We start from the raw sequence: 72,089 nt of genomic DNA, 5'->3' as shown, positions 1-72,089 counted from the left end.
ACAAAAAAGCAAAAAGCACTTAGCTATACAGAGCAGCAGGTCACAGGAACAATCAGGAGAAGCTCAGATCCAACACTGAAACATTGACAAGGAGCAAGGAAAGCAGCATCAGGCGGAGTTAAGTAATGAAGCAGTTAACGAGCTCACCAGAACACCTGAGGGAGGAAGCTCAGAAGCTGCAGTACCACTTGTGACCACAGGAGTGAATTCAGCCACAGAATTCACAACAGTCCACCACCTGGTTCCAGCACCGTCAGCTGGTTCCGGGCCGAGCCTTTGGCTTAGGTGCCTCCTCCTGGGTATCCGAGTTCCGCCAACGTCAGGCGGTCCTTGGTAGTGCTTTTAAGTGCGGGCACCTACAGCTTAGTAACCGGGTTCCAGCACCGCCAGCTGGTCCTCGGTCGTGCCATTGGCTCTTGCACACTGGGGCAACGCATCTGGGTTCCAGCACCGCCAGCTGGTTCTCGGCAGTGTTCTTGTCACAGGTACTCCCTCGTGCCAAGCCTGGTTTCAGCACCGTCAGCTGTTTCCGGGTTGTGTCAAGCTCACTGAGACGCCTATGCTTGCCCCGTCGTGGTGCGGTCGGGTTAGCCAACTCCAGGGTGCCTCCAGTTTAGGAGCTTCCTATGTGGGCTGCGTGAACTGGTAGTCAAGGCTGGTTCTGTAGTGCCAGTAGGCCCAGCTCCCCCTGTAGGACTGTTGGGGTTCGGTAACTGCGGCTGCCTCGCGGCCTAGCTGTTCTCTCCTCTCCTGTGGGCCTTGGGGTCCACCACCTGGTGCCAGCACCATCAGCTGGTTCCGGGCCGAGCCTTTGGCTTAGGTGCCTCCTCCTGGGTATCCGAGTTCCGCCAACGTCAGGCGGTCCTTGGTAGTGCTTTTAAGCGCGGGCACCTACAGCTTAGTAACCGTGTTCCAGCACCGCCAGCTGGTCCTCGGTCGTGCCAGTGGCTCTTGCACACTGGGGCAACGCATCTGGGTTCCAGCACCGCCAGCTGGTTCTCGGCAGTGTTTTTGTCACAGGTACTCCCTCGTGCCAAACCTGGTTTCAGCACCGTCAGCTGTTTCCGGGGTGTGTCAAACTCGCTGAGACGCCTATGTTTGCCCCGTCGTGTTGCAGTCGGGTTAGCCAACTCCAGGGTGCCTCCAGTTTAGGAGCTTCCTATGTGGGCTGCGTGAACTGGTAGTCAAGGCTGGTTCTGTAGTGCCAGTAGGCCCAGCTCCCCCTGTAGGACTGTTGGGGTTCGGTAACTGCGGCTGCCTCGCGGCCTAGCTGTTCTCTCCTCTCCTGTGGGCCTTGGGGTCCACCACCTGGTTCCAGCACCGTCAGCTGGTTCCGGGCCGAGCCTTTGGCTTAGGTGCCTCCTCCTGGGTATCCGAGTTCCGCCAACGTCAGGCGGTCCTTGGTAGTGCTTTTAAGCGCGGGCACCTACAGCTTAGTAACCGGGTTCCAGCACCGTCAGCTGGTCCTCGGTCGTGCCATTGGCTCTTGCACACTGGGGCAACGCATCTGGGTTCCAGCACCGCCAGCTGGTTCTCGGCAGTGTTCTTGACACAGGTACTCCCTCGTGCCAAGCCTGGTTTCAGCACCGCCAGCTGTTTCCGGGTTGTGTCAAGCTCACTGAGACGCCTATGCTTGCCCCGTCGTGGTGCGGTCGGGTTAGCCAACTCCAGGGTGCCTCCAGTTTAGGAGCTTCCTATGTGGGCTGCGTGAACTGGTAGTCAAGGCTGGTTCTGTAGTGCCAGTAGGCCCAGCTCCCCCTGTAGGACTGTTGGGGTTCGGTAACTGCGGCTGCCTCGCGGCCTAGCTGTTCTCTCCTCTCCTGTGGACCTTCAGGTCCACCACCTGGTTCCAGCACCGTCAGCTGGTTCTCGGCAGTGTCTTTTGCTCTTGTACCTTCTGCTCCCCATCCTGGTTCCAGTACCGTCAGCTGGTTCCGGGCAGAGCCTTTGGCTTAGGTGCCTCCTTCTGGGTATCCAAGTTCCACCAACGTCAGGTGGTCCTTGGTAGTGCTTTCGGGCACGGGTACCTCCTGCTTAGTAACCGGGTTCCAGTAACGTCAGCTGGTCCTCGGTAGTTCCATTGGCTCTTGGACCTTCGGCTACCCATCCGGGTTCCAGTACCGTCAGCTGGTTCTCGGCAGTGTCTTTTTCTCTTGTACCTTCTGCTCCCCATCCTGGTTCCAGTACCGTCAGCTGGTTCCGGGCAGAGCCTTTGGCTTAGGTGCCTCCTTCTGGGTATCCGAGTTCCGCCAACGTCAGGCGGTCCTTGGTAGTGCTTTTTAGCACGGGTACCTCCTGCTTAGTAACCGGGTTCCAGTAACGTCAGCTGGTCCTCGGTAGTTCCATAGGCTCTTGAACCTTCGGGTAGCCATCCGAGTTCCAGTTCCATCAGCTGGTTCTTGGCATTTTCACAGCCTTCTTGTACCTTCTGCTACATTTCCAAGTTGAAGACCCTAAAGTCGACGACCCGGAAGACCACCCCGATGACGACGACGACGACCCGGAAGACCACCCCGATGACGACGACGATGACGGCGGAGACGACGACGGCTGAGACGACGACGGCGGAGATGACGACACTGGAGACGACGACCCTGGAGACGACGACATGGAAGACCGAGAAGCAGAAGAACAAGAGGCTGCAGAACAAAGAGCAGAAGAACATTAAGCATAAGACTTAATATCAGAGCAAAAGATATTATCTAAATTATATGCAGAAGAAGATCAAGCAGTGTATGGGGGTGAGTCCGTTCCTCCTCGTGGTGCCCCTGGATAAAGCCTGATGCTGCAGGCCAAACTGAACGCGGACAAATGTAACTTTTGTGACTGGCAGAACGGAAGGTGTAATCTTCCAACTTTTATAGATAACAACTACGGGAATGCCTGTCACAAATGAGAATATGATGAAGAAGTAGAATAGGAAGAATAATAACAGTGGAATAAAAAGAATATGTAGAATAGGAAGAATAATAATAGTTGAATAAAATGAATATGAAGAATGTAATAAAAAAAAAAAATAGGTAGAAGATGAAGAAGAAGATGAATAAGGTGAAGAAGAAGTTGATGTCAAAGATGCTGATGATGATGAAGATGAAAGTGTGGGAAAAGTAAAAAAAAAAAAAGAAAAAAAAAGAAGGGGAAGGGCGTGGAATAGTGAAACATCAATATCTGACAAAATAAAAAAAAATTTACATACTCAATATCTTTTTCACTCCAAGCGTCTTAAAAAAAAAAAAAAACATGCTATTCTATTTGATTGGGCTAAACCTCATTGCCTTTAATGTCTCCGCCACCTCCCACAATACATCCTACATTATTCTTAGTTGTTTTCCTTCATGTAGAATGAACCTACAAGGCAAGAAAGGGTTTATTTTAATTCCGATATTTTGGTCCCATTGACTTGTATTGGGATCGGGTATCGGTATAGGCGATATCCGATATTTTTTGAATATCGGCCGATCCTATCCGATACCGATACTTTCCGATATCGGAAGGTATCGCTCAACACTAGTGCTAACCGCACACATGTAGGTAACAGATGCTAAGCCAACGGCTAATTGCCCCTACTGACGCTAGCTGCCTGCCTATGTGTACAGTGCCACAGCAAGACAAACACACAACACATGCAGAGTGGTAGTGTCTCTACTCACATAGCCACACATAAATGATACTAGCATGCCCGCGGGCGCCATTAGGGGTCTTTTATACAAAAGGCTCCACCCCAAACACTCACGCCCAGTCTGCCGAGACATCGGCCGTGGGCCAAACCGGAGCTGCCACATCACCAGAGCAGGAGACACCCGACCACCAAATAGAAGGTGCCACATCATGGACATGCTCAGTAAGGTGATTTCTAGACTTCAGAGCGTCAAACCACAGCTGCCTATCGTTTGATACCATATACTTGGCTGGAGAGCCAGCAGTAACCAAATGAATACCTCAAGCCTGAGCAAGTCACTGGGACCGATGTCTATGCTGAGCAGCTCCTGCAGCGACTGAGCCTGAATGAAAGACTGCAGAGGCAGATAAGGCTTGGGATCTATCCCAGGCAGCGGGAGAATCCCAACACCTAACACTATCTCATTGCTATTTATAGGCCAAAGAAATAGTTTTTTTAAGCTGGTGTGTGTTTTATATTAGTCTGGGAAATAAATAATTGGCATCAGCCAGCATATTGCTCTTTATAGGCCAAAGATATAATTTTTCTTTACTGGTGAGTAGGGTTGAGCGAAACGGATTGGTCATTTTCATAAGTCGCCGACTTTTGGCAAAGTCGGATTTCATGAAACCTGACCCTATCCCTGTATGGGGTCGGCCACGCGGTCGGCGACCTTCGCGCCAAAGTCACGTTTCATATGACGCGTTCAGCACCATTACTCAGCCAATGAAGGTAAACGCAGAGTGTGGGCAGCGTGATGACATAGTTCTCGGTCCCCACCATCTTAGAGAAGGGCATGGCAGAGATTGGCTTGCTTTCTGCGGCATCACAGGGGCTATAAAGGGGCGTGCACGCCGACCGCCATCTTACTGCTGCTGATCTGAGCATAAAGAGAGGTTGCTGCTGCTTCTTCAGAAGCAGGGATAGCGTTAGGCAGGAAATATAAACCCCCAAACCGCTTGTGCTGTAGCGATTTCCACTGTCCAACACCACCTTTTCTTTGCAGGGACAGTGGAGTTTTTTTTTTTTGGTGCATCAGCTCTGTAGCTTAGGCTGCCTTATAAGGCTCCCTGATTGCTGCATTGCTGTGTGTACGCCGCTGTGCAAACCAACTGCTTTTTTCAAAGCACAAATCCTGTTGTTCCTTCCTTTCTGCACAGCTATCTTGTTTGTTTGTCCACACTTTTGTGTGCAGCAGTCCTTTTTATTGCTGCCTGCCATACTTTTCTGAGATTACTGTAGGGAGATAGTAATTGTAGTACAGTCCCTTTTTTTTATATATATATATATCTTCAAGCCACTTTCTGCCCCTGAAACTGTGTAGTGTGAAACAGTGGGCCTGTATTTTTTCTGCACTGTCCCACACCTAAAAAGGGAGATTTATATTGCCAATCAGTGCATCTGTGCCAGTCCAGTCTGTTGTATCTGTCAGTCATTTTCTGCCACAGAAATAATACTGTAAAACAGTGGACCAGATTTATTCACTAGTCTTCCATATAAAAACAAAAAGGGAGATTAATATTGGCAAATCTGTGCATCTGTGCCAGTCCAGTCTGTGATATCGTTCTGTCATTTTGTGCCACTGAAACAATACTGTAAAACAGTGGGCCAGATTTATTCACTAGTCTCCCATCACAATAAAAGAAGGGGAGATTAATATTGGCAAATCTGTGCATCTGTGCCAGTCCAGTTTGTGGTATCGTCTGTCATTTTGTGCCACTGAAACAATACTGTAAAACAGTGGGCCAGATTTATTCACTAGTCTCCCATCACAAAAAAAAGAAGGGGAGATTAATATTGGCAAATCTGTGCATCTTTGCCAGTCCAGTCTGTGGTATCGGTCTGTCATTTTGTGCCACTGAAACAATACTGTAAAACAGTGGGCCAGATTTATTCACTAGTCTCTCATCACAAAAAAAAGAAGGGGAGATTAATATTGGCAAATCTGTGCATCTGTGCCAGTCCAGTCTGTGGTATCAGTCTGTCATTTTGTGCCACTGAAACAATACTGTAAAACAGTGGGCCAGATTTATTAACTAGTCTCCCATCAAAATAAAAAGAAGGGGAGATTAATATTGGCAATCTGTGCATCTGTGCCAGTCCAGTCTGTGGTATCGGTCTGTCATTTTGTGCCACTGAAACAATACTGTAAAACAGTGGGCCAGATTTATTCACTAGTCTCCCATCACAAAAAAAGAAGGGGAGATTAATATTGGCAAATCTGTGCATCTGTGCCAGTCCAGTCTGTGGTATCGGTCTGTCATTTTGTGCCACTGAAACAATACTGTAAAACAGTGGGCCAGATTTATTCACTAGTCTCCCATCACAAAAAAAGAAGGGGAGATTAATATTGGCAAATCTGTTCATCTGTGCCAGTCCAGTCTGTGGTATTGGTCTGTCATTTTGTGCCACTGAAACACTACTGTAAAACAGTGGGCCAGATTTATTCACTAGTCTCCCATCACAAAAAAAGAGAAGTGGAGATTAATATTGGCAAATCTGTGCATCTGTGCCAGTCCAGTCTGTGGTATCGGTCTGTCATTTTGTGCCACTGAAACAATACTGTAAAACAGTGGGCCAGATTTATTCACTAGTCTCCCATCACAAAAAAAAGAAGGGGAGATTAATATTGGCAAATCTGTGGATCTGTGCCAGTCCAGTTTGTGGTATCGTCTGTCATTTTGTGCCACTGAAACAATACTGTAAAACAGTGGGCCAGATTTATTCACTAGTCTCCCATCACAAAAAAAAGAAGGGGAGATTAATATTGGCAAATCTGTGCATCTTTGCCAGTCCAGTCTGTGGTATCGGTCTGTCATTTTGTGCCACTGAAACAATACTGTAAAACAGTGGGCCAGATTTATTCACTAGTCTCTCATCACAAAAAAAAGAAGGGGAGATTAATATTGGCAAATCTGTGCATCTGTGCCAGTCCAGTCTGTGGTATCAGTCTGTCATTTTGTGCCACTGAAACAATACTGTAAAACAGTGGGCCAGATTTATTCACTAGTCTCCCATCAAAAAAAAAAGAAGGGGAGATTAATATTGGCAATCTGTGCATCTTTGCCAGTCCAGTCTGTGGTATCGGTCTGTCATTTTGTGCCACTCAAACAATACTGTAAAACAGTGGGCCAGATTTATTCACTAGTCTCCCATCACAAAAAAAAGAAGGGGAGATTAATATTGGCAAATCTGTGCATCTGTGCCAGTCCAGTCTGTGGTATCTGTCTGTCATTTTCTGCCACAGAAGATATACTGTAATACAGTGGGCCAGATTTATTCACTAGTCTTCCATATAAAAAAAAAGAAAGGGAGATTTTTATTTCCAGTGTGTGCATCTGCGTCAGTCCTGTTAGTGGCATATCTGTCAGCCACTGTCTGCCACTGAAACTGTGTACTGTAATACAGTGGGCCTGATTTTCCCTGCACTCTCACACACCAATAAAGGGAGATTTAAATTCACAGCAATTTTGCGTCCACCTTGTAACTGGTTTTACAGTACCAAATACCGTTTGTTAGTTTGGTTACATATTTCCAAGAATGAGGAAGTCTGGTGGAAGAGGTCGTGGCCGTGGGCGGTCATTGCCAGCTGGTAATGATGGTAGTGGTGGTGGAGCATCAGGTGGTAGTGGGAAAAGCAATATAGCACCTACTATAAGTCTCGAGTTGTTCAGCCACCGTCATCGTCTGGCTACACAAGGCCTCGAACGCTCCCTTTTCTGGGAGTAGGAAAACCGCTTTTAAAGCCGGAGCAGCAGGAACAAGTTTCGGCTTTCTTTGCTGACTCTGCCTCCAGCTGTTTTGCCTCCTCTTCGGAAAGTGCAAAATGTAAAAGCAGCGCGTCGTCAGTGGATGTTCCCGGTTAGGGACAAGTCGCTTCCTTGCGTTCTTCACCCAGAACAACAGAGAAGGATGCGACAGGTGACACAACAGGTTACTCCATGGAGCTCTTTACACATACCGTTCCTGGGTTAGAAAGGGACATTGTTAACAGGCCATGCCCATTACAAGATGAATCGGACATAGAGTGCACAGATGCACAGCCACAGCCAGATTATTATGCTGTTCCTTTGACTCAGATCACAACATTGCCCTCGCAGTGTACTGATCCAGAATCTGACCCAGATGAGACTATGGAGCCCCATCACGAACGCTATAGCACCGGCTTACACGGTGACACAGAGGAAGGTGCACAAGACAATAAACAGGAGGTCATAGATGACCCAGTTGTTGACCCCGATTGGCAGCCATTGGGGGAACAGGGTGCAGCCGGCAGTAGCTCTGAAGCGGGGGAGGAGGAGCCGCAGCAGGCATCAACATCGCAACAGGTTCCATCTGGCAGGGCCGTATCTGGCTAAGAATGTGTGGCAAAACCAAAAACAGTTGTAGGACAGCGTGGCCATCCGGTTAAAGTAGCTCACTGTGCAATGCCTGAAAAGGTATCCGATAGTAGGAAGAGTGAAGTCTGGCAATTTTTTAACCAAGATCCAAATGATCAGTGCAAAGTCATCTGTAAGAAATGCTCAAGGACCTTCAGCAAAGGTCAGAATGTTAAAAGTCTAAATACAAGTTGCATGCATAGGCATTTAACCACCATGCACTTGCAAGCCTGGACTAACTACCAAACGTCCCTTAACGTTGTTGCACACTCTCACAATGAAGCTAGTCAGCAACGCTACATCCCTTCCCTCACTGTAAGCCCACCGTTTAACACACCACCTGCAGCAAATGTGGAGGTTTCGTCGCAAGGCCAAAGGAGTCAGGGAATCACCAGGTTCTTGGTAGGAAACACTGTATGTAGGCCAACAGCAAGAATACCATCACCAACCCTCTCTCATTCTGCCATGTCCACCAGCACCCCGCTAGTTCCATCATATGCAGCTCTCCAGTCCAGCTCACCCTACAAGAGACTCTCGTTAGGAAAAGGAAGTACTCACCCTCTCATCCACGTACACAGGGTTTGAACGCCCACATTGCTAGGCTAATCTCGTTAGAGATGATGCCCTAACAGTTAGTTGAAAGCGAAGCTTTCAAAGCCCTGATGGACTACACTGTACCACGCTACGAGCTACCCAGTCGACACTTCTTTTTGAGAAAAGCCATCCCAGCCCTCCACCAGCATGTAAAAGACCGCATTATCCATGTACTCAGGCAATCTGTGAGTAGAAAGGTGCACCTGACAACAGATGCATGGACCAGTAGGCACGGCCAGGGGCGCTACGTGTCCATCACGGCACACTGGGTTAATGTAGTGGATGCAGGGTCCACAGGGGACAGCAATATTGGGACAGTTCTGCCTAGCCCACGGTCTAGGAAACAGTTGGCTGTAGGCGTTCGCCCCACCTCCTCCTCCTCCTCGTCCTCCAGCAGAAGCGAGAGCTCGTCCACAGACCGCAGTCGCACGACCACTCCATCCGCAGCTGCCACTGTTGCACATGAGGTGTCCCATTATGGAACAGCTAGTGGCAAGCGTCAGCAGGCTGTATTGGCAATGAAGTGTTTGGGCGACAACAGACACACCGCGGAAGTTCTGTCTGAGTTCTTCCATCAAGAAACTCAGTCATGGCTGGGCAGTGTACATCTTGAGGCAGGCAAGGTAGTGAGTGATAACGGAAGGAATTTTATGACTGCCATAGCCCTTTCACAACTGAAACACATTCCTCCCCTGGCTCACACCTTAAACCTGGTGGTGCAGTGCTTCCTGAAAAGTTATCCGGGGTTACCCGACCTGCTCCTGAAAGTGCGCCGACTTTGCCCGCACATCCGCCCGTACACTCCAGCCGTATGCAGAACCATCAGCAATCTTTGAACCTTCCCCAGCATCGCCTAATCATCGACGTTGCAACAAGGTGGAACTCCACACTGCACATGCTTCAGAGACTGTGCGAAAGGAGGCGTGCTGTTATGTATTTGTGGGAGGATACACATACACGGGCAGGCAGTTGGATGGCAGACATGGAGTTGTCAGGTGTGCAGTGGTCGAAGCTACAAGACCTGTGTCAAGTCCTTCAGTGTTTTGAGGAACGCACATGGCTGGTTAGTGCAGACAATGCCATAATAAGCATGAGCATTCCCCTAATGCATCTGCTGATGCAAAGTTTGATGCACATAAAGGAGCAGGCGTCTGCAGCCAAGGATGAGGGAAGCCTTGATGACAGTCAGCCATTGTCTGGTCAGGGAAGTCTACTGGATGAGGTGGCGGGCGAAGAGGAGGAGGACGAGGAGGATGATGGGGATAAGTATTTTTTGGATGAGGAAGCTTCTCAGGGAGCAATAGAAACTGGTGGCGTTGCAAGGCCAGGTTCAGGGTTTTTGAGGGAGACAAGTGATGTTGATTTGCCCGAAAGTGCTCCTCAACCCAGCACAAGCAGTGAATTGACAACTGAAACATTGGCCCACATGGCGGATTATGCCTTGCGTATTCTAAAAAGGGACCCCCGCATTATAAAAATGATGACCGATGACGATTACTGGTTGGCCTGCCTCCTGGATCCACGCTATAAGGGGAAACTGCAAAATATCATGCCACATGAGAACCTTGAACAAATATTGGCAACCAAACAAGCTACTCTTGTAGATCATTTGATTCAGGCATTCCCAGCACACAGCGCCGGTGATGGTTCTCACACGAGCTACAGGGGGCAACAGGGCAGAGGTGTTAGAGGTGCACAAATCAAAAGTGGCGTTGGACAGAGGGGTTTTCTGACCAGGTTGTGGAGTGATTTCGCAATGACCGCAGACAGGACAGGTACTGCAGCATCAATTCAAAGTGACAGGGGACAACATTTGTCCAGTATGGTTAGTAACTATTTTTCCTCCCCTATCGATGTTCTCCCTGACCCGTCATTCCCATTTGATTACTGGGCATCCAAAATTGACACCTGGCCTGAATTGTCCGAATATGCATTGCAGGAGCTCGCTTGCCCAGCAGCTAGTGTGCTATCAGAAAGAGTATTCAGTGCTGCTGGTTCAATACTGACCGAAAAAAGGACTCGTCTGGCTACCCAAAATGTTGATGATCTAACCTTCATTAAAGTGAACCACTCATGGATTTCTAATTATTTTGCCCCACCTTTCCCAGCTGACACCTAGCTTTCCTTTAAAAAAGTCTTGCTTTTGGACTGCTCTTACTGAGTGTTCCAATTTCTCTGTCTGCGGTCCCTCCTTCCTATAGTCCTCCACTGACCACACCAATGCTGCCTTTGTACCCCTGCAAGATAATTGAAACTGCATTGAGCAACCTTTTTTATGTTAGGCCTACTAAGTCTGTCTGCAGTCCCTCCTTCCAATAGTCCTCCACTGACCACACCAATGCTGCCTTTGTACCCCTGCAAGATAATTGAAACTGCACTGAGCCTATTTTTTTATGTTAGGCCTAGTAAGTCTGTCTGCGGTCCCTCCTTCCAATAGTCCTCCATTGACCACACCAAATGCTGTCTGTGTACCCCTGCAAGATAATTGAAACTGCATTGAGCCACCTTTTTTATGTTAGGCCTACTAAGTCTGTCTGTGGTCCCTCTTTCCAATAGTCCTCCACTAACCACACCAATGCTGCCTGTGTACCCCTGCAAGATAATTGAAACTGCATTGAGCCACTTTTTTATGTTAGGCCTACTAAGTCTGTCTGCGGTCCCTCCTTCCAATAGTCCTCCACTGACCACACCAATGCTGCCTGTGTACCCCTGCAAGATAATTGAAACTGCATTGAGCCACCTTTTTTATGTTAGGCCTACTAAGTCTGTCTGCGGTCCCTCCTTCCAATAGTCCTCCACTAACCACACCAGTGCTGCCTGTGTACCCCTGCAAGATAATTGAAACTGCATTGAGCCACCTTTTTTTATGTTAGGCCTACTAAGTCTGTCTGCGGTCCCTCATTCCAATAGTCCTCCACTGTCTACACCAATGCTGCCTGTGTACCCCTGCAAGATAATTGAAACTGCATTGAGCCTATATTTTTTTTATTTTAGGCCTACTAAGTCTGTCTGCGGTCCCTCCTTCCAATAGTACTCCACTGACCACACCAATGCTGCCTGTGTACCCCTGGAACCTAATTAAAAGTGCATAGAGCCTACTTTTTTTATTTTAGGCCTACTAAGTCTGTCTGCGGTCCCTCCTTCCAATAGTCCTCCACTGACCACACCAATGCTGCCTGTGTACCCCTGCAAGATAATTGAAACTGCATTGAGCCTACTTTTTTATGTTAGGCCTACTAAGTCTGTCTGTGGTCCCTCCTTCCAATAGTCCTCCACTGACCACACCAATGCTGCCTTTGTACCCCTGCAAGATAATTGAAACTGCATTGAGCCACCTTTTTTATGTTAGGCCTACTAAGTCTGTTCGCGGTCCCTCCTTCCAATAGTCCTCCACTGACCACACCAATGCTGCCTGTGTACCCCTGCAAGATAACTGAAACTGTATTGAGCCTACTATTTTATTTTAGGCCTACTAAGTCTGTCTGCGGTCCCTCCTTCCAATAGTCCTCCACTGACCACACCAATGCTGCCTGTGTACCCCTGGAACCTATTTAAAAGTGCATAGAGCCTACTTTTTTATTTTAGGCCTAATAAGTCTGTCTGCGGTCCCTCCTTCCAATAGTCCTCCGCTGACCACACCAATGCTGCCTGTGTACCCCTGCAAGATAATTGAAACTGCATTGAGCCACCTTTTTTATGTTAGGCCTACTAAGTCTGTCTGCGGTCCCTCCTTCCAATAGTCCTCCACTGACCACACCAATGCTGCCTGTGTACCCCTGCAAGATAACTGAAACTGCATTGAGCCTACTTTTATTTATGTTAGGCCTACTAAGTCTGTCTGCAGTCCCTCATTCCAATAGTCCTCCACTGACCACACCAATGCTGCCTGTGTACCCCTGCAAGATAATTGAAACTGCATTGAGCCACCTTTTTTGTTAGGCCTACTAAGTTTTTCTGCGGTCCCTCCTTCCAATAGTCCTCCACTGACCACACCAATGCTGCCTGTGTACCCCTGCAAGATAATTGAAACTGTACTGAGCCTACTTTTTTTATTTTAGGCCTACTAAGTCTGTCTGCGGTCCCTCCTTCCAATAGTCCTCCACTGACCACACCAATGCTTCCTGTGTACCCCTGGAACCTATTTAAAAGTGCATAGAGCCTACTTTTTTTATTTTAGGCCTACTAAGTCTGTCTGCGGTCCATCCTTCCAATAGTCCTCCACTGACCACACCAATGCTGCCTGTGTACCCCTGCAAGATAATTGAAACTGCATTGAGCCTACTTTTTTATGTTAGGCCTACTAAGTCTGTCTGTGGTCCCTCCTTCCAATAGTCCTCCACTGACCACACCAATGCTGCCTTTGTACCCCTGCAAGATAATTGAAACTGCATTGAGCCACCTTTTTTATGTTAGGCCTACTAAGTCTGTTCGCGGTCCCTCCTTCCAATAGTCCTCCACTGACCACACCAATGCTGCCTGGGTACCCCTGCAAGATAACTGAAACTGTATTGAGCCTACTATTTTATTTTAGGCCTACTAAGTCTGTCTGCGGTCCCTCCTTCCAATAGTCCTCCACTGACCACACCAATGCTGGCTGTGTACCCCTGGAACCTATTTAAAAGTGCATAGAGCCTACTTTTTTATTTTAGGCCTAATAAGTCTGTCTGCGGTCCCTCCTTCCAATAGTCCTCCGCTGACCACACCAATGCTGCCTGTGTACCCCTGCAAGATAATTGAAACTGCATTGAGCCACCTTTTTTTATGTTAGGCCTACTAAGTCTGTCTGCGGTCCCTCCTTCCAATAGTCCTCCACTGACCACACCAATGCTGCCTGTGTACCCCTGCAAGATAACTGAAACTGCATTGAGCCTACTTTTATTTATGTTAGGCCTACTAAGTCTGTCTGCAGTCCCTCATTCCAATAGTCCTCCACTGACCACACCAATGCTGCCTGTGTACCCCTGCAAGATAATTGAAACTGCATTGAGCCACCTTTTTTGTTAGGCCTACTAAGTTTTTCTGCGGTCCCTCCTTCCAATAGTCCTCCACTGATCACACCAATGCTGCCTGTGTACCCCTGCAAGATAATTGAAACTGTACTGAGCCTACTTTTTTTTATTTTAGGCCTACTAAGTCTGTCTGCGGTCCCTCCTTCCAATAGTCCTCCACTGACCACACCAATGCTTCCTGTGTACCCCTGGAACCTATTTAAAAGTGCATAGAGCCTACTTTTTTTATTTTAGGCCTAAGTCTGTCTGCGGTCCCTCCTTCCATTAGTCCTCCACTGACCACACCAATGCTGCCTGTGTACCCCTGCAAGATAATTGAAAAAGCATTGAGCCTACTTTTATTTATGTTAGGACTACTAAGTCTGTCTGCGGTCCCTCCTTCCAATAGTCCTCCACTGACCACACCAATGCTGCCTGTGTACCCCTGCAAGATAAATGAAACTGCATTGAGCCACCTTTATTTTATGTTAGGCCTACTAAGTCTGTCTGCGGTCCCTCCTTCCAATAGTCCTCCACTGACCACACCAATGCTGACCGTGTACCCCTGCAAGATAATTGAAACTGCATTGAGCCACCTTTTTTATGTTAGGCCTACTAAGTCTGTCTGCGGTCCCTCCTTCCAATAGTCATCCACTGACCACACCAATGCTGCCTGTGTACCCCTGGAACCTATTTAAAAGTGCATAGAGCCTATTTTTTTTATTTTAGGCCTACTAAGTCTGTCTGCGGTCCCTCCTTCCAATGGTCCTCCGCTGACCACACCAAGGCTGCCTGTGTACCCCTGCAAGATAATTGAAAGTGCATTGAGCCACCTTTTTTATGTTAGGCCTAGTAAGTCTGTCTGCGGTCCCTCCTTCCAATAGTCCTCCACTGACCACACCAATGCTGCCTGTGTACCCCTGGAACCTATTTAAAAATGCATAGAGCCTACTTTTTTTATTTTAGGCCTAAGTCTGTCTGCGGTCCCTCCTTCCAATAGTCCTCCACTGACCACACTAATGCTGCCTGTGTACCCCTGCAAGATAATTGAAACTGCATTGAGCCTACTTTTTTATGTTAGGCCTACTAAGTCTGTCTGTGGTCCCTCCTTCCAGTAGTCCTCCACTGACCACACCAATGCTGCCTTTGTACCCCTGCAAGATAATTGAAACTGCATTGAGCCACCTTTTTTATGTTAGGCCTACTAAGTCTGTTCGCGGTCCCTCCTTCCAATAGTCCTCCACTGACCACACCAATGCTGCCTGTGTACCCCTGCAAGATAACTGAAACTGTATTGAGCCTACTATTTTATTTTAGGCCTATTAAGTCTGTCTGCGGTCCCTCCTTCCAATAGTCCTCCACTGACCACACCAATGCTGCCTGTGTACCCCTGGAACCTATTTAAAAGTGCATAGAGCCTACTTTTTTATTTTAGGCCTAATAAGTCTGTCTGCGGTCCCTCCTTCCAATAGTCCTCCGCTGACCACACCAATGCTGCCTGTGTACCCCTGCAAGATAATTGAAACTGTACTGAGCCTACTTTTTTTATTTTAGGCCTACTAAGTCTGTCTGCGGTCCCTCCTTCCAATAGTCCTCCACTGACCACACCAATGCTTCCTGTGTACCCCTGGAACCTATTTAAAAGTGCATAGAGCCTACTTTTTTTATTTTAGGCCTAAGTCTGTCTGCGGTCCCTCCTTCCATTAGTCCTCCACTGACCACACCAATGCTGCCTGTGTACCCCTGCAAGATAATTGAAACTGCATTGAGCCTACTTTTATTTATGTTAGGACTACTAAGTCTGTCTGCGGTCCCTCCTTCCAATAGTCCTCCACTGACCACACCAATGCTGCCTGTGTACCCCTGCAAGATAATTGAAACTGCATTGAGCCACCTTTATTTTATGTTAGGCCTACTAAGTCTGTCTGCGGTCCCTCCTTCCAATAGTCCTCCACTGACCACACCAATGCTGACCGTGTACCCCTGCAAGATAATTGAAACTGCATTGAGCCACCTTTTTTATGTTAGGCCTACTAAGTCTGTCTGCGGTCCCTCCTTCCAATAGTCATCCACTGACCACACCAATGCTGCCTGTGTACCCCTGGAACCTATTTAAAAGTGCATAGAGCCTATTTTTTTTATTTTAGGCCTACTAAGTCTGTCTGCGGTCCCTCCTTCCAATAGTCCTCCGCTGACCACACCAAGGCTGCCTGTGTACCCCTGCAAGATAATTGAAAGTGCATTGAGCCACCTTTTTTATGTTAGGCCTAGTAAGTCTGTCTGCGGTCCCTCCTTCCAATAGTCCTCCACTGACCACACCAATGCTGCCTGTGTACCCCTGGAACCTATTTAAAAATGCATAGAGCCTACTTTTTTTATTTTAGGCCCAGGTCTGTCTGCGGTCCCTCCTTCCAATAGTCCTCCACTGACCACACTAATGCTGCCTGTGTACCCCTGCAAGATAATTGAAACTGCATTGAGCCTACTTTTTTATGTTAGGCCTACTAAGTCTGTCTGTGGTCCCTCCTTCCAGTAGTCCTCCACTGACCACACCAATGCTGCCTTTGTACCCCTGCAAGATAATTGAAACTGCATTGAGCCACCTTTTTTATGTTAGGCCTACTAAGTCTGTTCGCGGTCCCTCCTTCCAATAGTCCTCCACTGACCACACCAATGCTGCCTGTGTACCCCTGCAAGATAACTGAAACTGTATTGAGCCTACTATTTTATTTTAGGCCTATTAAGTCTGTCTGCGGTCCCTCCTTCCAATAGTCCTCCACTGACCACACCAATGCTGCCTGTGTACCCCTGGAACCTATTTAAAAGTGCATAGAGCCTACTTTTTTATTTTAGGCCTAATAAGTCTGTCTGCGGTCTCTCCTTCCAATAGTCCTCCGCTGACCACACCAATGCTGCCTGTGTACCCCTGCAAGATAATTGAAACTGTACTGAGCCTACTTTTTTTATTTTAGGCCTACTAAGTCTGTCTGCGGTCCCTCCTTCCAATAGTCCTCCACTGACCACACCAATGCTTCCTGTGTACCCCTGGAACCTATTTAAAAGTGCATAGAGCCTACTTTTTTTATTTTAGGCCTAAGTCTGTCTGCGGTCCCTCCTTCCATTAGTCCTCCACTGACCACACCAATGCTGCCTGTGTACCCCTGCAAGATAATTGAAACTGCATTGAGCCTACTTTTATTTATGTTAGGACTAGTGTTGAGCATTCCGATACCGCAAGTATCGGGTATCGGCCGATATTTGCGGTATCGGAATTCCGATACCGAATTCCGATACTTCCCGCGTATCGGATACCGGAATCGGAAGTTCCCAGAATTCAAATTGAACGCAGCAGCCAATGAGGAATGAATGAAAGTGTGGGCACATCCTGTTTAGCATGGTGGGCATGTAAGTACTGGCAAGGCTTGGATTGGCTGCTGAAATGATGTCACTCTGCACTATAAAAAAGCGCTGCCGCCATTTTGCGCTCACTCTGCTGTGATTTCAGTTAGGGACAGGACGCTGTGTTCTAACTGAGGGCCAGTTGAGCTAGCTAATTGCTTTATTTTCCTTTCCAAAGGCTAATTTAGCAAAACGCTGTGTGTTCTTCACTGTTCACCTTGCTCTTGCCTTGCAGCGCTGTTTTAACAGCGTTCTGCAAGGTCTCTGTGTGTGTGTGTGTGTGCAGCTCACTCTGTAGTCTGTGTGCAGCCATATACCCGGTTGTATTCAGCTCAGGGGGGGTTCACACTGCCTCACACAGTTGTTCTTTTTTGCTCTTAGTGCAGCCTGCTGCACATTTTTTCTCAAATTTCCTATTAGTGTTTTTCCACCAGTCTCCAGCTCTATTGTGGAAAAACACTACATAGGATAACCTAGAGGGGGGTTTTTGGGCCTTGCAGCGCCGTTTACGGCTGTCTGCACGGTCTCCGTGTGAGCCCAGCTCGCCCTGTAGTCTGTGTGCAGCCATAGCCGGTTGGATTCAGCTCAGGGTTCGTTACTGGCTCATACCTTGAGAAAAATTTTCCTTTTTTTCAAATAGTGCAGCCTGTTTAAAATTTGAAAAAAAAAATTCCTATTAGTGTCTTTCCACTCGTATCCAGCTAAATAGTGGAAAAACACTATATAGGATAACCTAGAGGAGGGTTTTTTGGCCTTGCAGCGCCGTTTACGGCTGTCTGCACGGTCTCCGTGTGAGCCCAGCTCGCCCTGTAGTCTGTGTGCAGCCATAGCCGGTTGGATTCAGCTCAGGGTTCGTTACTGGCTCATACCTTGAGAAAAATTTTCCTTTTTTTCAAATAGTGCAGCCTGTTTAAAATTTGAAAAAAAAAATTCCTATTAGTGTCTTTCCACTCGTATCCAGCTAAATAGTGGAAAAACACTATATAGGATAACCTAGAGGAGGGTTTTTTGGCCTTGCAGCGCCGTTTACGGCTGTCTGCACGGTCTCCGTGTGAGCCCAGCTCGCCCTGTAGTCTGTGTGCAGCCATAGCCGGTTGGATTCAGCTCAGGGTTCGTTACTGGCTCATACCTTGAGAAAAATTTTCCTTTTTTTCAAATAGTGCAGCCTGTTTAAAATTTGAAAAAAAAAATTCCTATTAGTGTCTTTCCACTCGTATCCAGCTAAATAGTGGAAAAACACTATATAGGATAACCTAGAGGAGGGTTTTTTGGCCTTGCAGCGCCGTTTACGGCTGTCTGCACGGTCTCCGTGTGAGCCCAGCTCGCCCTGTAGTCTGTGTGCAGCCATAGCCGGTTGGATTCAGCTCAGGGTGCGTTACTGCCTCATACCTTGAAAAACAATTTCCTTTTTTTCAAATAGTGCAGCCAGTTTAAAATTTGAAAAAAAAAATTCCTATTAGTGTCTTTCCACTTGTATCCAGCTAAATAGTGGAAAAACACTATATAGGATAACCTAGAGGAGGGTTTCTTGGCCTTGCAGCGCCGTTTACGGCTGTCTGCACGGTCTCCGTGTGATTTAAACTAGCTCTGTAGCCCGATCTGCACCAAAAAAAAGGTTAAGTTCACCAAACACAACTTACACTTGTGTAGGCCACATTTGAAAAATAATAAAGTTTAGTCCACAATTTACAACATTAGTGTTTCTTACACCTGTTAGGAGGAGCATTACAGGAATAAGCACACTAAGGCCTTAGTACTTTTCTGCTTATCTTTATCTGTCAACCAAGATGAAGAGGGCAGGGAGTAAGGCACGTGGGCGTGGGCGCGGAGCAGGGAGAGGAGCAGGGAGAGGACGTGGTGATTCTGTGCCTGCTGCGGGCGCCGGTGACTCGTCGTCACTCAGTTTCAGCAGGGAACAGTCCTTCATGCGCAGCTTTGTCGGAGAGCGCCGTGCACCGCTGCTGCGTGAAGACCAAATTGAAGCCGTTGTCGGGTGGATGGCAGCTAACGCCTCGGCATCGACTTCAGTTAGTGCCACATCCTCTCAGGCACAGAGCACTGGAGAGCAGCCATCTGTCTCTTCACCACCTGCCAAATTGGCCAGGCAGTCAGAGAGCCCAGGACAGGAGCCGTCTCTACTTCTGTTCTCTGAATCTCTTGGCTTGGAAACAGGGGGCCAGCCAAGCAGCATTGGAGAAATGGAAGAAGAGGCAGTGTGCAGTGATGCCCAAAAGCTTTATCTCTCTGACTCTGAAGAGGCAGGTGGGCCAGTGCCTCCGGTGACCACAGCGCAGTACGCATCTGATGATGAAACTCAGGTGCCGCTTTCTCGTGCGTACTGTGCTGCTGAGACTACCCAGGAGGAGCAGTTGGTGGCAGAGGGTAGTGGAGATGATGAGGTCCTTGACCCATCGTGGCGTGAGGAACAGGAAGGTGGTGGGAGCAGCTCAGAGGAAGAGCTTCCTCTTACGGGCCAAAGAGGGAGAGGGAGGGGGAAGACTGCGGAGCCTGTAGCCTCCACTTTGGCACCCGTTAGGAGCCTGTCTCTTTCCAAAGCCAAAAAGGGCGCTCCCAAGACTTGCAGTGCCTGGTCCTTTTTTGACACAGTTGCAGATGACATTTGTTTTGTCAAATGCAAGCTGTGTCATCATAAAGTAAAAAGAGGGAAAAATGTCAGCAACCTCAATACCACAAATATGTGGAAACATGTGCGGACCAGGCACGCGGTGGAGTTACAGAAACACACTGAAGATGTAGGCCAACCAACAGCGGCAGCTACCACCTCTTCAGCTCGTGTTGCCTCTTCCTCCAGCTCACGCACAGCTGGTTTGGCTTCCTCCCAGAGACCTTGTGTAATTCCACCCACAGCACCACCTTCCCAGTCATCCTCACACTCCCAGTCTACTCTACAGCCATCGGTAGTACAGGCATGGGAGAAAAGGCGGGCATTCTCGGCCAACCACCCCCGAGCACAGGCTCTGAATGCAGGCATTGCCAAACTGTTGTCCCTGGAAATGCTCTCGTTCAGGCTGGTGGAGACTGACAGCTTACGTGACTTGATGGCATTGGCAGTCCCACAGTACAAGGTGCCCAGCCGCTTTTACTTCAGCAGGCAGGCTGTCCCTGCCCTGCACAGGCATGTTGAGGCAAACATAAAACATGCGCTACTGAACGCCGTCAGTAGCAAGGTCCACCTCACCACCGATGCGTGGACCAGTCAGCATGGACAGGGGCGATATGTTTCCCTCACTGCCCATTGGGTTAATGTTGTTGAGCCAGGTACAGATCGTGCGAGTGGCGCAGGACGTGTCCTGCCCACTCCAAGGATTGCAGGAATCCAGTCTGTACGCATCGACTCCTCCTCTTACACCAGTTCCTCTGATTCCTCTCTGCAGGATCCGTCACAGTCCACCCCCACATGGACCCGTGAACGTTTACCTATGACCGACATGAGCACAGCCGTGGCCAAACGTCAGCAGGCCGTCTTGAAACTAGTTTCATTGGGGCATCGAAGCCACACAGCGCAGGAGCTCTGGAATGCCATAAAGCAGGAGAGCGATGTGTGGTTACTGCCAGCGAATCTCCAGCCAGGCATGGTAGTGTGTGACAATGGCCGAAATCTGGTGGCAGCTTTGGCCCTTGGCAACCTCACTCACATCCCATGTCTGGCACATGTGCTCAATTTGGTTGTGCAGAGTTTTCTGAGGGACTATCCGGATCTTGATGCCCTGCTGCACAAGGTCCGCCTAGAGTGTGCTCACTTGCGGCGTTCCAGCTTGGCCAGATCCCGCATTGCTGCTCTGCAGCGCCGATTCCGCCTTCCGGAACACCGCATCATATGTGACCTACCTACCCGGTGGAATTCCACGTTACATATGTTGGAGCGGTTGTGTGAGCAGCAGCAAGCAGTTATGGAGTACCAGCTGCATCAGGCGCAAAGAAGTCGCAGTCAGCGCCGATCAGACTTCACAACCACAGAGTGGGCCACTATGAAGGACGTCTGCCAGGTTTTGCGTCCTTTTGATTATTCCACGCGGATGGCAAGTGCAGATGATGCACTAGTCAGCATGACTGTCCCCCTTATCTGCCTGCTTCAGCAAACTTTGCAAGGGTTAAGGGATGATGTGGTGGAAGAGGTGGAGGATGAGGAGTCACCTTTTCCATCAGCTTCTGGAGAGTCAGCGCCACGTGGTTCCTCACAAAGGGGTACGCAGGGGCCAATTTGTGAGGAGGATGAGGAGGAGTCAATGGAGGAGGAAGAGCTCCGTCCAGAGGAGGGAGCGACACAATTGTCCAGTGGTCAGTGTGTACAGCGAGGGTGGGGTGATGACGAGCGGGCAGAGATCATGTCTCAAGCAGGGGACAGCGTTTCTGGGCCGGTTGGCACTCTGCAGCACATGGTGGATTTCATGCTGCAGTGCCTGAGAAACGACCGCCGCATCGACCACATTCTCAACATGCCTGATTATTGGGTGTTCACCCTCCTCGATCCTCGCTACCGGGACAACGTCCAAAACCTCATCCCTGCGTTGACCCGGGAGCGTAAATTGCGGGAGTACCACGACACACTGGTGAATTCCATCATCTTCTCCTGTCCAACTGAGAGGAGTGCTGCTAGTGCTTTACAAAGCAGCTCAGTGCGTCGAGGCAGTGGGGGAGGCTCTGCCCAAAGAGGGAGCAGAAGCAGTGCCTCTGCCCAAGGCAAGCCCAGTATGGCACAACTCTGGCACACTTTTGTGTGCCCGCCCCAAATGTCTACACCATCACCGGCGGCTCCAGTCAGCAGGAGGCAACGGTTCCGTCAGATGGTGACAGACTACATGGCTTGCCCTCTTACTGTACTCCCAGACGGCTCTTCCCCGTTCAAGTTTTGGGTCTCTAAGCTGGATACATGGCCAGAGCTAAGCCAGTATGCATTGGAGGTGCTGGCTTGCCCTGCGGCTAGTGTCTTATCGGAACGTGTCTTTAGTGCCGCAGGTGGTGTACTAACAGACCGTCGCATGCGACTATCCTCCGATAACGTTGACCGGCTTACTTTCCTGAAAATGAACCAGGTCTGGATCTCGCAGGAATTTGCCACTCCTCTGCCTGATTAAGTAATTGGGTGTCATCCAGGTCTCCTGCTGTGTTCATCTTTCTACCACCTGAACTGCTATTCCTGGGCTCCAACACCGCCAGTTGCGGCTCAGAAGTGCAGGCTGCACAGTAAAAACATACGACCCAGTGTTATTGGGTTTCAGTAACGTCAGCTGATCCCCAGCTGTGTAGCCGGCAATGTGTCCTGCGACCGCCACGCTGGCACAACAACCTAAATGTAAGGGAACCTGTCCCCCCCCCCCCCGTCGTTTGTTACTGAAAGAGCCATCTTGTGCAGCAGTAATGCTGCACAAGGAAAAGGTAGCTCTTTTTTTTTAGCTCTTTGCACACGCAGAACTTAACACTTATAAAATGTGTTCACTGATACCGTTATACCGTCCCGGAGCTGGGACTTTCCTTCGTAATGTGACGCAGCACAGCCGTCATTCCTACCCCCTTGGTGCCATGCGCTGCCTCCTCAGCGTTGTTTTAAGCTGTCACGGAGCCTGCGCTGTTCTGTTATCCCTTGGGCATGCCCTATTTGCGCTGCCTGTCTTCTGACATAATTTGGTGTCAGGCTGGCTGCGCCTGTGCGGCCGCGCTGCCCGAGATCCCGCCTCGCAGTGTCTTCTGATTGAGTCACACTGCGGGCCTGGGATCCATGGGCATGCGCAGTGCATATCTTCCCCTCGGGCTCTCGCTCATTTCCCTCCGCCTTCTTTAGACTGTGCGCCGTCAGCTGATCCCTAGCATGCCACGGCCGTGACACCGCACAGTCTGAAGAAGAGGGAAGGAGGGGAGTGAGAGTCGAGGTTATGCACTGTGCATGCCCATGGTTCCAAGGCCCGCAGTGGGATTACGTTAGATGAGACTGCGAGGTGGGATCTGGAGCAGCGTGGACGCACAGGCACTGACAGCCTGACACCAAATTATGTCAGAAGACAGGCAGCGCTAATTGGGCATGGCCAAGGGCTAACAGAACAGCGCAGGCTCCGTGGCAGCTTAAAACAACGCTGAGGAGGCAGCGCACGGCATCAAGGGGATAGGAATGACAGCTGTGCTGTGTCCCATTACGAAGGAAATTCGCACCTCCGGAACGGTTTAACGGTATAAAGGGACACATTTTTAGTGTTTACTTCGGTGTTTGCAAGGAGCATAATTAAAAGAGCAACCTTTTCCTTTTGCATCCTTAGTGCTGCACAACATGGCTCTTTCAGCTACAAACGTCTTGGGGGGGGGGGTTAAAGGTTTCCTTTCAACTTGCTCCAATCAGGCTTCGGCCTACACTCTGTTCCTCTGCTCCTCCTGCTGTCCCTGGGCTCTAACACCGCCAGTTGGTGCCTGGAAGTGCTGTGTGCACAGTCAACAGTCGCTCCTCTGTTATTGGGGTTCAGTAACGTCAGCTGATCCCCAGCTGTGTGTGCGGCAATACCTCCAATCTGCTCCTCCTGCTGTCCCTGGGCTCTAACACCGCCAGTTGGTGCCTGGAAGTGCTGTGTGCACAGTCAACAGTCGCTCCTCTGTTATTGGGGTTCAGTAACGTCAGCTGATCCCCAGCTGTGTATCCGGCAACGTGTCATGCGACCGCCACGCTGGCACAACTAAAATGTAAGGGGACCTGTCCCCCCCCCCCCCTAGGCGTTTGTTACTGAAAGAGCCACCATGTGCAGCACTAATACTGCACAAGGGAAAGGTCGCTCTTGAAATTATGCTCCTTGCAAACGCTGAACTACACACTCATGTAATGTGTCCCCTCACACCGTCCAACCGTCCCGGAGGTGGGACTTTCCTTTGTAATGTGACACAGCACAGCCGTCATTGCTACCCCCTTGGCACCGTGCGCTGCCTCCTTAGCGTTGTTTGATTCCGTCATGGACCCTGCGCTGTTATGTTATCCCTTGGCCATGCACAGTTTGCGCTGCCCGTCCTCTGACATCATTTGTTGTCGTCCTGGCTGCGCCTGTGCGTCCACGCTGCCCGAAATCACACCTCGCAGTGTCGTCTAATGTGATCCCACAGTGGGCCTGGTATCCATGGCCATGCGCAGTGCATATACTAGCCTCTCACTCCCCTTCTTCACGCTTCTTCAGACTAGGCGGCGTCAGCTGATCCCTAATAGCATGCCACGGCCGTGACGCCGCACAGTCTGAAGAAGCAGGAAGGAGGTGAGTGAGAGGCGATGATATGCACTGCGCATGCCCATGGATCCCTGGCCCGCAGTGGGACTACATTAGATGACACTGCAAGGTTGGATCTCGGGCAGCTTGGACGCACAGGCACTGCCAGCCTGACACCTACATGATGTCAGAAGACGGGCACCGCTAACTGTGCATGGCCAAGGGATAACATTACAGTGCGGGCTCCGTGACAGAACCAAACAACGTTGAGGAGGTGGTGCCCGGCACCAAGGGGGTTGGAATGACGGCTGTGCTGTGTCACATTACAAAGGAAAGTCCCACTTCCGGGATGGTTTGACGGTGTGAGGGGACACATTATATGAGTGTGTACTTCAGCGTTTGCAAGGAGCATAATTTTCGGAGCCACCATTTTCCATGTGCAGTATTACTGCTGTACAAGATGGCTCTTTCAGCAACAAATGCCTGGGGGGGGGGGTTAAAGGTTCCCTTTCAACTTGCTCCACTGCAGGCTTCGGCCTACACTCTGCTCCTCTTTGATTCCCTGGGTTTCAACACTGTCAGTTGCCACCTGGAAGTGTTGTCTACACAGAAAAAAACACTAGGTGATGTGTCAGTGGGGTTCAGCACCGCCAGCTGTTCCCCTGCTGTGTAGTCGGCAACGTGTCCAGCACAAGCCACGCTGGCACAACAGAACAAAAGCTGCCACCAGTGCAGGCTTCGGCCTACACTCTGCTCCTCTCCTCCTCCTGCTGACCCTGGGCTCAAACACCGCTAGTTTTTGCCCGGAAGTGCTAGCTGCACAGAGAAAAACACCAGCCAATGTGTTAGTGGGGTTCAGCAACGCCAGCTGTTCCCCTGCTGTGTAGCCGGCAACGTGACCTGCAAACGCCATGCAGGCACAGGAACTGAAATTAAAAGGGAACCTGGCCCCACCCCCCCAGGTGTTTCTATGTATAACAGCCACCTAGTACAGCAGTACTGCTGCATTTGTACAAGGTGGCTGACTTTTTCTCCTTGCCCACGTGGAACTCAACACGTACAAAATGTGTCTCATTGAGACCATTCCACTGTCCCTGAGGTGTGACTTTCCTTTGTAATGATACGCAGCACCCCCCTTGGTAGCGTTTCCCGTCTTTTGTCATCATGGTTAGCTGGCTGCGCCTGTGCATCCGCCCTGCTAGAAACAACGCCCCTCGTTGTCATATTTATTTTGTCAGCGAGGGTGTGGTTTATGGGCACGAGCAGTGCATATGTTCGCCTGTCTTAACTCATCTCCTTCCGCCTTCTTCAGACTGTGCGGCCTCCTGGCCGTGGTAGGCGATAAGGGATCAGCTGAGGCCGCCCAGTCTGGAGCAGGTGTAAGGACATGTGTAAGCGGCCAACCTATTTACTGCACAAGGCCACGAATCCCAGCCACGCAGTGTGATTTTTTGAAAACACACTGTGGGTCTGGGATTCATGTCCATCGCTAACCGCAACGGCCGACATGAAATGAGGTCAGAAGACAGGAAGCGCTCACAGCGCATGGCCAAGGGATCACAATAGCGCAGACTCCTGTACAGCAAATAACAACGCTCAGGAATCTGCGCCCAGTACCTAGGTGCAAATTTTTACACCTGTGCTGCGTCTCGTTAAAAAGACAAGTCACGCCTCCACAACTGTTTGACAGTATAATGGGCTAAATAGTGTACGTGTTTTAGTCAGCGTGTGCAAGGAGCAAAACAAATAGAGCAACCTTTTACTTGTGCAGCATTAATGCTGCACAAGGTGTGGCTCTTGTACCTTGCAACACCTGAGGGGGGGGTTAAAGGTAACCTTTGAAATTGGTTCAACTAGGCTTCGGCCTACACTCTGCTCCTCTACTCCTCCTGCTGACCCTGGGCTCAAACACCGCTAGTTTTTGCCCGGAAATGCTAGCTGCACAGAGAAAAACACCAGCCAATGTGTTAGTGGGGTTCAGCACCGCCAGCTGTTCCCCTGCTGTGTAGTCGGCAACGTGTCCAGCACAAGCCACGCTGGCACAACCGACCAAAAGCTGCCACCAGTGCAGGCTTCGGCCTACACTTTGCTCCTCTCCTCCTCCTGCTGACCCTGGGCTCAAACAACGCCAGTTTCTGCCCGGACATGCTAGCTGCACAGATAAAAACACCAGCCAATGTGTTAGTGGGGTTCAGCAACGCCAGCTGTTCCCCTGCTGTGTAGCTTGCAACGTGACCTGCAAACGCCACGCAGGCACATGAACTGAAATTGAAGGGAGCCTGCCCCCCACCCACAGGTGTTTCTATGTATATCAGCCACCTTGTACAGCAGTACTGCTGCATTTGTACGAGGTGGCTGACTTTTTCTCCTTGCCCACGTGGAACTCAACACGTACAAAATGTGTCTCATTAGAGACCATTACAATGTCCCTGAGGTGTGACTTTCCTTTGTAATGACACGCAGCACCCCCATTGTTAGCGCTGCCCGTCTCCTGACATCATTGGTTGGCTGGCTGTGCCTGTGCGTCCCCCCTGCCCGACACAACGCCCCCCGTTGTCTCATATATTTTGACTGCGAGGGTGTGATTGATGGGCACGAGCAGTGCATATGTTCCCCTGTTTTCACTCCCCTCCTTCCGCCTTCTTCTGACTGTGCGGCCTCATGGCCGCGGCATGCGATAAGGGATCAGCTGAGGCCGCCCAGTCTGAAGCAGGTGTAAGGACATGTGTGAGCGGCGATCATATTTACTGCACAAGGCCACGAATCCCAGCACCGCAGTGTGACTTTAGGAAAAGCCACTGTGGGTCTGGGATTTATGGCCATCGTTAACCGCACCGGCCAACATGAAATGAGGTCATGAGACGGCCTGCACTAACAGGGTATTGCCAAGGGATAACACAAGAGCGCAGACTCCTGTACAGCAAATAACAACGCTCAGGAATCTGCGCCCAGTACCTAGGTGCAAATTTTGACACCTGTGCTGCGTCTCGTTAAAAAGACAAGTCACGCCTCCACAACTGTTTGACAGTATAATGGGCTAAATAGTGTACGTGTTTAATTCAGCGTGTGCAAGGAGCAAAATTAAATAGAGCAACCTTTGACTTGTGCATCATTAATGCTGTTCAAGGTGTGGCTCTTGTACCTTGCAACACCTGAGGGGGGGGTTAAAGGTAACCTTTGAAATTGGTTCAACTAGGCTTCGGCCTACACTCTGCTCCTCTACTCCTCCTGCTGACCCTGGGCTCAAACAACGCCAGTTTCTGCCCGGAAATGCTAGCTGCACAGAGAAAAACACCAGCCAATGTGTTAGTGGGGTTCAGCACCGCCAGCTGTTCCCCTGCTGTGTAGTCGGCAACGTGTCCAGCACAAGCCACGCTGGCACAACAGAACAAAAGCTGCCACCAGTGCAGGCTGCGGCCTACACTTTGCTCCTCTCCTCCTCCTCCTGCTGACCCTGGGCTCAAACAACGCCAGTTTCTGCCCGGACATGCTAGCTGCACAGAGAAAAACACCAGCCAATGTGTTAGTGGGGTTCAGCAACGCCAGCTGTTCCCCTGCTGTGTAGCTTGCAACGTGACCTGCAAACGCCACGCAGGCACATGAACTGAAATTGAAGGGAGCCTGCCCCCCACCCACAGGTGTTTCTATGTATATCAGCCACCTTGTACAGCAGTACTGCTGCATTTGTACGAGGTGGCTGACTTTTTCTCCTTGCCCACGTGGAACTCAACACGTACAAAATGTGTCTCATTAGAGACCATTACAATGTCCCTGAGGTGTGACTTTCCTTTGTAATGACACGCAGCACCCCCATTGTTAGCGCTGCCCGTCTCCTGACATCATTGGTTGGCTGGCTGTGCCTGTGCGTCCCCCCTGCCCGACACAACGCCCCCCGTTGTCTCATATATTTTGACTGCGAGGGTGTGATTGATGGGCACGAGCAGTGCATATGTTCCCCTGTTTTCACTCCCCTCCTTCCGCCTTCTTCTGACTGTGCGGCCTCATGGCCGCGGCATGCGATAAGGGATCAGCTGAGGCCGCCCAGTCTGAAGCAGGTGTAAGGACATGTGTGAGCGGCGATCATATTTACTGCACAAGGCCACGAATCCCAGCACCGCAGTGTGACTTTAGGAAAAGCCACTGTGGGTCTGGGATTTATGGCCATCGTTAACCGCACCGGCCAACATGAAATGAGGTCATGAGACGGCCTGCACTAACAGGGTATTGCCAAGGGATAACACAAGAGCGCAGACTCCTGTACAGCAAATAACAACGCTCAGGAATCTGCGCCCAGTACCTAGGTGCAAATTTTGACACCTGTGCTGCGTCTCGTTAAAAAGACAAGTCACGCCTCCACAACTGTTTGACAGTATAATGGGCTAAATAGTGTACGTGTTTAATTCAGCGTGTGCAAGGAGCAAAATTAAATAGAGCAACCTTTGACTTGTGCATCATTAATGCTGTTCAAGGTGTGGCTCTTGTACCTTGCAACACCTGAGGGGGGGGTTAAAGGTAACCTTTGAAATTGGTTCAACTAGGCTTCGGCCTACACTCTGCTCCTCTACTCCTCCTGCTGACCCTGGGCTCAAACAACGCCAGTTTCTGCCCGGAAATGCTAGCTGCACAGAGAAAAACACCAGCCAATGTGTTAGTGGGGTTCAGCACCGCCAGCTGTTCCCCTGCTGTGTAGTCGGCAACGTGTCCAGCACAAGCCACGCTGGCACAACAGAACAAAAGCTGCCACCAGTGCAGGCTGCGGCCTACACTTTGCTCCTCTCCTCCTCCTCCTGCTGACCCTGGGCTCAAACAACGCCAGTTTCTGCCCGGACATGCTAGCTGCACAGATAAAAACACCAGCCAATGTGTTAGTGGGGTTCAGCAACGCCAGCTGTTCCCCTGCTGTGTAGCTTGCAACGTGACCTGCAAACGCCACGCAGGCACATGAACTGAAATTGAAGGGAGCCTGCCCCCCACCCACAGGTGTTTCTATGTATATCAGCCACCTTGTACAGCAGTACTGCTGCATTTGTACGAGGTGGCTGACTTTTTCTCCTTGCCCACGTGGAACTCAACACGTACAAAATGTGTCTCATTAGAGACCATTACAATGTCCCTGAGGTGTGACTTTCCTTTGTAATGACACGCAGCACCCCCATTGTTAGCGCTGCCCGTCTCCTGACATCATTGGTTGGCTGGCTGTGCCTGTGCGTCCCCCCTGCCCGACACAACGCCCCCCGTTGTCTCATATATTTTGACTGCGAGGGTGTGATTGATGGGCACGAGCAGTGCATATGTTCCCCTGTTTTCACTCCCCTCCTTCCGCCTTCTTCTGACTGTGCGGCCTCATGGCCGCGGCATGCGATAAGGGATCAGCTGAGGCCGCCCAGTCTGAAGCAGGTGTAAGGACATGTGTGAGCGGCGATCATATTTACTGCACAAGGCCACGAATCCCAGCACCGCAGTGTGACTTTAGGAAAAGCCACTGTGGGTCTGGGATTTATGGCCATCGTTAACCGCACCGGCCAACATGAAATGAGGTCATGAGACGGCCTGCACTAACAGGGTATTGCCAAGGGATAACACAAGAGCGCAGACTCCTGTACAGCAAATAACAACGCTCAGGAATCTGCGCCCAGTACCTAGGTGCAAATTTTGACACCTGTGCTGCGTCTCGTTAAAAAGACAAGTCACGCCTCCACAACTGTTTGACAGTATAATGGGCTAAATAGTGTACGTGTTTAATTCAGCGTGTGCAAGGAGCAAAATTAAATAGAGCAACCTTTGACTTGTGCATCATTAATGCTGTTCAAGGTGTGGCTCTTGTACCTTGCAACACCTGAGGGGGGGGTTAAAGGTAACCTTTGAAATTGGTTCAACTAGGCTTCGGCCTACACTCTGCTCCTCTACTCCTCCTGCTGACCCTGGGCTCAAACAACGCCAGTTTCTGCCCGGAAATGCTAGCTGCACAGAGAAAAACACCAGCCAATGTGTTAGTGGGGTTCAGCACCGCCAGCTGTTCCCCTGCTGTGTAGTCGGCAACGTGTCCAGCACAAGCCACGCTGGCACAACAGAACAAAAGCTGCCACCAGTGCAGGCTGCGGCCTACACTTTGCTCCTCTCCTCCTCCTCCTGCTGACCCTGGGCTCAAACAACGCCAGTTTCTGCCCGGACATGCTAGCTGCACAGAGAAAAACACCAGCCAATGTGTTAGTGGGGTTCAGCAACGCCAGCTGTTCCCCTGCTGTGTAGCTTGCAACGTGACCTGCAAACGCCACGCAGGCACATGAACTGAAATTGAAGGGAGCCTGCCCCCCACCCACAGGTGTTTCTATGTATATCAGCCACCTTGTACAGCAGTACTGCTGCATTTGTACGAGGTGGCTGACTTTTTCTCCTTGCCCACGTGGAACTCAACACGTACAAAATGTGTCTCATTAGAGACCATTACAATGTCCCTGAGGTGTGACTTTCCTTTGTAATGACACGCAGCACCCCCATTGTTAGCGCTGCCCGTCTCCTGACATCATTGGTTGGCTGGCTGTGCCTGTGCGTCCCCCCTGCCCGACACAACGCCCCCCGTTGTCTCATATATTTTGACTGCGAGGGTGTGATTGATGGGCACGAGCAGTGCATATGTTCCCCTGTTTTCACTCCCCTCCTTCCGCCTTCTTCTGACTGTGCGGCCTCATGGCCGCGGCATGCGATAAGGGATCAGCTGAGGCCGCCCAGTCTGAAGCAGGTGTAAGGACATGTGTGAGCGGCGATCATATTTACTGCACAAGGCCACGAATCCCAGCACCGCAGTGTGACTTTAGGAAAAGCCACTGTGGGTCTGGGATTTATGGCCATCGTTAACCGCACCGGCCAACATGAAATGAGGTCATGAGACGGCCTGCACTAACAGGGTATTGCCAAGGGATAACACAAGAGCGCAGACTCCTGTACAGCAAATAACAACGCTCAGGAATCTGCGCCCAGTACCTAGGTGCAAATTTTGACACCTGTGCTGCGTCTCGTTAAAAAGACAAGTCACGCCTCCACAACTGTTTGACAGTATAATGGGCTAAATAGTGTACGTGTTTAATTCAGCGTGTGCAAGGAGCAAAATTAAATAGAGCAACCTTTGACTTGTGCATCATTAATGCTGTTCAAGGTGTGGCTCTTGTACCTTGCAACACCTGAGGGGGGGGGGTTAAAGGTAACCTTTGAAATTGGTTCAACTAGGCTTCGGCCTACACTCTGCTCCTCTACTCCTCCTGCTGACCCTGGGCTCAAACAACGCTAGTTTTTGCCCGGAAATGCTAGCTGCACAGAGAAAAACACCAGCCAATGTGTTAGTGGGGTTCAGCACCGCCAGCTGTTCCCCCGCTGTGTAGCCGGCATCGTGTCCAGCACAAGCCACGCTGGCACAACCGACCAAAAGCTGCCACCAGTGCAGGCTTCGGCCTACACTTTGCTCCTCTCCTCCTCCTCCTGCTGACCCTGGGCTCTAACACCGCTAGTTTTTGCCCGGACATGCAATCTGCACAGAGAAAAACACCAGTCAATGTGTCAGTGGGGTTCAGCAACGCCAGCTGTTCCCCTGCTGTGTAGCTTGCAACGTGACCTGCAAACGCCACGCAGGCACATGAACTGAAATTGAAGGGAGCCTGCCCCCCACCCACAGGTGTTTCTATGTATAACAGCCACCTTGTACAGCAGTACTGCTGCATTTGTACGAGGTGGCTGACTTTTTCTCCTTGCCCACGTGGAACTCAACACGTACAAAATGTGTCTCATTACAGACCATTACAATGTCCCTGAGGTGTGACTTTCCTTTGTAATGACACGCAGCACCACCCTTGTTAGCGCTGCCCGTCTTTTGACATCATTGGTTAGCTGGCTGCGCCTGTGCATCTCCCCTGCTCGAAACAACGGCCCTCGGTGTCTTATTTTTTTGGACAGCGAGGGTGTGATTGATGGGCATGTGCAGTGCATATGTTTGCCTGTGTTCACTCATCTCCTTCCGCCTTCTTCAGACTGGGTGTCCTCATGGCCTCGGCAGGCGATAAGGGATCAGATGAGGCCGTCCAGTCTGAAGCAGGTGTAAGGACATGTGTGAGCGGCAAACATATTTACTGCACCAGGGCACGAATCCCAGCACCGCAGTGTGATTTTTTAAAAACACACTGTGGGTCTGGGATTCATGTCCATCGCTAACCGCAACGGCCAACATGAAATGAGGTCATAAGACAGGAAGCGCTCACAGCGCATGGCCAAAGGATCACAAGAGCGCAGACTCCTGTACAGCAACTAACAACGCTCAGGAAGCTGCGCCCATGCAAAAAGGTGTTGTTTTCGACACCTGTGCTGCTTTTCTTTAAAAAGACAAGTCACGCCTCCACTACTGTTAAACAGTATAATGGGCTAAATAGTCTACGTGTTGCATTCAGCTTGTGCAAGTAGACAAATTAATAGAGCAACCTTTTACTTGTGCAGCATTAATGCTGCAGAAGGAGTGGCTCTTGTTCTTTGTAACACCTGAGGGGGGGTTAAAGGTAACCTTTGAAATTGGTTCAACTAGGCTTCGGCCTACACTCTGCTCCTCTCCTCCTCCTGCTGACCCTGGGCTCTAACAACGCTAGTTTTTGCCCGGAAATGCTAGCTGCACAGAGAAAAACACCAGCCAATGTGTTAGCGGGGTTCAGCAACGCCAGCTGTTCCCCCGCTGTGTAGCCGGCATCGTGTCCAGCACAAGCCACGCTGGCACAACCGACCAAAAGCTGCCACCAGTGCAGGCTTCGGCCTACACTTTGCTCCTCTCCTCCTCCTCCTGCTGACCCTGGGCTCAAACACCGCTAGTTTTTGCCCGGAAATGCTAGCTGCACAGAGAAAAACACCAGCCAATGTGTTAGTGGGGTTCAGCACCGCCAGCTGTTCCCCTGCTGTGCAGCTTGCAACGTGACCTGCAAACGCCACGCAGGCACATGAACTGAAATTGAAGGGAGCCTGGCCCCCACCCCCAGGTGTTTCTATGTATAACAGCCACCTTGTACAGCAGTACTGCTGCATTTGTACAAGGTGGCTGATGTTTTCTCCTTGCCCACGTGGAACTCAACACGTACAAAATGTGTCTCTTTGAGACCATTCCACTGTCCCTGAGGTGTGACTTTCCTTTCTAATGATACGCAGCACCCCCCTTGGTAGCGCTTCCCGTCTTCTGACATCATTGGTTGGCTACTTGCGCCTGTTCGTCCGCCCTGCCTGAATAAAATGCTCCTCGTTGTCTTAATTATTTTGACTGCGAGGGTGTGATTGATGGGCACGAGCAGTGCATATCTTCGCCTGTCTTAACTCATCTCCTTCAGCCTTCTTCAGACTGTGCAGCCTCATGGCCGCGGCATGCGAGAAGGGATCAGCAGAGGCCGCCCAGTCTGAAGCAGGTGTAAGGACGTGTGTGAGCGGCCAAAATATTTACTGCTCAAGGCCACGAATCCCAGCACCGCAGTGTGGCTTTATGAAAAGACACTGTGGGTCTGGGATTTATGGCCATCGTTAACCGCACCGGCCAACATGAAATGATGTCATAAGATGGGCAGCGCTAACAGGGCATTGCCAAGGGATAACACAAGAGCGCAGACTCCTGTACAGCAAATAACAACGCTCAGGAAGCTGCTCCAAGCACCAAGGCGTTATTTTGGACACCTGTGCTGCGTCTCATCAAAAAACCAAGTCACGCATCCACTACAGTTTGACTGTAGAATGGGGTAAATTGTGTATGTCTTTCATTCAGCGTGTGCAAGTAGACAAATTAATAGAGCAACCTTTCACTTGTGCAGCATTAATACTGCACAAGGTGTGTCTCTTGTACTTTGTAACACCTGAGGGGGGGGTTAAAGGTTTCCTTTGAAATTGGTTCAACTAAGCTTCGGCCTACACTCTGCTCCTCTCCTCCTCCTCCTGCTTCAACACGGGCTCTAACATCGCTAGTTTTTGCCCGCAAGTGCTAGCTGCACAGAGAAAAACACACGCCATTGTGTTAGTGGGGTTCAGCAACGCCAGCTGTTCCCCCAGTGTGTAGCCGGCAAAGTGTCCTGCAAACGCAACGCAGACACAAAGCTGCCTCCAGTGCAGGCTTCGGCCTACACTCATCTCCCCCTGCTTACCCTTTGCTCCAACACCGCTAGTTGGGGCTCTAGGAAGACAATCTTTAATAGGCAAGGCAACGCATCCGGGTTCCAGCACCGCCAGCTGGTTCTCGGCAGTGTTCTTGTCACAGGTACTCCCTCGTGCCAAGCCTGGTTTCAGCACCGTCAGCTGTTTCCGGGTTGTGTCAAGCTCACTGAGACACCTATGCTTGCCTCGTCGTGGTGCGGTCGGGTTAGCCAACTCCAGGGTGCCTCCAGTTTAGGAGCTTCCTATGTGGGCTGCGTGAACTGGTAGTCAAGGCTGGTTCTGTAGTGCCAGTAGGCCCAGCTCCCCCTGTAGGACTGTTGGGGTTCGGTAACTGCGGCTGCCTCGCGGCCTAGCTGTTCTCTCCTCTCCTGTGGGCCTTGGGGTCCACCACCTGGTTCCAGCACCGTCAGCTGGTTCCGGGCCGAGCCTTTGGCTTAGGTGCCTCCTCCTGGGTATCCGAGTTCCGCCAACGCCAGGCGGTCCTTGGTAGTGCTTTTAAGCGCGGGCACCTACAGCTTAGTAACCGGGTTCCAGCACCGTCAGCTGGTCCTCGGTCGTGCCATTGGCTCTTGCACACTGGGGCAACGCATCCGGGTTCCAGCACCGCCAGCTGGTTCTCGGCAGTGTTTTTGTCACAGGTACTCCCTCGTGCCAAGCCTGGTTTCAGCACCGTCAGCTGTTTCCGGGTTGTGTCAAGCTCACTGAGACACCTATGCTTGCCTCGTCGTGGTGCGGTCGGGTTAGCCAACTCCAGGGTGCCTCCAGTTTAGGAGCTTCCTATGTGGGCTGCGTGAACTGGTAGTCAAGGCTGGTTCTGTAGTGCCAGTAGGCCCAGCTCCCCCTGTAGGACTGTTGGGGTTCGGTAACTGCGGCTGCCTCGCGGCCTAGCTGTTCTCTCCTCTCCTGTGGACCTTGGGGTCCACCACCTGGTTCCAGCACCGTCAGCTGGTTCCGGGCCGAGCCTTTGGCTTAGGTGCCTCCTCCTGGGTATCCGAGTTCCGCCAACGCCAGGCGGTCCTTGGTAGTGCTTTTAAGCGCGGGCACCTACAGCTTAGTAACCGGGTTCCAGCACCGTCAGCTGGTCCTCGGTCGTGCCATTGGCTCTTGCACACTGGGGCAACGCATCCGGGTTCCAGCACCGCCAGCTGGTTCTCGGCAGTGTTTTTGTCACAGGTACTCCCTCGTGCCAAGCCTGGTTTCAGCACCGTCAGCTGTTTCCGGGTTGTGTCAAGCTCACTGAGACACCTATGCTTGCCTCGTCGTGGTGCGGTCGGGTTAGCCAACTCCAGGGTGCCTCCAGTTTAGGAGCTTCCTATGTGGGCTGCGTGAACTGGTAGTCAAGGCTGGTTCTGTAGTGCCAGTAGGCCCAGCTCCCCCTGTAGGACTGTTGGGGTTCGGTAACTGCGGCTGCCTCGCGGCCTAGCTGTTCTCTCCTCTCCTGTGGACCTTGGGGTCCACCACCTGGTTCCAGCACCGTCAGCTGGTTCCGGGCCGAGCCTTTGGCTTAGGTGCCTCCTCCTGGGTATCCGAGTTCCGCCAACGCCAGGCGGTCCTTGGTAGTGCTTTTAAGCGCGGGCACCTACAGCTTAGTAACCGGGTTCCAGCACCGTCAGCTGGTCCTCGGTCGTGCCATTGGCTCTTGCACACTGGGGCAACGCATCCGGGTTCCAGCACCGCCAGCTGGTTCTCGGCAGTGTTTTTGTCACAGGTACTCCCTCGTGCCAAGCCTGGTTTCAGCACCGTCAGCTGTTTCCGGGTTGTGTCAAGCTCACTGAGACACCTATGCTTGCCTCGTCGTGGTGCGGTCGGGTTAGCCAACTCCAGGGTGCCTCCAGTTTAGGAGCTTCCTATGTGGGCTGCGTGAACTGGTAGTCAAGGCTGGTTCTGTAGTGCCAGTAGGCCCAGCTCCCCCTGTAGGACTGTTGGGGTTCGGTAACTGCGGCTGCCTCGCGGCCTAGCTGTTCTCTCCTCTCCTGTGGACCTTGGGGTCCACCACCTGGTTCCAGCACCGTCAGCTGGTTCCGGGCCGAGCCTTTGGCTTAGGTGCCTCCTCCTGGGTATCCGAGTTCCGCCAACGCCAGGCGGTCCTTGGTAGTGCTTTTAAGCGCGGGCACCTACAGCTTAGTAACCGGGTTCCAGCACCGTCAGCTGGTCCTCGGTCGTGCCATTGGCTCTTGCACACTGGGGCAACGCATCCGGGTTCCAGCACCGCCAGCTGGTTCTCGGCAGTGTTTTTGTCACAGGTACTCCCTCGTGCCAAGCCTGGTTTCAGCACCGTCAGCTGTTTCCGGGTTGTGTCAAGCTCACTGAGACACCTATGCTTGCCTCGTCGTGGTGCGGTCGGGTTAGCCAACTCCAGGGTGCCTCCAGTTTAGGAGCTTCCTATGTGGGCTGCGTGAACTGGTAGTCAAGGCTGGTTCTGTAGTGCCAGTAGGCCCAGCTCCCCCTGTAGGACTGTTGGGGTTCGGTAACTGCGGCTGCCTCGCGGCCTAGCTGTTCTCTCCTCTCCTGTGGACCTTGGGGTCCACCACCTGGTTCCAGCACCGTCAGCTGGTTCCGGGCCGAGCCTTTGGCTTAGGTGCCTCCTCCTGGGTATCCGAGTTCCGCCAACGCCAGGCGGTCCTTGGTAGTGCTTTTAAGCGCGGGCACCTACAGCTTAGTAACCGGGTTCCAGCACCGTCAGCTGGTCCTCGGTCGTGCCATTGGCTCTTGCACACTGGGGCAACGCATCCGGGTTCCAGCACCGCCAGCTGGTTCTCGGCAGTGTTTTTGTCACAGGTACTCCCTCGTGCCAAGCCTGGTTTCAGCACCGTCAGCTGTTTCCGGGTTGTGTCAAGCTCACTGAGACACCTATGCTTGCCTCGTCGTGGTGCGGTCGGGTTAGCCAACTCCAGGGTGCCTCCAGTTTAGGAGCTTCCTATGTGGGCTGCGTGAACTGGTAGTCAAGGCTGGTTCTGTAGTGCCAGTAGGCCCAGCTCCCCCTGTAGGACTGTTGGGGTTCGGTAACTGCGGCTGCCTCGCGGCCTAGCTGTTCTCTCCTCTCCTGTGGACCTTGGGGTCCACCACCTGGTTCCAGCACCGTCAGCTGGTTCCGGGCCGAGCCTTTGGCTTAGGTGCCTCCTCCTGGGTATCCGAGTTCCGCCAACGCCAGGCGGTCCTTGGTAGTGCTTTTAAGCGCGGGCACCTACAGCTTAGTAACCGGGTTCCAGCACCGTCAGCTGGTCCTCGGTCGTGCCATTGGCTCTTGCACACTGGGGCAACGCATCCGGGTTCCAGCACCGCCAGCTGGTTCTCGGCAGTGTTTTTGTCACAGGTACTCCCTCGTGCCAAGCCTGGTTTCAGCACCGTCAGCTGTTTCCGGGTTGTGTCAAGCTCACTGAGACACCTATGCTTGCCTCGTCGTGGTGCGGTCGGGTTAGCCAACTCCAGGGTGCCTCCAGTTTAGGAGCTTCCTATGTGGGCTGCGTGAACTGGTAGTCAAGGCTGGTTCTGTAGTGCCAGTAGGCCCAGCTCCCCCTGTAGGACTGTTGGGGTTCGGTAACTGCGGCTGCCTCGCGGCCTAGCTGTTCTCTCCTCTCCTGTGGACCTTGGGGTCCACCACCTGGTTCCAGCACCGTCAGCTGGTTCCGGGCCGAGCCTTTGGCTTAGGTGCCTCCTCCTGGGTATCCGAGTTCCGCCAACGCCAGGCGGTCCTTGGTAGTGCTTTTAAGCGCGGGCACCTACAGCTTAGTAACCGGGTTCCAGCACCGTCAGCTGGTCCTCGGTCGTGCCATTGGCTCTTGCACACTGGGGCAACGCATCCGGGTTCCAGCACCGCCAGCTGGTTCTCGGCAGTGTTTTTGTCACAGGTACTCCCTCGTGCCAAGCCTGGTTTCAGCACCGTCAGCTGTTTCCGGGTTGTGTCAAGCTCACTGAGACACCTATGCTTGCCTCGTCGTGGTGCGGTCGGGTTAGCCAACTCCAGGGTGCCTCCAGTTTAGGAGCTTCCTATGTGGGCTGCGTGAACTGGTAGTCAAGGCTGGTTCTGTAGTGCCAGTAGGCCCAGCTCCCCCTGTAGGACTGTTGGGGTTCGGTAACTGCGGCTGCCTCGCGGCCTAGCTGTTCTCTCCTCTCCTGTGGACCTTCGGGTCCACCACCTGGTTCCAGCACCGTCAGCTGGTTCCGGGCCGAGCCTTTGGCTTAGGTGCCTCCTCCTGGGTATCCGAGTTCCGCCAACGCCAGGCGGTCCTTGGTAGTGCTTTTAAGCGCGGGCACCTACAGCTTAGTAACCGGGTTCCAGCACCGTCAGCTGGTCCTCGGTCGTGCCATTGGCTCTTGCACACTGGGGCAACGCATCCGGGTTCCAGCACCGCCAGCTGGTTCTCGGCAGTGTTTTTGTCACAGGTACTCCCTCGTGCCAAGCCTGGTTTCAGCACCGTCAGCTGTTTCCGGGTTGTGTCAAGCTCACTGAGACACCTATGCTTGCCTCGTCGTGGTGCGGTCGGGTTAGCCAACTCCAGGGTGCCTCCAGTTTAGGAGCTTCCTATGTGGGCTGCGTGAACTGGTAGTCAAGGCTGGTTCTGTAGTGCCAGTAGGCCCAGCTCCCCCTGTAGGACTGTTGGGGTTCGGTAACTGCGGCTGCCTCGCGGCCTAGCTGTTCTCTCCTCTCCTGTGGACCTTCGGGTCCACCACCTGGTTCCAGCACCGTCAGCTGGTTCTCGGCAGTGTCTTTTGCTCTTGTACCTTCTGCTCCCCATCCTGGTTCCAGTACCGTCAGCTGGTTCCGGGCAGAGCCTTTGGCTTAGGTGCCTCCTTCTGGGTATCCAAGTTCCACCAACGTCAGGTGGTCCTTGGTAGTGCTTTCAGGCACGGGTACCTCCTGCTTAGTAACCGGGTTCCAGTAACGTCAGCTGGTCCTCGGTAGTTCCATTGGCTCTTGGACCTTCGGCTACCCATCCGGGTTCCAGTACCGTCAGCTGGTTCTCGGCAGTGTCTTTTGCTCTTGTACCTTCTGCTCCCCATCCTGGTTCCAGTAACGTCAGCTGGTTCCGGGCAGAGCCTTTGGCTTAGGTGCCTCCTTCTGGGTATCCGAGTTCCGTCAACGTCAGGCGGTCCTTGGTAGTGCTTTTTAGCACGGGTACCTCCTGCTTAGTAACCGGGTTCCAGTAACGTCAGCTGGTCCTCGGTAGTTCCATAGGCTCTTGAACCTTCGGGTAGCCATCCGAGTTCCAGTTCCATCAGCTGGTTCTTGGCATTTTCTCAGCCTTCTTGTACCTTCTGCTACATTTCCAAGTTGAAGACCCTAACGTCGACGACCCGGAAGACCACCACGATGACGACGACACGGAAGACCACCCCGATGACGACGACGACGACGGCGGAGACGACGACGGCGGAGATGACGACACTGGAGACGACGACCCTGGAGACGACAACATGGAAGACCGAGAAGCAGAAGAACAAGAGGCTGCAGAACAAAGAGCAGAAGAACATTAAGCATAAGACTTAATATCAGAGCAAAAGATATTATCTAAATTATATGCAGAAGAAGACTAAGCAGTGTATGGGGGTGAGTCCGTTCCTCCTCGTGGTGCCCCTGGATAAAGCCTGATGCTGCAGGCCAAACTGAACGCGGACAAATGTAACTTTTGTGACTGGCAGAACGGAAGGTGTAATCTTCAAACTTTTATAGATAACAACTACGGGAATGCCTGTCACAAATGAGAATATGATGAAGAAGTAGAATAGGAAGAATAATAACAGTGGAATAAAAAGAATATGTAGAATAAGAAGAATAATAATAGTTGAATAAAATGAATATGAAGAATGTAATAAAAAAAAAAAAATAGGTAGAAGATGAAGAAGAAGATGAATAAGGTGAAGAAGTTGATGTCAAAGATGCTGATGATGATGAAGATGAAAGTGTGGGAAAAGAAAAAAAAAAAGAAAAAAAAGAAGGGGAAGGGCGTGGAATAGTGAAACATCAATATCTGACAAAATAAAAAAAAAATTTACATAGTCAATATCTTTGTCACTCCGAACGTCTTAAAAAAAAACAAAAAACATGCTATTCTATTTGATTGGGATAAACCTCTATGACTTTAATGTCTCCGCCACCTCCCCAAATACATCCGGCATTATTCTTAGTTGTTTTCCTTCATGTAGAATGAACCTACAAGGAAAGAAAGGGTTTATTTTAATTCCGATATTTTGGTCCCATTGACTTGCATTGGGATCGGGTATCGGTATCGGCGATATCCGATATTTTTTGAATATCGGCCGATCCAAACCGATACCGATACTTTCCGATATCGGAAGGTATCGCTCAACACTAGTTAGGACTACTAAGTCTGTCTGCGGTCCCTCCTTCCAATAGTCCTCCACTGACCACACCAATGCTGCCTGTGTACCCCTGCAAGATAATTGAAACTGCATTGAGCCACCTTTATTTTATGTTAGGCCTACTAAGTCTGTCTGCGGTCCCTCCTTCCAATAGTCCTCCACTGACCACACCAATGCTGACCGTGTACCCCTGCAAGATAATTGAAACTGCATTGAGCCACCTTTTTTATGTTAGGCCTACTAAGTCTGTCTGCGGTCCCTCCTTCCAATAGTCATCCACTGACCACACCAATGCTGCCTGTGTACCCCTGGAACCTATTTAAAAGTGCATAGAGCCTATTTTTTTTATTTTAGGCCTACTAAGTCTGTCTGCGGTCCCTCCTTCCAATAGTCCTCCGCTGACCACACCAAGGCTGCCTGTGTACCCCTGCAAGATAATTGAAAGTGCATTGAGCCACCTTTTTTATGTTAGGCCTAGTAAGTCTGTCTGCGGTCCCTCCTTCCAATAGTCCTCCACTGACCACACCAATGCTGCCTGTGTACCCCTGGAACCTATTTAAAAATGCATAGAGCCTACTTTTTTTATTTTAGGCCCAAGTCTGTCTGCGGTCCCTCCTTCCAATAGTCCTCCACTGACCACACTAATGCTGCCTGTGTACCCCTGCAAGATAATTGAAACTGCATTGAGCCTACTTTTTTATGTTAGGCCTACTAAGTCTGTCTGTGGTCCCTCCTTCCAGTAGTCCTCCACTGACCACACCAATGCTGCCTTTGTACCCCTGCAAGATAATTGAAACTGCATTGAGCCACCTTTTTTATGTTAGGCCTACTAAGTCTGTTCGCGGTCCCTCCTTCCAATAGTCCTCCACTGACCACACCAATGCTGCCTGTGTACCCCTGCAAGATAACTGAAACTGTATTGAGCCTACTATTTTATTTTAGGCCTATTAAGTCTGTCTGCGGTCCCTCCTTCCAATAGTCCTCCACTGACCACACCAATGCTGCCTGTGTACCCCTGGAACCTATTTAAAAGTGCATAGAGCCTACTTTTTTATTTTAGGCCTAATAAGTCTGTCTGCGGTCCCTCCTTCCAATAGTCCTCCGCTGACCACACCAATGCTGCCTGTGTACCCTTGCAAGATAATTGAAACTGTACTGAGCCTACTTTTTTTATTTTAGGCCTACTAAGTCTGTCTGCGGTCCCTCCTTCCAATAGTCCTCCACTGACCACACCAATGCTTCCTGTGTACCCCTGGAACCTATTTAAAAGTGCATAGAGCCTACTTTTTTTATTTTAGGCCTAAGTCTGTCTGCGGTCCCTCCTTCCATTAGTCCTCCACTGACCACACCAATGCTGCCTGTGTACCCCTGCAAGATAATTGAAACTGCATTGAGCCTACTTTTATTTATGTTAGGACTACTAAGTCTGTCTGCGGTCCCTCCTTCCAATAGTCCTCCACTGACCACACCAATGCTGCCTGTGTACCCCTGCAAGATAATTGAAACTGCATTGAGCCACCTTTATTTTATGTTAGGCCTACTAAGTCTGTCTGCGGTCCCTCCTTCCAATAGTCCTCCACTGACCACACCAATGCTGACCGTGTACCCCTGCAAGATAATTGAAACTGCATTGAGCCACCTTTTTTATGTTAGGCCTACTAAGTCTGTCTGCGGTCCCTCCTTCCAATAGTCATCCACTGACCACACCAATGCTGCCTGTGTACCCCTGGAACCTATTTAAAAGTGCATAGAGCCTATTTTTTTTATTTTAGGCCTACTAAGTCTGTCTGCGGTCCCTCCTTCCAATAGTCCTCCGCTGACCACACCAAGGCTGCCTGTGTACCCCTGCAAGATAATTGAAAGTGCATTGAGCCACCTTTTTTATGTTAGGCCTAGTAAGTCTGTCTGCGGTCCCTCCTTCCAATAGTCCTCCACTGACCACACCAATGCTGCCTGTGTACCCCTGGAACCTATTTAAAAATGCATAGAGCCTACTTTTTTTATTTTAGGCCCAAGTCTGTCTGCGGTCCCTCCTTCCAATAGTCCTCCACTGACCACACTAATGCTGCCTGTGTACCCCTGCAAGATAATTGAAACTGCATTGAGCCTACTTTTTTATGTTAGGCCTACTAAGTCTGTCTGTGGTCCCTCCTTCCAGTAGTCCTCCACTGACCACACCAATGCTGCCTTTGTACCCCTGCAAGATAATTGAAACTGCATTGAGCCACCTTTTTTATGTTAGGCCTACTAAGTCTGTTCGCGGTCCCTCCTTCCAATAGTCCTCCACTGACCACACCAATGCTGCCTGTGTACCCCTGCAAGATAACTGAAACTGTATTGAGCCTACTATTTTATTTTAGGCCTACTAAGTCTGTCTGCGGTCCCTCCTTCCAATAGTCCTCCACTGACCACACCAATGCTGCCTGTGTACCCCTGGAACCTATTTAAAAGTGCATAGAGCCTACTTTTTTATTTTAGGCCTAATAAGTCTGTCTGCGGTCCCTCCTTCCAATAGTCCTCCGCTGACCACACCAATGCTGCCTGTGTACCCCTGCAAGATAATTGAAACTGCATTGAGCCACCTTTTTTATGTTAGGCCTACTAAGTCTGTCTGCGGTCCCTCCTTCCAATAGTCCTCCACTGACCACACCAATGCTGCCTGTGTACCCCTGCAAGATAATTGAAACTGCATTGAGCCACCTTTTTTTATGTTAGGCCTACTAAGTCTGTCTGCGGTCCCTCCTTCCAATAGTCCTCCACTGACCACACCAATGCTGCCTGTGTACCCCTGCAAGATAATTGAAACTGCATTGAGCCACCTTTTTTTATGTTAGGCCTACTACGTCTGTCTGCGGTCCCTCCTTCCAATTGTCCTCCACTGACCACACCAATGCTGACCGTGTTCCCATGTAACCTTTTTTAAACCTGCATCGAGCCAACTTTGTGGTGTAAGGCCTACTAGCAGTGTCTGGCTGCGCCACTCAATACAGCTGTCCTCTTAAAAAAAGGACCTGCAATTATCAGGTTTTCAGCCTATCGGAATTTTAAAACTGCAGTGGGGCTACTAGTTGGTTTGGGGCCTACTAACAGTGTCTGCCACTCCAAGGTGTTCTCCTGGTTGCCTTTCCTGAGCATCTATCTTCAGGCTCTTGTTAAATAGTTGTTAAATGGAACAACTGCAGTGGGGCTACTAGTTTGGTTGGGGCCTACTAACAGTGTCTGCCGCTCCAAGGTGTTCTTCTGGTTGCCTTTCCTGAGCTTCTATCTTCAGGCTCTTGTTAAATTGTTGTTAAATGGAACCTATTTAAAAGTGCATAGAGCCTATTTTTTTATTTTAGGCCTACTAAGTCTGTCTGCGGTCCCTCCTTCCAATAGTCCTCCGCTGACCACACCAACGCTGCCTGTGTACCCCTGCAAGATAATTGAAAGTGCATTGAGCCACCTTTTTTATGTTAGGCCTAGTAAGTCTGTCTGCGGTCCCTCCTTCCAATAGTCCTCCACTGACCACACCAATGCTGCCTGTGTACCCCTGGAACCTATTTAAAAATGCATAGAGCCTACTTTTTTTATTTTAGGCCCAAGTCTGTCTGCGGACCCTCCTTCCAATAGTCCTCCACTGACCACACCAATGCTGCCTGTGTACCCCTGCAAGATAATTGAAACTGCATTGAGCCTACTTTTTTATGTTAGGCCTACTAAGTCTGTCTGTGGTCCCTCCTTCCAATAGTCCTCCACTGACCACACCAATGCTGCCTTTGTACCCCTGCAAGATAATTGAAACTGCATTGAGCCACCTTTTTTATGTTAGGCCTACTAAGTCTGTTCACGGTCCCTCCTTCCAATAGTCCTCCACTGACCACACCAATGCTGCCTGTGTACCCCTGCAAGATAACTGAAACTGTATTGAGCCTACTATTTTATTTTAGGCCTACTAAGTCTGTCTGCGGTCCCTCCTTCCAATAGTCCTCCACTGACCACACCAATGCTGCCTGTGTACCCCTGGAACCTATTTAAAAGTGCATAGAGCCTACTTTTTTATTTTATGCCTAATAAGTCTGTCTGCGGTCCCTCCTTCCAATAGTCCTCCGCTGACCACACCAATGCTGCCTGTGTACCCCTGCAAGATAATTGAAACTGCATTGAGCCACCTTTTTTTATGTTAGGCCTACTAAGTCTGTCTGCGGTCCCTCCTTCCAATAGTCCCCCACTGACCACACCAATGCTGCCTGTGTACCCCTGCAAGATAATTGAAACTGCATTGAGCCACCTTTTTTTATGTTAGGCCTACTAAGTCTGTCTGCGGTCCCTCCTTCCAATAGTCCTCCACTGACCACACCAATGCTGCCTGTGTACCCCTGGAACTTATTTAAAAGTGCATAGAGCCTACTTTTTTTTATTTTAGGCCTACTAAGTCTGTCTGCGGTCCCTCCTTCCAATAGTCCTCCGCTGACCACACCAATGCTGCCTGTGTACCCCTGCAAGATAATTGAAACTGCATTGAGCCACCTTTTTTTATGTTAGGCCTACTAAGTTTGTCTGCGGTCCCTCCTTCCAATAGTCCTCCACTGACCACACCAATGCTGCCTGTGTACCCCTGGAACCTATTTAAAAGTGCATAGAGTCACCTTTTTTTATGTTAGGCCTACTACGTCTGTCTGCGGTCCCTCCTTCCAATTGTCCTCCACTGACCACACCAATGCTGACCGTGTACCCATGTAACCTTTTTTAAACCTGCATCGAGCCAACTTTGTGGTGTAAGGCCTACTAGCAGTGTCTGGCTGCGCCACTCAATACAGCTGTCCTCTTAAAAAAAGGACCTGCAATTATCAGGTTTTCAGCCTATCGGAATCTTAAAACTGCAGTGGGGCTGCTAGTTGGGTTGGGGCCTACTAACAGTGTCTGCCGCTCCAAGGTGTTCTCCTGGTTGCCTTTCTTGAGCATCTATCTTCAGGCTCTTGTTAAATAGTTGTTAAATGGAATAACTGCAGTGGGGCTACTAGTTTGGTTGGGGCCTACTAACAGTGTCTGCCGCTCCAAGGTGTTCTTCTGGTTGCCTTTCCCGAGCTTCTATCTTCAGGTTCTTGTTAAATTGTTGTTAAATGGAACAAATGCAGGGGGCTACTACTTTGTTTGGGGCCTACTAACAGTGTCTGCCACTCCAAGGTGTTCTCCTGGTTGCCTTTCCTGAGCTTCTATCTTCAGGCACTTGTTAAATAGTTGTTAAATGGAACAACTGCAGTGGGGCTACTAGTTTGGTTGGGGCCTACTAACAGTGTCTGCCGCTCCAAGGTGTTCTCCTGGTTGCCTTTCCTGAGCTTCTATCTTCAGGCTCTCATTCAGTAGTTGTTAATATAACACTGCATTTGGCCTACTAGTTGGATTGGGGCCTACTAACGGTGTCTGCCGCTTCTTGCTGTTCTCCTGGTTTCCTGTCCTGAACTTCCATTTTCAGGCTCTTGTTAAGTAGTTGTTAATATTACACTGCATTTGGCCTGCTAGTTGGGTTGGGGCCTACTAACGGTGTCTGCCGCTCCTTGCTGTTCTCCTGGTTTCCTGTCCTGAACTTCTATTTTCAGGCTCTCGTTAAGTAGTTGTTAATATTACACTGCATTTGGCCTGCTAGTTTGGTTGGGGCCTACTAACGGTGTCTGCCGCTCCTTGCTGTTCTCCTGGTTTCCTCTCCTGAACTTTCATTTTCAGACTCTCGTTAAGTAGTTGTTAATATTACCCTGCATTTGGCCTACTAGTTGGGTTGGGGCCTACTGTTGTGAATTCTGTTGTCGGGCTCCCTCCTGTGGTCATGAATGGTACTTCGGCTGGTTCTGTCCATGGACTTCCTCTGGTGGGTGTTTCTGAGTTTCACAGGTGACGAGGTTAATTCGTTAGCTGCTGCTCTATTTAACTCCACTTAGATCTTTGCTCCATGCCACCTGTCAATGTTCCAGTATTGGTCTGTTCACTCCTGGATCGTTCTTGTGACCTGTCTCCCCATCAGAAGCTAAGTTCCAGCTTGTATTTCTTTGGTTTGCTATTTTTCTGTCCAGCGTGCTATTTATTTGTTGTCTTGCTTGCTGCAAGCTCTGGGACGCAGAGGGAGCGCCTCCGCACCGTGAGTCGGTGCGGAGGGTCTTTTTGCGCCCTCTGCGTGGTCTTTTTGTAGGTTTTTGTGCTGACCGCAAAGTAACGTTTCCTATCCTCGGTCTGTTCAGTAAGTCGGGCCTCACTTTGCTAAATCTATTTCATCTCTGTGTTTGTATTTTCATCTTTACTCACAGTCATTATATGTGGGGGGCTGCCTTTTCCTTTGGGGAATTTCTCTGAGGCATGGTAGGCTTTATTTTTCTATCTTCAGGGCTAGCTAGTTTCTTAGGCTGTGCCGAGTTGCATAGGGAGCGTTAGGCGCAATCCACGGCTATTTCTAGTGTGTTTGATAGGTTTAGGGATTGCGGTCAGCAGAGTTCCCACGTCCCAGAGCTCGTCCTTATTATCAGTAACTATCAGGTCATTCCGTGTGCTCTTAACCACCAGGTCCATTATTGTCCTGACCACCAGGTCATAACAGCCTACTAACGGTCTCTGCCGCTCCTTGCTGTTCTCCTCCACTAAACAAAGCAGTGCCGCCTGTTTAATACTGTTACCAATTTTGAACTGCATTTAGACTACTTACTGATTTGGGCCTTCTCACTGTGTCAGCCTCTCATTACAGTTGTCCTCCACTGAGCAAAGCAATGCCGCTTGTTTAGTCCTGTTACCAATTTTGAACTGCTTTTAGCAGCCAGATTCTGACCCTGCTGAAAGTGAGGTTCCCCTTCCCGCATACTATACCACCTTACACGGGGACAAAGAGGACGGTGCAGATGAAAGTGCAGGTTCCTTCATCAGGGGGGCATACTCGTTGGCGACGTCACTGGCACAGGGCTCCTCATAGTACGCAAAAGTGTCGCTGCAGGTGGGAGGCGCCCCCGCTGTGCAAACACACCGCCGTACTTTGAGGGGCCCTGTGCCAGTGCCAATGCAAACAAGTGGGCCCCCCTGCTTGCTCAGGATCACAGCACTTGCAAAGTTGAAATACTTACCTCTCCCTGCTCCACTGCTGTGACGTGGTCCACGTTTCCTGGGCCCACTAAATACTTGACACAGCCATACCCCCCACAACTTTAGCCAAATGACCCCCAATGTCCAATGCCTAACTATTATTATAAGGTAAATTAAGATTGATAAGCTTCAGTACCAAGAATGGATGTTTTTGCCATTAAAATGGGCACTGTAGGTGTTTTCCTGTCCTCTACTCACTGCCGACTATGCTCCCCCATTGACTTGCATTGGGTTTCGTGTTTCGGTCGATCCCCGACTTTTCGCGATAATTGGCCGATTTCACTCGACTCGACTTTTGAGATAGTTGGGTTTCGCGAAACCCGACTCGACCCTAAAAAACTAAAAGTCGCTCAACCCTAATCACTAGTCTTTATTTCTTTTTACTTTTGAAAAACCTTAACCCTAAACCCAACCATGACCCTAAGCCCAATCCCAACCATAAGTCCATCCTCAACCCTAACAACCCTATGCCTAACCCTAAGCCCATCCCTAACAATAAGCCCAATCCTAGCCATATGCCCAACCCAAACCTTCTAGGCTCAAACTTAACCCTAACCTTAACGGCAAAGAATAAAAGAAATAAAAGTTATAAAATAAAATTAATCTGAATAAGGGGATGACACAAAAGGGGGATGATTAACAAAGTTTTTGGTTTTGATCACTGTGATAGGGTTTGATGTTGATGGGTGCCAGCCTGGAGGTCTCGGCGAGCACACTGCACATTCTCCCCCCATTTTTTTGGGAAGAGAAGACAGAGGGCTGGGAGATGGAGCAACATGGACTGGGGATGGCAGGGATGTCGTAGGGGTTCGGGGACATAATTTCTCTCTCCTCTAACATGTATATCATGTCAAAAGTGAGAGAGTGAGAGAAATTATTTTCATAGCAGTCTCACTTTTTTTGTGATCACCATTATTCATTGAATGTGATCACGTAATCGAGGACAGGAAAATTCGGCCCTGTTCGTGTTCTTCAGAGTCTCAGATACCCCAGGTGGATGAAACCCGTGAGCTTTTTGGACTCTGGAGAGCCCTATACCCTTATACCCGATTGCCATTTTAAATGGCGATGAGGGAATACGGCCCCTTATCGGCCACAGTTTCAGTGGTCGTTAAGGGGTTAAAATAGAGGGGACCACATTTTATTTTTTTAAAAGGTTCCCCCCAACTTTTAATAACCAAATCAGACAGCTGTGGGCTGATGTTAATAAGCTGGGAAGCTGCATGGATATTGGCCCTTCCCAGTATAAAAATACCTCCATGACCAAAGCTTTTTTCGGTTTAGCATTTTTCGCTCCCCTCCTTTCCTGAGCCATAACTTTTTTGTTTTTCTGTTAATATGGCCATGTGAGAGCTTATTTTTTGTGGGACGAGCTGTCCTTTTGAACGACACTATTGGTTTTACCATGTCATGTACTAGAAAACGGGAAAAAAAATTCCAAGTGCGGTGAAATTGCAAAAAAGTGCAATCCTACACTAGTTTTTGTTTGCCTTTTTTTTACTAGGTTCACTAAGTGTTAAAACTGACCTGCCATTATGATTCACCAGGTCATTAAGGGTTCATAGACAAACATGTCTAATTTCTTTTTTATCTAAGTGGTGAAAAAAAATTCCAAACTTTGTTAAAAAAAAGAAATTGTGCCAATTTCCGATACCCATAGCGTCTCCATTTTTCGTGATCTCAGTTTGGGTGAGGGCTCATTTTTTGCATGCTGAGCTGACGTTTTTAATTATACTATTTTGGTGCAGATATGATCTTTTGATCTCCCGTTATTGCATTTTAGTGAAATGTCGCTGCGACCAAAAAAAAGTAAATCTGGCGTTTTCACTTTTTTTCTCGCTAGGCCGTTTAGTGATCATGTTAATTCTTTGTTTTAATTGATAAGTCGGGCAATTCTGAATGCAGCGATACCAAATATGTGTTTGTTTGATTTTTTTTATTGTTTTATTTTGAATGGGGCAAAAGGTGACATGTTCCAGGAAAGATGTGGGCTCACCGCCGAAGCCCACATCAAAAGGAGGGAGTCCGATATCTGAGTAAATGCACGCCCGATGTCGGAAAGGGGTTAAGAGACAAGTTGACGTAATATTGTACAATATGAGGTTTCCATTTTAAGATTGAAATTTTAATTACATAGATAAAGCATATGCTCATGAAGATTTTGGCATATGTGTATGGGTGTTACACATACTGTCTATTAATGTACACATTCCATGTGTTTGAGTCTTCATCCATCACTCTCATCTTTATCTAGTCTTCCCGCCACTTCCTCTATGTGATGGAATATAAGAGTCATCTAGAAAAGCTTTTTTAATTTCTCCATTTGTGGCATGGCGTTCCCTGCATAACAGGTGAGAGGTTAAAATGATGAGCCACCATTATGAAAGGTGTAAAGGATGAGGCTATAATACCCAGAGAAGGATGACATATAAAGACAAATAGGAAGAGTAAGCCATATGGAATGTGATGACAGTAAGAACAAGTCCTTCTTCCCAGAGCCATAACTTTTTTATTTTTCCGTCAATATGACCATGTGAGGGCTTGTTTTTTGCAGGACAGTTGTACTTTTGAATGACATCATTGGTTTCACCATGTCATGTACTAGAAAACAGGTAAAAAATTCTAAGTGCGGTGAAATTGCAAAAAAGTGCAATCCCTCACTTGTTTTTTCTTTGGCTTTTTTACTAGGTTCACTAAATGCTAAAACTGACCTGCCATTATGATTCTCCTGGTCATTAAGAGTTCATAGATATCAAACATGTCTAGGTTCTATTTTATCTAAGTGTAGAAAAAAATTCCAAACTTTGTTAAAAAAAAGCGCCATTTTCCGATACCCGTAGCCTCTCCATTCTTGGTGATCTCGGGTTGGGTGAGGGCTTATTTATTGTGTGCCATCTGACATTTTTAATTATACCATTTTGATGCAGATATGACTTTTTTTTAATGCAGATACGACCTTTTGATCGCCCATCATTGCATTTTAATGCAATGTCGCGGCCACCAAAAAAACATAATTCTGGTGTTTTGACTTTTTTCTCACTACACCGTTTAGCAATCAGGTTAGTCCATTTTTCTTTTTTGAAAGAGCGGGCAATTCTGAACTTGGCGCTATTAAACATTTGTATGTTTGATTTTTTTATTGTTTTATTTTGAAGGAGGCGAAAGGGGGAGATTTCAACTTTTATATATTTTTTTATATATTTTAACCCTGCTGTTCTGTTCGGTCTGGGGAGACCTATTTTGAACTTTGGTATTTTTTGGGGTGTTCAAGATGCGGTTCTGAAACTTGTGGTTGATTGACTTAAATGAGGATGGGTCGGTCGGCCACGGGTTTCAGAGCCGCATCTTGAATATTTTAAAGAATATTGAAGTTCAAAGTCGGTCATTTTTGACCAACAGAACAGCAGGGTTAAAAAACATATTTTTTTACTTTTGGCATGCTTCAATAGTCTCCACAAGAAACTAGAAGCTGCCATAACTCGATCGGCTAATCTAATGACACAATTCGTAGGCCACAGATAGATGAAGCGTGTCACAGAGATACCAGACTGTTCAATACGTGACCTGTATTTTTTTATTTTTTACCCCAAAATAGTGTATAGACCTAGGGTAGCAGAGAGACAAAAAAGTGGAATGAAAAGCAACTGTTTGTAGAGCACAGATAGACCAGGAGTCTGATGGAGATAACAGACTGTTCAATACAAGCCCTGCATTTTATTTTTTACCCCAAAATATTGTTTAGAGCTAGGGTAACACACACAGCAAAAAAAGTGAATGGAAGCCTCAAAAGCACACTTTGTAGCCCACAGATCACATCGCGTTGCTCCGAGGGTCTCAGGGAAGCACACATGTTTGATGGCAGTGTTCCGGAGGTTAGGCTACTTTCACACTAGCGTCGTACGATGCACGTCGCAATGTGTCGTTTTGCTGAAAAAACGCATCCTGCAAAGTTGTTTGCAGGATGCGTTTTTTCTCCATAGGCTTGTATTAGCAACGCATTGCGACGCATTGCCACACGTCGCAACCGTCATGCGATAGTTGCGTCATGTTGTGGCGGACCGTCGGCACCAAAAACGTTGCTTGTAACGTTTTTTGGTGCGTTGTGTCCGCCATTTCCGACCGCGCATGAGCGGCCGGAACTCCACCCCCTCCTCCCCGGAGCTCACAATGGGGCAGCGGATACGTTGTAAAACTGCATCCGCTGCCCCCGTTGTGCTGCGCTTTCACAGCATAAGTCGGTACGTCGCCACGACGCATTGCGTCGTGCGTCATACGACACTAGTGTGAAAGTTGCCTTAATGTGCCAGGAGCGGTCCGTCTGTGGTCATACGGGGCCATCCCAACTCGACGGGATAGTATGTCTAATGTCAGAAAGGGGTTAATCCAATGTAACGAAAAGCATGTTATACTGTATGGGTATGTGCACACCTGAAGCGATGGCCAGGGGACCACCACGGTGCAGGAAGACTGCTGTACACAAGATGAGGTGCAAACAACAAAGGGTATATTTATTGGAAGGCAAGGAAGGAAGGGAACGAGGAAGATGCAAACAGGAGTTTACAATGGCAAAAGACAATGTACATGTGTTATCTTTCCTGTAAAATAGCACGGTGCTACAACTATTACAGATTCAGAATATGTCTCACAAGCAAGTTTAAACAATTAACAAATAACGATGCTACTCTATATATAACCTCCCTGACCTTTACTAAGCAGGCCACACAGCTCCCGTGTACTGACTACTGAAGCCTACACTAGGCCCTAACAGGTGCACCAAACAGGAACAGACTCACGGTGATGTTGGGGACTCTGGTCCAGTCCCAGGGGGGCCCCCAGAAGTCCAATATGGTGGTGCGCACGGCTTTCTGTCAGCTCTGTGAAACGTGGTCTTCTCCTTGCTTCTGGATCCTAGGGATGCTCCTGGAAACTGTAAGTCCCTTTCTCAGTATCTTCGTGGCTTCACAAACTAGCACAGAACAGCCACCTTTGCTGTACCCGGAAAAGTCTTGCAAATTTCACAAGTAAACTTCGTCCCAAGCTGTGGGACCTTTCTTGTAGCAAACAGCACACAGTTCTCTCCAGCAGCTTCCGCTCACACACACAGTTCAGGCTCAACTCCTCCCCTTATCCTAGGGCAGTTTATCTTCACCGTCTATAGCAGGTGGAAGCAGGACATTCCATCGCACCAGACAAGGGGGTGCTGTCTCTTAAAGTGGCAGCGTGTTACTGTCCATAACAGCACTACCCTCTTACACACGTATAGAGCTCCTCTGCGGATTTTTCCGCAGCGGATTTGATAAATCCGCAGTGCAAAACCACTTTGGTTTTTATTGCGGATTTATCGCGTTTTCTATTGCGGATTCCACTGCGGATTTACATCTGCAGTTTTCTATTGGAGCAGATGTAAAAACGCTGCGGATTCCGCACAAAGAATTGACATGCTGCGGAAAATATAACGCTGCGTTTCCGCGTGTTTTTTTCCGCAGCATGGGCACAGCATTTTTGATTTCCCATAAATTTACATTGTACTGTAAACTCATGGGAAACTGCTGCGGATCTGCAGCAAAATCCGCAACGTGTGCACGTATGAGTGATCCATTTAATCCAGTACATTTTTTTTACATTTTGGAAGTTTAATACCACCATAATGTAACACAAAGCAGGTTAAACTGTATGGATGACAAATTCAATACAGTACATTTAAAAAAAAAAAATTTTAAGTTTAATGTTACCTTAATTTAGGAGAAAGCATGTTAAACTGTATGGATGACAAATTCAGTCTAGTACATTTTTTAAACCTTTTTCTTAAAGTTTAAAAGTTTAATACCATCGTAATTTAGCACAAAGCACCTTAACCCCGTTCTGACATTGAGCGTAATAGTACACCAATGTCAGACTCTCTCCCTTTGATGTGGGCTCCAGCACTGAGCCCACATCTTTCTGGCACATTACAGCTGTTTTGAACAGCTGACTTGTGCCTCTAATAGCCACGGGTGGAATCGCGATCCACTCACGACTGTTAACTAGTTAAATGCCAATGTCAATCTCTGAGAGTGGCATTTAACTTGCGCTTACCAGAAGCACGTCACTAAACCCGCCTGTTGATGACCCAATCATGTGATCATGGGTCACCGATGGGTTGGCATGACAACCAGAGATCTTCAGTAGACCTCTATGGTTGTCATAGCAAGTTAACATTTCTGTTACATACAAGCGATCTGATCATCGGCTGTATGCATCAGAGCCGATCAGACACCTGCAGCTTCTAGTCTCGCATAAAGATTATGGAAGCATGCAAAAAGTAAAAAAATGTTTTTAAAAATATTAAAAAATATATAAAAGTTTAAATCACCCTCCTTTTGCCCCATTATAAATAAAACAATAAAAAAATGCAACATACACATATTTGGTATGGCCACACTCAGAATTGCCCAATCTATCAATATAAAAAAAGAATTAACCCTATCGTTAAACAGCGTAACAAGTAAAAAAGTCAAAACACCAGAATTCTTTTTTTTGGTTGCCACAACATTGCATTAAAAAGCAATAAGGGCAATCAAAAGATCATATCTGCACCAACAGGGTATCATTAAAAACAGCAGCTTGACACGCAAAAAGTAAACACTCACCCAACCCGAGATCACAAAAATGAAGATGCTACGGTATTGGAAAATGACACAATTTTTTTTTAACAAACTTTGGAATTTTTTCACCACATAAATAAAAAAGAACCTAGACCTGTTTGGTGGCTATGAACTCGTAATGGCGTGGAAAAATCATAGTGGCAAGCCAGATTTAGCATTTAGTGAACATGGTAAGAAAAAAAAAACACTGTGAGATTGCTTTTTTTTTTTTGCAATTTCACAGCGCTTGTATTTTTTTCCTGTTTTCCAGTACACAATATGTTACAACCAATAGTGTTGTTCAAAAGTACAACTCGTCCCACAAAAAACAAGCCGTCAAATGGCATGTTGACCAAAAAATAAAGAAGTTAGCAATAAAAAAGGGCAAGCCTCCCTGCAGTGCCTGTCAGATCGCTGATCTGACACAGTGCATTGAAAAGTTATAAATTGTGGCAATGTTATAAAGTAAAAAAAAGTATTTACATGTGTAAAAAAAAAAAATATATATATTATTATTATATACACATGTTTAGTATTGCCGTGTCCATAACGACCCGACCTATAAACCTGTCCCACTAGTTATCCCCTTCAGTGAACACCGTAAAAAAAAAAAAAAACAAGGCAAAAATCAATGCTTTATTATCATACCTCCAAAAAAAAGTGGAATAACGCGCGATCAAAAAGACGGATATAGATAACCATGGTACCGCTGAAAACGTGATCTTGTCCCGCAAACAATGAGCCACCATACAGCATCATCAGCTAAAAAATTAAAAAGTTATAGTCCTCAGAATAAAGCGATGTAAAAATAATTATTTTTTATATAAAATAGTTTTTATCGTATAAACGTGCCAAAACATAAAAAATGATATAAATGAGGTATCGCTGTAATCGCACTGACCCAAAGAATAAAACTACTTGATCAATCTTACCAAACGTGGAACGGTATAAACGCCCCCCAAAAAGAAATTCATGAATAGCTGGCTTTTAGTCATTCTGCCTCACGAAAATTGGAATAAAAAGCGATCAAAAAATGTCACATGCCCGAAAACGGTACCAATAAAAAGGTCAACTCGGCCTGCAAAAAAACAAGGCCTCTCATAACTCCGTGGACCAAAATATGGAAAAATTATAGCTCCCAAAATGTGGAGACGCAAAAACTATTTTTTGCAATAAAAAGCATCTTTTAGTGTGTGACAGCTGCAAATCATAAAAATCAGCTAAAAAACCCGCTATAAAAGTAAATCAAACCCCCGTCATCACCCCATTAATTAGGGAAAAATAATAAATTTAAAAAATGTATTTATTTACATTTTCCCATTAGGGTTAGGGTTAAGGTTAGGGTTGGGGCTGAAGTTAGGGTTAGGGTTGGGGCTAAAGTTAGGGTTAGGGCTACATTTAGGGTTAGGGCTAAAGTTAGGATTGGGGCTAAAGTTAGGGTTAGGGTTGGGGCTAAAATTAGGGTTAGGGCTACAGTTAGGGTTGGGGCTACAGTTAGGGTTAGGGGTGGGGCTACAGTTAGGGTTAGGGTTGGGGTTAAAGTTAGGGTTAGGGTTGGGGCTACAGTTAGGGTTGGGGCTACAGTTAGGGTTAAGGTTGGGGCTAAAGTTATGGCTAGCGTTGAGGGTAAAGTTAGGGTTAGGGTTGGGGCTAAAGTTAGGGTTAGGGTTGAGGCTCAATTTAGGGTTGGGGCTAAAGTTAGGGTTAGGGCTACAGTTAGGGTTAGGGTTGGGGCTAAAGTTAGGGATAGGGTTGGGGCTAAAGTTAGGGTTAGGGTTGATGCTACAGTTAGGGTTGGGGCTACAGTTAGGGTTAAGGTTGGGGCTAAAGTTAGGGTTAGCATTGAGGTTAAAATTAGGGTTAGGGTTGGGGCTAAAGTTAGGGTTAGGGTTGGGGCTAAAGTTAGGGTTAGGGTTGGGGCTTAAGTTAGGGTTAGGGTTGGGGCTAAATTTAGGGTTAGTGTTGGGGTTAAAGTTCGGGTTAGGGTTGGGGCTGAAGTTAGGGTTAGGGTTGGGGCTACAGTTAGGGTTGGGGCTACAGTTAGGGTTAGGGTTGGTGCTAAAGTTAGGGTTAGGGTTGAGGTTAAAGTTCGGGTTAGGGTTGGGGCTAAAGTTAGGGTTAGGGTTGGGGCTAAAGTTAGGTTTAGAGTTGGGGCTAAAGTTAGGGTTTGGATTACATTTATAGTTTGGATTAAGGTTGGGATTAGGGTTAGGGGTGTGGTTAGGGTTATGGTTGTGATTAGGGTTAGAGGCGTGTTGGAGTTAGGGGTGTGGTTAGGGTTGGGATTAGGGTTAGGGGTGTGTTGGGGTTAGGGGTGTGGTTGGGATTAGGGTTAGGGGCATGATCCGGTTAGGGGTGTGGTTAGGGTTGGGATTAGGGTTAGGGGTGTGTTTGGGTTAGGGTTTCAGTTAGAAATGGGGGTTTCCACTGTTTAGGCACATCAGAGGCTCTCCAAATGCGACATGGCGTCTGATCTCAATTCCAGTCAATTCTGCATTGAAAAAGTAAAACAGTGCTTCCTCCTTTCCGAGCTCTCCCGTGTGCCCAAACAGGGGTTTACCCCAACATATGGGGTATCAGCATACTCAGGAGAAATTGTACAACAACTTTTGGGGTCCAATTTCTCCTGTTATCCTTGGAAAATACAAAACCGGGGGCTACAAAATAATTTTTGTGGAAAAAAATATTTTTTATTTTCACGGCTCTGCGTTATAAACTATAGTGAAACACTTGGGGGTTCAAAGGTCTCACAACACATCTAGATAAGTTCCTTAGGGGGTCTAATTTCCAATATGGGGTCACTTGTGGGGAGTTCCACTGTTTAGGTACATCGGGGGCTCTGCAAATGCAATGTGACGCCTGCAGACCATTTCATCTAAGTCTGCATTCCAAATAGCGCTCCTTCCCTTCTGAGCTCTGCCATGCGCCCAAACGGTGGTTCCCCCCACATATTGGGTATCAGCGTACTCAGGACAAATTGTACAACAACTTTTGGGGTCCAATTTCTCCTGTTACCCTTGAGAAAATACAAAACTTGGGGCTAAAATATAGTTTTTGTGGAAAAAAAATAATGTTTATTTTAACGGCTCTGCATTATAAACTGTAGTGAAACACTTGGAGGTTCAAAGTTCTCACAACACATCTAGATAAGTTCCTTAATGGGTCTACTTTCCAAAATGGTGTCACTTGTTGAGGTTTTCAATGTTTAGGCACATCAGGGGCTCTCAAAACGCGACATAGAGTCGTATCTCAATTCCAGTCAATTTTGCATTGAAAATTCAAACGGCGCTCCTTCCCTTCCGAGGGTATTAGCGTACTCATGACAAATTGTACAACTTTTGGGGTCCAATTTCTCCTGTTACCCTTGGAAAAATAAAACAAATTGGAGTGATTGTGAAAAAAAGTTAAATGTTCTTTTTCTTTTAAACATTCCAAAAATTCCTGTGAAACACCTGAAGGGTTAATAAACTTCTTGAATGTGGTTTTGAGCACCTTGAGGGGTGCAGTTTTTAGAATGGTGTCACACTTGGGTATTTTCTATTATATAGACCCCACAAAGGGACTTCAAATGTGATGTGGTCCCTCCAAAAAATTGTGTTGTAAAAATGAGAAATTGCTGGTCAACTTTTAACCCTTATAACTCCCTAGCAAAAAAAAATTTTGGTTGAAAAATTGTGCTGATGTAAAGTAGACATGTGGGAAATGTTACTTATTAAGTTTTTTGTGTGACATATCTCTGTGATTTAAGGGCATAAAAATTCAAAGTTGGAAAATTGCGAAATTTTCAACATTTTCACCAAATTTCCATTTTTTTCACAAATAAACGCAAGTAATATCAAAGAAATTTTATGACTATCATGAAGTAAAATATGTCATGAGAAAATCTTGTCAAAATCATCAGGATCTGTTGAAGCGTTCCAGAGTTATAACCTTATAAATGGACAGTGGTCAGAGTTGTAAAACTTGGCCCGGTCATTAACGTGCAAACCACCCGTGGGGGTTAATGGATTAACACAAGGCAAGTTAAACTGTATGGGTGATAAATTCAATCCAGTAAACATTTTTTCACTTTTTTGGGAGTTTACCTGTGCTGCTGATGAGTATTCTAGGATATCGAGAAGTTCCATATAAATGTTTAATTTATACAAGTTTTTAAAGTCAACGCATTTCAAAGTTGCACAGGACTTCTTCCTCAGGACAAAAGCTAATGGATGTCATGTCAGGTTTAAACAGTTTTATATGTGGTCTTTAAAAAAAAACGCCAAACAGAACACATGACGTGTTAAAGTTCATGCGTGACAGCACTAAAATAAACAATCAAAAATAGTTTAAATGACTTGCAACATATTGATAATATAGAAGTGTGATGATTAAAATAAGCAGAATCATTGAAATTGGAAACATAATAAAAATATTCATATCATTAAGCGCATTAATAAATGGCTTTGCTTATCATAAATTTTTATTTTATAAACACCAAAACACAAATTTACAAACCTCCTTAAACTATTACAAAAGAAAAGTTGAAATGTTCTGTGACAGCTATTTGGCACCAGCCCTTTAACTAACAGTATCCTTGTTACTGCTTCTAGTTCTTGGAAGTTGCATTCCCTCTAGTTACAAGTTATTTGTTTCTCAAGAAAGTATATAAAACATTAACATGCAATGTAGTGTCTTAAAGAGGACCTTTCACCAAATCTTTACATAATAAGCTGGACACAGAATAAAAATAACATAATCAATAACACGATAATAGTGACATAATAGTGGCTGCAGACATTGTTTTTCTTTTAATTTTGCATCACCTTTGTGTGCAGATATAAACAAAGTGTGGGTATTATCAGACAGTTTTGGCTGGGGGCATGTACTGAGATCATTCCTTCTTGATCTATCTCCCAAAAATCGGAATAGAAAGCGATCAAAAATGTCATGTGCTCGAAAATGGTACCAATAAAAATGTCAGCTCGTCCCGCAAAAAGCAAGACTCTGTTGGCCGAAATATGGAAAAATTAGAGCTGTCTAAATATGGTGAAGCAAAATCTAGTTTTCGCAATAAAAAGCATCTTTTATTGCGTGACAGCAGCCAAACATAAAAACACAATATAAATCTTGTATCGCTGTAATCGCACCGACCTGAAGAATAAAGTCACCTAATCACTTTTACCGCATGAGGAATGGTGTAAAAAGTAAACAAAACCAATTCTTCACATGCTGTTGATTTTTTTCATTCTGCCTCCCAAATATTGCAGTAAGGCTCGGTGCACATTTAACCTGCACTCTACACTGAGCGCTAACTTTGGGGTTTCCATGTAAATCTCTGAAATACGTAATTCACACAGAACCCCCAGCAGAAGCAGATGGAGGCACTGTGGACGCAATAGGGCCTGTGATCCATTGATGTCTGTCTTTTAAGGATTGCATTAAAGGGCAGTCGGCCACAGTTTTGTGCACTTCTGAAAAGGACAATGCTGAACAGAGGCAAGACGGAGTTCACAGTAACTCTGCTACCTCATTATAGTGAGTGGATCCATCAGGGGTTTCATCTAAATCACGTCACTCAGAGATTTAGATGGAAACCCCAATGTAAGAGCTCAGCGTAGAGTGCCAGATAGATGTGATCATAAATGTTATGTAAAATGTTCCCAATAATAGCTTCACCTCAATCCACAAAAAAGCAAGTCCCCACTTAGGTCCATCATTTGTTAATATAAATATAGTGGGCTTCCAAGTTACTGGTAGCACAAAGGTTCTGGAAAAGCGAAATGGCTCCTCACCCCCCAAAAAGAAATTCAGCAAATTCTGTGCTCCCAGATCCAAATGCTTCCTTTCCTTCCTGAGCCCCAGTGTGCCTAAACCACATTTAGCACCCACATGCTTGGCATTTCTGTAGTTATGAGAGCCTGCCTAACTTTCGGGTGCGTGTCTCCAGAAGAATGAGCTTGGCGTAATGTACTGGTCACTACAGCGTACTAGTCACTACAAAAATATTTAGAATTGAGAGTCCTCAGTGGTTGATACCTTTTAGTGGCTAACTGAAAAGATGGTAACAAATTGCAAGCTTTCGAGACTACTCAGGCCTCTTCATCAGGCATAGACTAAATGAAATTCTGGAGAATCACAATCTTTTAGTCTATGCCTGATGAAGAGGCCTGAGTAGTCTCAAAAGCTTGCAATTTGTTACCATCTTTTCAGTTAGCCACTAAAAGGTATGAACCACTGAGGACTTTCAATTCTAAATATTTTTCTATCTACTGGCTAACACGGTACCAAGATATATATCTTTCCTAGTCACTACATTGGCAGATTGCAATTTTCACTCCGCAACATCCACTGCTGCTTGTTTCTGGAAAACACCCATGGAGTTAAAATCATCACTACACCTGTAAGGTTCCAAGGGCGAGTAATTTCCAAAATGGGGTCACTTGAGGGGGAATTCTGCTTCTCTAGCACAGAGGGGCTCTTTATATGGAATCCACAAACTATTCTAGGAAAACCTTCACTCCAGAAGGCAAATATCGCTCAGTTCGCTGTAGAGTCTCTTCGTATGGCTAAGCAAAGCAGTACTGTACATCCACATATGGGGTATTTCTACATTCAGCAGAAATTGTGGGACAAATTTTGGTGCCATTTGTACCCATTTCCCAGTATGAAAATGTAAAATTTGAGGCTAACACACAATCTTGGAGGTAGAAATGTAAATTATTTTTTCTTCACTGCCCAGTGGTATAAAATTCTGTGACACACCTGTGGTGTCAATATGATCATTGCAACCATGGATGAATGAATTGAGAGGTTTAGTTTGTAAAATGGGGTCACTTATGGGGGGGGGGGTCATGCTGTTCTGGCACCTCAGGGGCTCTGCCAATGTAACATGCCACCCTCAACAAGTGCAGCAAAATCGACACTATAATATGGCATTCCTTGTCTTCTGAGCTTTGCACTGTGCCTGGAAAGTGGTTTTTGACAACATATGGGGTATCGGTGAACTCAGGAGAAATTGCACAACAAATTCTTGGGTCCATTTTCTCCTGTTACCCTTGTGAAAATACAAAATTTGGAGCTAAAAAGATTTTTGTGGGAAAAATGTGCTTTTTTTATTTTCACACAGCTTAAAGTTATAAACTTCTGTGAAGCACCTGGGGGTTCAAGGTGCTCAAAACACATCTAGATAAGATACCAAAGAGGTCTAGTTTCCAAAATGGTGTTACTTGTGGAGATTCTCGACTGTTAAGGCACATCAATTGTTCTCCAAACATGACATGGCGCCTGCTAACTATACCAGCAAACTTTACATTCAAAAAGTGAAATGGCGCTCCTTCCCTTCCAAACCCTGCCGTGTACCCAAACAGTTGTTTTCCTCCACATATTGGGTATTGACAGACACAGGAGAAATTGCACAACAAATTTTATGGAGCAATTTCTCCTTTTACCCTTATAAAAATGCAAAATTTGGAGCTAAAATGATTTTTCTGGGAAAAATGTGATTTTTTTTAATTTCACAGCTCTACGTTATATACTTCTGTGAAACACCTGTGGGTTCAAGGTGCTCAATAAACATCTAGATAGTTTCCAAAATGGTGTCACTTGTTGGGGGGTTTCCACTGTTTAGGCACATCAGTCACTGTCCAAACATGAAACTGCTAATTATGCCAGCAAATTTTACATTCAAAAAGTGAAATGGCGTTCCTTCCCTTCCGAGCTCTGCCATGTGCCAAACACAGGTTTTCCCTCACATGTTGGGTATCGGCATGCTCAGGAATAACTGCACAATAAATAGTCTGGTTGAATTTTTTCCTGTTACCCTTGGAAAAGTAAAAAAAATTAGACCTAAAGGAAAAATTTTGTGAAATAAAGTTAAATATTTATTTTTTCCTTCCACGTTCCATTAATTCCTGTGAAACACATGAAGGGTTAATAAACTTCTTGAATGTGGTTTTGAATACCCTGAGGGATGCAATTTTTAGAATGTTGTCACTTTTGGATATTTTCTGTCATATAGGCCCCTAAAAGTCACTTCAAATGGGAGGTGGTCCCAAAAAAAATGGTTTTGCAAATTTTGTTGTAAAAATGAGAATTTACTGTTCAACTTTTAACCTTTATAACTTCCAAAAAAAAAATTATGTTTCAAACATTGTGCTGATGTAAAGTAGACATGCATAAAATGTTATTAACTATTTTGTGTGATATTACTCTCTGACTTAAGAACATAAAGATTTAAAGTTTGAAAATTGGGAAATTTTCTACATTTTCGCCAAATTTCCATTTTTTTCACAAATAAACGCAAGTCATATCAAAGAAATGTTTACCACTATCATGAAATACAATATGCCAGGAAAAAACATTCTCAGAATCAGTGGGATTCAATCACACGCTCCAGAGTTTTGATCTCATATAGTGACAGTGGTCAGTAGGGTTGAGCGAAACGGATCGGTCATTTTCATAAATCGGTGACTTTTAGGCAAAGTCATGAAACCCGAACCGATCCTACAGTGGGATCGGCCATGCGGTACACGATCAGAGCGCCAAAGTCGCGTTTCATATGACACTGTCACCGCCGTTTTTCATCCAATGAAGGAGGACGCAGAGTGTGGGCAGCTTGATGACATAGGACTCGGTCCCCACCATCTTTGAGAAGGGCATGGCAGTGATTGGCTTGCTGTCTGTGGCGTCACAGGGGGTATAAAGGGGCGTGCACACCGACCGCCATCTTACTTTTGCCGATCTGAGCATAGGGAGAGGTGTTGCTGCAGTTAGTCAGAAGCAGGGACAGAGTTAGGGAGGAAATATAAACCCCCAAACCGCTTGTGCTGGAGCGATTTTCACTGTCCCACACCACCTTTTTGTGCAGGGACAGTGGAGGTCGTATTTTAGTGCAGCAGCTGCATAGCTGTGTGCACGGTGCTGTGCAAACCAACTGCTTTTTTTAAAGCAAAATTCCTGTTGCTCCTTTCTGCACAGTTACCTATCTTGTTTATTTGTCCACATTTTTGTGTTAAGCAGTCCTTTTTATTGCTGCCATACTTGTCCTGAGCTCATTGTAGGGAGCTTGTTTTTTTTTTTTTTTTAAATAATAATTCCAGCCACTTTCTGGCACGTTCATAGTGTTGTGTTATACCACTGGGCCAGAGTTGTGGTTCTGTGTCTCCCCCCCCAAAAAAAGGGAGATTAAAATTCGCACACAGTGTATATTCTGCTGTACTGCTAGTGTGTCGTATATATCAGGCAGCCACTTTCTGCCACGTTCATAGTGTTGTGTTATACCACTGGGCCAGAGTTGTGGTTCTGTGTCTTCCCCCCAAAAAAAAGGGAGATTAAAATTCGCACACAGTGTATATTCTGCTGTACTGCTATTGTGTCGTATATATCAGGCAGCCACTTTCTGGTACGTTCATAGTTTACTGTTATACCACTGGGCCAGAGTTGTGGTTCTGTGTCTCCCCCCCAAAAATGGAGATTCAAATTCTCACACAGTGTATATTCAGCTGTACTGCTAGTGCGTCGTATATCAGGCAGACACTTTCTTCCACGTTCATAGTGTTGTGTTATCCCACAGGGCCAGAGTTAGGGTTCAGTGTCTCCCCCCAAAAATGGAGATTCAAATTCTCACACAGTATATATTCAGCTGTACTGCTAGTGCGTCGTATATCAGGCAGACACTTTCTTCCACGTTCATAGTGTTGTGTTATCTCACAGGGCCAGAGTTAGGGTTCAGTGTCTCCCCCCCAAAAATGGAGATTTAAATTCTCACACAGTGTATATTCAGCTGTACTGCTAGTGCGTCGTATATCACGCAGACACTTTCTTCCACGTTCATAGTGTTGTGTTATACCACAGGGCCAGAGTTGGGGTTCTGTGTCTCCCCCCAAAAGCAAGTCATCTTTCAGGCAAGCTACGTGTCAGCAGGGGAAGGTGGGGCAAAAGAATGTGAAATCCATGATTGGTTAATTTAAATGAAGGTTAGATCATCAACATTTTTGGTAGCCAGACGTGTCCTTTTTTCGGTCAGTATTGAATCAGCAGCACTGAACACTCTTTCTGAAAGCACACTGACAACAGGGCAATCGAGGTTCTGTAATCCATATTCTGGCAATTCAGGCCAGGTGTCTGAAGGTGTCTAGTTTAGATGCCCAGTAATCAAAGGGGAATGACCTGAGAGGGAGAACATCGATAAGGGCGGAAAGGTAGTTTGTAACCATACTGCACAAATGCTGTCTCCTGTCACTTTGAATCGATGCAGCTGTCCCTGTCGTGTCAGCGGTCATTGCGAAATCATTCCACAACCTTGTCGTAAAACCCCTCTGTCCAACGCCACTTTGGATTTCTGCACCTCTAGCACCTCTGCCATGTTGCCCCCTGCAGCTCGTGTGAGAACCATCACCGGCGCTGTGTGCTGGGAATGCCTGAACCTAACGGTCTACAAGAGTTGCTTGTTTGGTAGCCAATATTTGACCTAGGTTCTCATGTGGCATGATATTTTGCAGTTTTCCTTTATATCTTGTATCCAGGAGGCAGGCCAACTGGTTGTCGTCATCGGTCATCATTTTAAAAAATGCGGGGGTCCCTTTTTAGGATACGCAAGGCATACTCAGCCATGTGGGCCAATGTTCCAGGTGTGAATTAACTGTTTCTGCTGGGTTGAGGCCCACTTTCTTGCAAATCAACATCACAAGTGTCCTGCAATAAACCTGTACCAGACCTTGCAATGCCACCAGTTTCTATTGCCACCTGGGAATCATCCTCCTCCCATAAATATTCATCCCCATCATCCTCCTCCTCATCCTCTTCGTCCGCCAATTCGTCCTGTACAGTTCCCTGAGCAGACAATGGCTGACTGTCATCAAGGCTTCCCTCCTCCTCGGCTGCAGACGCCTGCTCCTTAATGTGCGTCAAACTTTGCATCAGCAGACACATAAGTGGGATGTTAATGCTTATGATGGCGTCGACCACTGCACACCAGACAACTCCATGTCTGCCATCCAAGTGCCTGCCCGTGTATCCTCCCACAAATTTATAACAGCACGCCTCTGTTCGCACAGCCTCTGAATCATGTGCAGTGTGGAGTTCCACCTTGTTGCAACGTCGATTATTAGGAGGTGCTGGGGAAGATTCAGCAATCGCTGATGGTTCAGCATACGGCTGGAGTGTATGGGCACCCAGCGGATGTGCGAGCAAAGTCTTCGCACCTTCAGGAGCAGGGCTGGTAACTTTGGATAATTTTTGAGGAAGCCCTGCACCACCAGGTTAAAGGTGTGAGCCAGGCAAGGTATGTGTTTCAGTTCTGAAAGGGCTATGGCAGCCATAAAATTCCTTCCGTTATAACTGAATACCTTGCCTGCCTCAAGATGTACACTACCCAGCCATGACTGAGTTTGTTGCTGCAAGTACTCCACCAGTACTTCCGCGGTGTGTCTGTTGTCGCCCAAACACTTAATTTGCAACACAGCCTGCTGATGCTTACCACTAGCTGTTCGATAATGGGACACCCCGTGTGCAACACTGGCAGCTGCGGATGGAGTGGTAGGGCGACTGCACTCTGTGCATGAGCTTTCGCTTCTGGAGGAGGAGGAGGAGTTGTGAACGCCGTATGCCAACTTTTTCCTGAGACTGTGGGATAGGCTGAACTGTCGCACTATGGCTGCCCCCTGTGGACCCTGCATCCTACACATTAACCCAGTGCGCCGTGATGGACACATAACGTCCCCGGCCATGCCTACTGGTCCATGCATCTGTTGTGAGGTGCACCTTTCCACTGACTGATTGCTTCAAGGCATGGACAATGCGGTCTTTGACATGCTGGTGGAGGGCTGGGATAGCTTTTCTCGCAAAGAAATGTCGACTGGGTAGGTCATAGCGTGGTACTGCGTGGGCCATCAGGTCTTTGAAAGCTTTGCTTTCAACCAAACGGTAGGGCATCATCTGTAATGAGATTAGTATAGCAATGTGGGCATTCAAATCCTGTGTACGCGGATGAGAGGATGAGTACTTTCTTTTCCTAACGAGAGTCTCTTGTAGGTGAGCTGGACTGGAGAGCTGCATATGGCGGAACTAGCGATGGTGGTGGTGGTGGACATGGCGGATTGAGAGAGAGTTTGTTATGGTATTCTTGTTGTTGCCCAACATAGAGTCTTTCCTACCAATAACCTTGTGATTCCCTGACTGCTTTGGCCTTACGACGATACCTCCACATTTGCTGCTGGTGGTGTCCTAACCGGTGGGCTTACAGTGAGGGAAGCAATGTAGCATTGCTGACTACCTTCACTCCGAGCAGGTGAACCAATGGTACGGGACGTTTCGTAGTTAATCCAGGCTTGCAAGTGCATGGTGGTTAAATGTCTAAGCATGCACGTTGTATTTAAATTTTGAAGATTCTTCTCTCTGCTAAAGGTCTTGGAGCATTTCTTACAGATAACTTTTGACTGATCATTCTGATCTTGGTGAAAAAATTGCTACGCTACACTCTTCCTACTATCGAAAACCTTTTCAGGCATTGTGCGCTGTGCTACTTTCACCGAATGACCACGCTCTCCTAACACTGTTTTTGTTTTTCGCAAACCTGCCAGATACGGACCTGCCAGATGACAGCTGTTGCAATGTAGATGGATGATGCGGACCATCCTCCTCCTCTTCTGAGCTAGTGGCAGCGGCACGCTCTTCCCCCAATGGCTGCCAATCTGGGTCATCTATCACCTCCTCGTCAATGTCATGTGCACCTTCCTCAGTGTCACCATGTAAGGTGCTATAGCGTTCGGGACAGGGCACCATAGTCTCATCAGGGTCACATTCTGGCTCAGTAAACTGCGAGGGCAATGTAGTGATCACAGTCAATGGAACAGCATCACAATCTAGCTGTGGCTGTGCATCAGTGCACTCCATCTCCTATTCTTCTTGTAATTGGCAGTGTACAATTTCCCTTTCGAACCCAGGCACGGTATGTGTAAAGAGCTTCATGGAGTAACCTGTAGTGTCGCCTGCTGCATCCTTCACTTTTGGTTTAGGAGAAGGACACAAGGAAACGTCTTTTTCCTGACCGGGAGCATCCACTGACGACTGGCTGCTCTTACATTTAGAACTTTGGGAAGAGGAGGCGAAAGAGCTAGAGGGTGAGTCACCAAGGAAAGACAACACTTTTTCCTGCTTCTCCGGCTTTAAAAGCTGTTTTCCTACTCCCAGGTAAGGGAGCCTTCGAGGCCTTGTGTAGCCAGACGATGATGCAGGCTGAACACCTCCAGCCTTAGGTGCTACTGTGCTTTTGCCACTACCATGAGATGCAACACCACCAGCACCATCAGTACCAGCTGGCAACCCCCGCCCACGGCCTCTTCCACCAGACTTCCTCATTTTTTGGGGGGAGACACTGAACCACAACTCATATTACACCGTCGTAATATGAGGGGCCCTGTGCCAGTACCGCCGCCCACGAGAGAGTGTTCCCCCCCCCCAGATTGAACTGTGCTCTACGACTTGCAATACTACCTCTCCTAGCTCCACCACTGTGTAGTCTGTGTGGGTAAAACCTGAATGGCACTGCCAATACGAATTATTTGAAATGATAGATGATAGTTAAAATATACAGGGGCCCTGGACTCCATTTAATACTTTGCGCCTACTACCACTGTCTTTATTATTTGGGCGTAATAACGGTGTCTGCCGCTGCATCTTTTTTTTCCTTCACTGAACAAAGCTGAACTTCAACTCTTGTCCTGTTTCAAATATTAAACTACATTTGCCCTACTTGTTGGGTTGGGGCCTACTAACGGTGTCTGCCGCTCCTTGGTGTTCTCCTGGTTTATTTTTCTTGCGCTTCAATCTTCAGGCTTTCGTTTAAATATTTTTTATATTAAACTGCATTTGGCCTACTTGTTGGGTTGGGCCTAGTAACATTGTCTGCTGCCGCCTCTTTTTTTCCTCTACTAAACAAAACTGAGCTTGAAGCTTCAGGCTTTCGGCCTGTAACAACAATATGAAACTACTTTTGGCCTAGTTCTTGGTTTGGGCATAGTAACATTGTCTGCTGCTGCCTCTTGTTTTCCTCTACTACACAAAGCTGATCTTCAATCTTCAGGCTTTCGGCCTATATTTAGAATATGAAACTGCATTTGGCCTACTTGTTTGGTTGGGCCTACTAACGGTATCTGCCGCTGATTGTTGTTCTCCTCCACTGAACAAACCAATGCCGCCTGTTTACTCCTGTTACCAATTTTTAACAGCTTTTAGCCTACTTTTTTTTATTTTGGGCCTATTTCTGTGTTTCCTCCTCATTCCTGCCCATTGCCCAGCCACTGCTAGATGAATCTGCTGGTACATTGACACAGACCACTACATTCCCCTTGCACTCTACACAGCCTGAATTTGACCCTGCTGAAACTCAGGTTCCCCTTCCCGCATACTATACCACCTTATATGGGGACAAAGAGGAAGGTGCAGATGAAAGTGCAGGTTCCTTCAACAGGTGGGGGGGCATAATCATTGGCAACGTCACTGGCACAGGGCCCCTCATAGTACGCAAAAGTGTCTCTGCCGGTGGGAGGCGCCCCCGCCGTCAATCACAACGCCGTACTTTGAGGAGGCCTGTGCCAGTGGCAATGCGAACAAGTGTGCCCCCCCGCTTGCTCAGGATCACAGCACTTGCAAAGTTGAAATACTTACCTCTCCCTGCTCCACCGCCGTGACGTATTCCACATTTCCTGGGCCCAAGAAAAAATTGAGCCAGCCCTCCCCCCCCACAACTTTAACCAAATGACCCCCAATTTTCAATACCTAACTATTATTATAAGGTTAATTAAGATTGACAAGCTTAAGTAACAAGAATTGATGATTTTGACATTAAAATGGGCTCTGTGGGTGTTTTTCTGTCCTCCACTCACTGCCGACTTTTATTCCCCATTGACTTGCATTGGGTTTTCGTGTTTCAGTCGGCCCCCCGACTTTCCGCAATGATCGGCCGATTTCACCCGACCCGACTTTTGACAAAGTCGGGTTTCGCGAAACCCGACTCGATCCTGAAAAAGTAAAAGTCGCTCAACCCTAGTGGTCAGAATTATAAAAATTGGCCTGGTCAGGAAGGAGAAAACATTCTTCAGGGAGATAAGGACTTGCCCATTTTAAGGCTTTGGGACAAAGCACATGTTTTCATTGTCACATTGAGACATAATATTTTAATTTTTTTTGTCCACATAGCTCAGTGTTCCCCAACTCCTGTCCTTAAGAGCCACCAACAGGTCATGTTTTGAGAATTTCCTTAGTATTGCACAGGTCATTAAATGCTTGCCTGTCCAAGTGATGCAATTATCACCTGTGCAATACTAAGGAAATCCTCAAAACATGACCTGTTGGTGGCTCTTGAGAACCGAACTTGGGGAACACTGACATAGCTGATGAGTGCTTGTTTTCTGTCAGTGGCAGCATTTTGGAGTAAATATACTGCACATTACCTATGTATTATTAACTTTTTTGGGAGAAATAGAAAAAAAAACTGTAGTTCTACTTGTGCTTTACTACTTTTGTGCAATAAGTACGTAAAAAAAACCACTTGTTTTCGTGTCAACATGTTCTGAGAGCCATAAGTCTTACAATTTTCTGTTAATGGAGCTGTATACGGAGTTATTTTTTGAGTTACAAAGTTTAGTTTTCAGTTGTACTATTTGCATGTATATTTGATTTTAAACTTTTACTCTTTTTGAAGGTAGAATGTACAGTGGTGGTCAAGATAAGGTCTGGAAGCCCAAACAAAATTTCAGTGAGAGGTGCTCATAAGACTCCTATAGAGGCAAATCAGAATCCCCGTTTGCTGCAAAAGACCTCCAAAAATATTTAGCAGACTCTGGTGTTGTGGTACATTGCTCTACTGTTCAGAGACACCTGCACAAATATGGACTTCATGGAAAAGTCATCAAAGAAAACCTCTTCAACATCCTCACCATAAAATTCATTGTCAGAAATATGCAAAAGAACATCTTAACAAGCCTCATGCATTTTGAAAATAAGTCCGGTGGACTGATGAGGCAAAAATAGAACTCTGTGGCAAGAGTGATTAAAGGTAGGGTTGAGCGACCTTGACCTTTTTAGAGTCGAGCCGTGTTTCGCGAAACCCGACTATCTTAGAAGTCGAGTCGAGTGGAATCGGCCGATTATCGCGAAAAGTCGGGTATCGCCCGAAACACGAAACCCAATGCAAGTCAATGGGGGAGCATAGTCGGCAGTGAGTGGAGGCCAGGAAAACACCTACAGTGCCCATTTTAATGGCAAAAACATCCATTCTTGTTAAAGAAGCTTGTCAATCGTAATTTACCTTATAATAATTGGAAGGCATTTGAAATTGGGGGTCATTTGGCTAAAGTTGTGGGGGGTAGGGCTGGTTCAAGTAATTAGTGGGCCCAGTAAATCTGGACCACGTCACGGCAGTGGAGCAGGGAGAGGTAAGTATTTCAACTTTGCAAGTGCTGTGATCCTGAGCAAGCAGGGGGGGCCCACTCGTTGGCATTGGCACTGGCACAGGGCCCCTCAAAGTACAGCGGTGTGTTTGCATGGCGGGGGCGCCTCCCACCGACAGCAACACTTTTGCGTACTATGAGAGGCCCTGTGCCAGTGACGTCGCCAACTAGTATTCCTCCCCCCACCTGATGAAGGAACCTGCACTTTCATCTGCACCTTCCTCTTTGTCCCCGTGTAAGGTGGTATGGTATGCGGGAAGAGGAACCTGACTTTCAGCAGGGTCACAATCTTGCTGTGTAGCGTGCACGGGGAATTTTGCGTTATGGGTCAATGTACCAGCAGACTCATCTATCACTGGCTGGGCAATGGGCAGGATGAGGAGGAAACACAGATATAGGCCCAAAGAATAAAGTTGGCTAAATGCAGTTCAAAATTGGTAACACAGGACTAACCAGGGGGCATTGCAGTGGAGGACAACTGGAATGAGAGGTTGACACAGAGAGTAGGCCCAAATCAGTAAGTAGTCGAAATGCAGTTCAAAATTGGCAACCGTAGTAAACAGGCGGCACAGCTTTGTTCAGTGGAGGAGAACAGCAAGGAGTGGCAGACACCGATAGTAGGCCCCAACCCAACTAGTAGGCAAAATGCAGTCTAACATTAACAACTACTTAACGAGAGCCTGAAAATGGAATTTCAGGACAGGAAACCAGGAGAACAGCAAGGAGTGGCAGACACCGATAGTAGGCCCCAAACCAACTAGTACGCCAAATGCAGTTGTTCCGTTTAACCACAATTTAATGAGAGCCTGAAGATAGAAGTTCAGGAAAGGCAACCTGGAGAACACCTTGGAGTGTAACACACCATCTCTCTACACCCCATACCCAATTTGTAGGCCTAATGCAGCGTAGTTTCCAACAAGTACTAAACGAGAGCCGGAAGATCGAAGCTCAGGAAAGGCAACCTGGAGAACACCTTGGAGTGGAACACACCATCTCTCTACACCCCATACCCAATTTGTAGGCCTAATGCAGTGTAGTTTCCAACAACTACTAAACGAGAGCATGAAGATCGAAGCATTGGCGAGGAAACCTGGGGAACACCTTGGAGTGGAACACACCATCTCTCTACACCCCATACCCAATTTGTAGGCCTAATGCAGCGTAGTTTCCAACAACTACTAAACGAGAGCCGGAAGATCGAAGCTCAGGAAAGGCAACCTGGAGAAAACCTTGGAGTGGAACACACCATCTCTC

This window comes from Ranitomeya imitator, chromosome 4 (assembly GCF_032444005.1).
Source record: "Ranitomeya imitator isolate aRanImi1 chromosome 4, aRanImi1.pri, whole genome shotgun sequence".
In the NCBI taxonomy this organism is placed as follows: Eukaryota; Metazoa; Chordata; class Amphibia; order Anura; family Dendrobatidae; genus Ranitomeya; species Ranitomeya imitator.
This window is presented reverse-complemented; position numbering follows the sequence as displayed.